This window comes from Oratosquilla oratoria, chromosome 10 (genome assembly GCF_046742065.1).
Source record: "Oratosquilla oratoria isolate Oo_2021 chromosome 10, ASM4674206v1, whole genome shotgun sequence".
Classification (NCBI taxonomy): Eukaryota; Metazoa; Arthropoda; class Malacostraca; order Stomatopoda; family Squillidae; genus Oratosquilla; species Oratosquilla oratoria.
This window is the reverse complement of record NC_134786.1, coordinates 66,363,470-66,435,558: the sequence shown is the minus strand read 5'-3', so window position 1 is coordinate 66,435,558 and position 72,089 is coordinate 66,363,470. Positions and strand designations below refer to the sequence as shown.

General features: G+C 40.7%; 2 protein-coding genes across 2 annotated transcripts; one reads left to right on the top strand and one right to left on the bottom strand.

The window, feature by feature from the left end:
* Positions 1-11,779: 11,779 nt before the first annotated feature.
* On the top strand, positions 11,780-21,257 carry LOC143029288 (uncharacterized). Its single transcript, XM_076192023.1, has 7 exons — positions 11,780-11,874; positions 15,304-15,416; positions 15,730-15,793; positions 16,561-16,688; positions 18,206-18,310; positions 18,541-18,640; positions 18,801-21,257. The coding sequence occupies exons 2-7, from the start codon at positions 15,304-15,306 to the stop codon at positions 20,001-20,003; spliced, it is 1,713 nt and encodes a 570-aa protein (XP_076048138.1). The 5' UTR covers positions 11,780-11,874; the 3' UTR covers positions 20,004-21,257.
* A 1,681-nt stretch (positions 21,258-22,938) lies between these two features.
* Positions 22,939-33,984, bottom strand: LOC143029287 (uncharacterized). Its single transcript, XM_076192022.1, has 2 exons — positions 33,850-33,984; positions 22,939-29,935 (listed from the first exon to the last, which is right to left on the bottom strand). The coding sequence occupies exon 2, from the start codon at positions 29,925-29,927 to the stop codon at positions 26,589-26,591; it is 3,339 nt and encodes a 1,112-aa protein (XP_076048137.1). The 5' UTR covers positions 29,928-29,935; positions 33,850-33,984; the 3' UTR covers positions 22,939-26,588.
* Between the last annotated feature and the right edge of the window lie 38,105 nt (positions 33,985-72,089).

Sequence of the window (72,089 nt, the reverse complement as noted above, 5' to 3'; positions counted from 1 at the left end):
GTATATCAGGACTTTAAAGGTGATTAAGTGGGGCATGGCAAAAAAAAAAAAAAAAAAAATTGAGAATCACTGGTATGTGCGCTTCATTTTTTCTGTATATGGTAAAGGAAGCTGTGTAGTTTGATTAGTATCACTTTTTAGGATTATAACAACGATTACCTATACCCCATCCCACATGTCTTACCTGTGACATCTCGGCGTGGCAATAGGAGGGAGAAAAGCGCTTCTGCCACATCTCATATAATTGATTCAAATCATTGTTTTAACCCTGAAAAATTATACTCATTCTGATATGCAGCCTCCTTTAGCATATACAGAACAAATAATAATAATAACGCATAAATGGAGAGAGAGAGAGAGAGAGAGATGTACTAATGTTTATTTGGCAGGATGGCTAGCAGTAAATCACGACGTATGTCACACCCTAAACGGACTTCTTGGAGCGCACAGGCTATTCGGTGAAACTCGAGGTAACAATTGTGATTTCTGTTTTGTATGTTTGATAATGGATAATTTTCATTTTCACCCTTAGTATCCTCTACTTTTGTTTACTTCTCTATTTGTTTATTTATTTATTTATCTATTTATTTTTCTACTCATTTATTTACTTAATTATTTCTATATGTTTTTATTACACTGCTGCATATTCCAACCTGTGCGTGCGTAATTCACCACCATGGTCTTGGATCACGTGTTGAACTCGTGATCGACAGCTACTATCCTCCTGGATGAGAGCTCAGAGCTCATGTATGACCGATCTATGGGTAATGCTGTGACCTGACACACACACACAAAACTCCCCGCCCACGAGAATTGGAGTAACGGCTCGCAGCGCAGCGACACTGAAATCATTTCAGCCCTGGGCGGGAATTGAACTCGGACCGCTGTAGCACCAATAGCGACGAATGTGTGTACGAAAATTTGCGTTTCATTGGAGTTATGTCGTTAAGTCAGACTACCAATATACAGTTTCTTTATCAATCTATCTTTGTTTAAATCTATATTTCTAAACAAATAATTTCTATTCATTTATTCACCTTTCCGACTGACATTTAGTCATACAGTGGTGACAACGTACACCGTAAACTGAGACTACTACGCCAAGAGGCGCTGAGTAGCTGCTGCCGGAGCCGTCACCTTTGCCCTATGATGGGAATGTTGAGGGGGGGGGCAGGTAACTAACAGCCACTCTAACTGGGAATCGGAGAGGAGTGTAGGATTCGAACTCACAATGAAACGAATGGGAGACCAACACGCTTCCGATTACACAAACTTTATATACATTCTTATAATCTTATATGTTCCTATAACTTTATGGATGGGGATGACAGGTGGTAACGGTCATGGAACTGCCTAGTGTAGGCCTTATGGTCTCTTGCAGTCTCCTCCATTCTTATGTTCTTTTGTATTTCGTCGCCTTCTATCCTTGGGTAGAGGCGAAGCTGAAGTAAGAACAATTTAAAGGCGTTATCACACTGGGCTATTTTTTTCCTCCGATTGTTGGAGCAGATTTGAAGCCCGCAGCTCTCGGGAAGGTGTCTGATATGCTGGAGGGAAAATACTTCAGCATACCTACAGGGCCCTCACATGGGGGGCGGGGGTGCATATGCCCTGGGGTGGCACATTTAGGGGACGCCAATTATAGTCTGGAGACTCTGGACATGCAGCCCACAAGGCTGACACAATTATTATAATAGAATAATGGTCAGACTCAGAGGAGCCCTGAATATTTTACCGTAATATACGAATTTTGCGTTAGAATCAGCAGAATATGAAATATTTTTCCCTTATCCTTTCTGCACTAGGGGCATTGAATAAAAATTCTAAATTTTGATTAATTATTTCTCAAGCCAATAAATATGATAGGCAGTAAGGGATTGTGGAGATGGGAAGTGGGGATGGATGGGGGAAGGGGGGGGGCGTCACTTAGAACTTTGCCACGGGGCGGCACTTAGGCATGTAAGGGCTCTGCGTATCTAATGACATTCTATGTATTTTTTTTTCTAAGAAAACAAAACAGTTTGCCATGGTGATTTTCAGGCGGAAAGAGTTCTGGAGGTCGGTGAATCGGAGGTTGAAGGAAAATAACCCAATATGAAAACCCCTCAAGGGAGAGCAGCAGAAAGGAAGAATGGAAGAAGTTGAAAATGATAAGCATTCTAATTCTTCTTGAAGTGGAAATGAGTCTGCAATTATGCAAGAATGTTGAATTACCTTGGTCTATGAGAGTTTGATATATGCAGGTAATAATTAAAGTTGCGCTAGGCAATACACAATAGATTTCTATATTATTGTTTGTCTTGATTGTTTAGGAAAGTTCCCCGCCATCCGAATGTTGTTGACACGCACAATGAAAACCTACTATCGTAAGTTCAAACGAAACTGTCTTATAACACCCATATTTACCCAATATCTACCCTTATTTTACATCGTGCACTGTCTCTTGCCTTCGTATTTTCATTTAGATTTTTTATCTACACGAAGAACGTGACTTATTGGCAAGAACTTAAAAAAATTCTTGTGTGATTGTGAAATAAATCGTGACTGAAAGTCTGGACTCAAGGACGGTATAAAGCAATGACGACTATGCTATGCAAATGAGCAATTGAAGAGGCTTTTGGTGTGAAGGATCTCTTTATAATAAAGTGGTCGTAGACTTCCTCTCTGTGAACTGCAACTCACAACAAGCTGTTGTACTCACGCTCGAGGTTGGGGTGAGGGGTGAGAGAAGGGAGTGGAGAGAAGGGTTGTGAGTGTGAGAAAATGTGGTGGATAATTTCTTCTTTACAGACAGTTCTCTCTTAGGATTTCTCCCCTAAAAATCTCAACATTGGGGACGAAAATTGCCGAAATCTACAAATCTCAAATAGCAAAAAATACTTTCTAATATTAAAAATGTATTTCTGTTACGAAGAACGCTCTCTGTTCCCAAGAACATTTGAATAACACAAAAATAAAGAGGACTGCAAAACACCATTCCGAGGAGAACATGAAGAACACCATTCTGAGAAGAACAGTGAGGCAATCTCACGCCCATTGGTGTGGGGGATAGCGTCTTGAACTTCCCTTTCAAAGAGTCCAAGTAGTAAGTAGAGAATTTCAGAACCTCCCATTATAATGAACAAATGAAGTAATAAACAAATACATGAATAAATAAGTAAATAGATAAACAAATAGACAAATAAGTAATAAGTAACCGATAAATAAAATAAATAAATAAATAAATGAAATTCTTTAATGGTCACGTAAATTACATGAAATTTGTCTGGTGTGTTTTAATAAGAAATCGAGGGCAATCACACATAGATGAGCTACTACAATCTTACAATGGTTATCAAAATCTCATTTACACAAAAGCTAGAGAAATACAAAAAGTTACCATCGGAGTTTCAAGCCTTAACAGTCTACCCTATGATATGTTTAATTTTTTCCTCATGTAGGATTCTTATACTAGCTGGTACAAAGGATTTAGAAAACCTAGTTGTTCTGCTTTTCAGTGATCTCAGTCTTTTTCCTGAAGGTAGCATTTGGTAACTAATAAATAGATATATCTATATACCAAGGGCCTTTTCCCCTTTACAAGAGAGGTACCCAAGTCAAAAGGCAAGTACCCACTCACCCCCCCATTTCACACCCACCCATTCCACTCCCATCCACCACCCTTCCTTCCCTCTCATCTTAGCACCTCATGGATGACGGGTCATCCCTGTATCCTGCCCACTGCTCTGGGTCAGAACTAATGCTAAAATTATCTATTGCAATAGATAGATGAATAAGCAAATAGATGAATAGATATACAAATGGATAAATAGATAAACAGAAAAATAGATAAATAAAAATAAATTATCACTATATATATATATCTTATTCTTTTAGGAATTTCCCCTGTGGGGCTACAAAGAGAAGGATGCCTAGTCCCAATCCCCGTCCCTTTCTTCTCGCCTCTTACGATCCAAGTGGGAATACTTGGTGGCAGTATTCTTTTCCCCCACCACAGGGAATTCCCCCATCACAGAAAAGGAATACTCAGAGAAATGGTACAGGACAACAACAAGGGGTTGGAGGACAGCATAACGGAGGGACAGTCGTAGTATAAAATTGTCATCATTTCTCTATGAACAGAGTTTTCCTCTATCATAGACAAAATGATGTGTGGCTCTGGTCCGTAGGGGCGCCCCATATAGACCCTAAAGTATCAACTGCATGCTACTTTGCCACAATAACAAGCAGCCAATACTCCAGACGGGGATTTTATGCCTTTTTCTTTTTGGCTACCCCCCTTGTAAGGGGAAAAAAGCCTTGGTATATGTATGTATGTATGTATGTATGTATATATATATATATATATATATATATATTTATATATATATGTATATACAGTATATGTATATATATATATATATATATATATATATATATATATATATATATATACATAATAAATGAAAAAATAGATAAATTATAAACAAATTACAAATATATTTGTTGGCTTTGCTAAAAAAGTTGAGACATGTCTTGGTGCGCATAAGCCGTAAATTGAAATAAAAGAAATAATTTAAAAACGTAATACTAAATTTTCGATATTTTACGGGGAAGATACTACGTGGTTGTCTAGATCAGTGGTTCTCAAACTTTACCATGCCAAGGACCCCCCCCCCCCCCAGATATTTAAGTCCCATCCGAGGACCCCCCCAGATATTTAAGTCCCATCCGAGGACCCCCAGCCAATCAAAAGTTATTATTACCATACCAAGATACCCATTACATGATTATAATGCAGTAAATTTACTATTTGCATATTCCTACACAAAGAAAGTATAAAAATAAGCATTTAAAATATTTTCAAAATTTTGTCGCCTTTCGGTTTAAAAACATTTCCATCTTCAGTTCACACTTTCTGTAAGCATAGAATAAAGCTTGAATGAATATAAATATTAATTAGAAAGAAACAAATGAAATATTATGACATATAAAATGTAATAGAGAAGTGCTGGCTGATTGCACAACAAAATATCGATATCACCGACACTATAATGACAGAATCAGTTTTGTATATTTTTATAATTATATATATTTTTTCTGGATTTTTTTTTCATTGTGTCGCAGACCCCCTAGGACCTTCTCAGGGACCCCCAGGGGTCCGGGGACCCCAGTTTGAGAACCACTGGTCTAGATTGTTTTTACCTACCACATCAATATACCAAGGATACGCACCCCAACCACAATCGCTTAATGATTTAATAAACTACTTTCTTAGTGGAGGATGATCGCTGGCCGAGCAGGTTAGAGCGTCGCTACTTGTGGTGGAGGTCGAGGTGACGGCAGTTCTAACCTTGCCGCCAGCGAGTTGGACCAAGGGCATGGTTCATGAAATTCCACGCTACAAAGTCTGTAAAGGGGCATCGTCCTAACCTCCTGATAAGGGGAGTTCGCAACGTTAAACCGAATCAGAATTACATTTTAAATGGAGACAAGCGGACTGAGGGGGGGAACACACTCCAAAACCAACCCGTCAGCCCAAACTTCAACAAACTTCCCACGATGATACGGCCAATGAGCAATTTCCTCGGACCTTGTTCATTTTTTTTTTTTTTTTTTTTTTTTTTTTTTACATTTGTGTTTACTTTCACTCGGCTATTTCCCTCCGAGTATTTCCTAAAAGATCTTCACAGACGTTACTGACAAATGAAAAAATAGATAAAATGATAATAATAATGATAATAATAATGATAATAATAATAATAATAATAATAATAATAATAATAATAATAATAATAATAATAATAATAATAATAATAATAATAATAATAATAATAATAATAATAATAATAATAATAATAATAATAATAATAATAATAATAATAATGAAAATAATAATGTTATGGGAGTAGTCCCATGACCTTACTGACCCGCAAGTGGTCCTATGGGACACGCTCGCAATCACCCAGCCGCGTGACTCGACCCAGACTTTTCTTGAGGCCCACGGGTGGGACAAAGCCTCCTTGAGGAAACACGTGCAGTACCAACATCGAACGGCGATGACTGACTTGCACCTCGGCCAGTTACATGATGATGAATACTGGATCCATTGAGGAACGCAAACTATACTCTGTCTTCGAGTTACCGGCGTAAGAACGTTCTGCTTCCGACTTCCCTCGCATCACATTTGACTTCACGCCAAAAGGCCTGTGTACATAAAGACTGGATGAGCGCCGAAGATGCAGATCGCCTCGGAGCATCATACGTGAGCCTGGCTCGCTACTCCTTGCTTTCTCACCCCCCCCCCACACACACACATCTCCCCAGCAAGCAGACCAAGTTGGGACACGACTTGAAATTCACAGTCGTTACCTTCCTCACGGTCCCTCCCCCTTTTCCTCGCACTTAAAGCGAGTTATCATCATTGGCGCCCAACATTCATTTCTAAATATACAAATTCTCTCTATCAGATTTTGCCTCAACCACCCTAATAAATAATAACAATAGTAATAATAATAATGATAATAATAACAATAATAATAATAATTATAATAATAATAATAATAACAATAATAATGATAATATAATGATGATGATGATGATGATGATGATGATGATGATATGGCTTAACGTCACACACTCCCCCCTATCGGGAGGCTAGGACGGTGCCCCTCACAGGAGAATAATAATAATAATAATAATAATAATAATAATAATAATAATAATAATAATAATAATAATAATGATAATAATAATAATAATGATAATAATAATAATAATGATAATAATAATAGTAATACTAATAATAATGATAATAATAATGATAATAATAATGATAATAATAATAATAATAGTTATAATGATGATGATGATGATGATGATGATGATGATGATGATGATGATGATGATACATACATATACCAAGGCTTTTCCTCCCTTACAAGGGAGGTAGCCAAAAAGAAAAAGGCATAAAATCATTCCCACCCATTCCATCCCTCAATACACTCCACTCCCCTCCACCCTCCCTCTTATCTTAGCACCTCCTGGATGACGGGTCATCCCTGCACCCTGTCCACTGCCCTGGGTCAGAGGCAGTGTCGCAAGGCACAGCACATCCACAGCAAGGCTGCTTCATTAAATCGGCGACCCCCCTCTCTGTCCTCCCATGCATAAAAGGTGAAGACGGGGAGACATCCCTTCGGGCTGCGTCAAATTTTGCTCACACATACTACCTCACCCCCATCCCCCCACCCATTCCATCTCATGCATCACAACATCATCCATATACAACCATTCTCCATTCACCCCTGTCTTCTGTCCTCTCCCGTCCTTCCTCAACAGACATTCCCCTCTTCCCCAAAGCCCCTTTCACCCCATCCATCCATCTCATCCTCGGACGTCCCCTCATGTTCACTCCCTCCACATCTGCCTTTCATATATATATATATATATATATATATATATATATATATATAATATATATATATATATATATATATATACATATACCAAGGGCTTCCCCCACCCCTTACAAGGGAAGTAGCCAAAGTCAAAGGCATAAATCCACTCCCACCCATTTCATCCCCACGTATTCCACTCCCATTCACCACCCCTCCCTCCCTCTTTTCTTTGCTCCTCCCGGATGACGGGTCATCCCTGCATCTTGCTCACTGCTCTAGATTGGAAGCATACTCCCTTACCCCCCCATTCCCTTCCATGCGTCACAGTGTCACCCATACACAACCATTCTCCACTCACCCCTATCTTCTGTCTGCTCCCTACCTTCTTTCCCAATGCCCCTTTTATTCTATCCATCTCATCTTAGGTCGCCCCCTTATGTTCACTCCATCCACCTCTGCCTTCCAATCTCCTTTTACTAATCTTACTACTACTACTACTACTACTACTATCGATAATAATTTGATATCAATAATGGTATGTTCTCTACCTATTTATGTGCTAAGAGCTTTTTTCCCTTATAAGGGAGGTAGCAAAGTCAGAGCCACGTAACTATTCCCACACATTTCACTCACCGCCACCCTTTCCACCCCTTCCCATATCAGCTCCTCGTGGATGACGGGTCATTCCTTCATCTGCCAACTGCCCTGGGGCAAACACAATGCAGAAAGACACAGTACATCAACAAGGCCACTTCACTCAATCGGCGACCCCCCCCCCCCCACACACCCATCTCCGTCACCTCATGCAGAAAAAGAGAAGAGGGGGAAAAATTCCTTCGTGGTGCGTCAAAATATCATTCACACATATGCACCCCCTACCCCCCCAATTCCTCCTTTCTTTGCTTAACAGTATCAACCATACACAGTAATTTTCCACTCATCCCTACCTCCTATCTTCTTCCTTCCTTGCTCAAATGACATTCCCTTCTTGCTCAGCGCCCCCTTCACCCCATCCATCCATTTCATCCTCGTTCGGTCCCCGAAGTTCACTCCCTCTAACTCTGTTTTCCACACCTCTCTTACTAACATTTCATCATTCATTCTTCCCAGGTGTCGAAACCATCCTAACAATCTTTCATCAGCCTTATCTACCATCCCCTTTTCCACTCTCGCCCTCCTCCTCGTTTCTTAATCCATCCAACCTAGTAACTCCCACCATACTTTTCCTCTCCGTTTCTCTTAAATTCTAAGTATCTGTCCCATACAATGCCATCGGCACAATCACCGCTTCAAGCTCTTTGCATCCATTCCCAGTTGTTTATTTTTCATGACGCGTTTAATCCCCAAAGTCATTTACTTGTTTCTCTCAATCTACAATTTACTTCCACCTCCATCCCTCCCTTTCCTGCCAAATACCTAAAGCTATCCACTTCCTCCAGCCTATCTTCTTTTAGACTTTCAATTCACTGCTATCCTCTACACTTGTACGTCTCATCACTTTGATTTTACCCGCGTTTACCTTCAACTTTCTCCTATCGCATACTTTTCCAAACTCCTCCCTTAAATCTGTAGTGTCGTCAACATAAACAATATGGTCACCTCCCTCTTTATTTTTCTCGGATGTGATTTTTTTTACCTCTGGTGATAGGCTTCTCATATAATATTTGCGGGTTTTTCTGTTGCTTTATCTGTGGAAAGTATCTAAGTTATATCAAAGTTGTCTAAACACTTTTTTCTATCTATCCTTTGTTTTCTGGTACTTTTCTTTAGTTGTACCCTATGTTATGTGTCTTCTTAATGATGCAGGGTTGTGTAGGAGCACACTGCAAAAATATTGAATGTCACGTATACTACCCTTGCTTTTTTGAGTGCTCACAGACAGCATTGCAGAACAAACATGCATACGGGTGAGCACCAATATGAAAACTTCTTCAGAGAGATATTACGGTTCAAATGATAACCCATAACCATGCCGTCTATGAACACATCTTACCTGTTGTCAGAAATATTTAGGGAGACAAGACTACTCTCAAAAGACAATGAAAAGTTCTCATTATCGCTGACTAGCGTGTTTTGCTACCGGGCGCCTGGGTAATTGATACACAACTCATAACGGCATCGAAACTAGTATCAAGAGATGACGCTGTATGTTGTTTTAGAATGCAGATTGGCAGGCGACAAATATTTTCGTAAGAAGTCCCTCAGTTATCTATTGAGGTAAGATATTTGCTTTAAATATGGTTCTCGTGAAAATAGATAACATTAGAAAAAGAAAATGCAAAGTTGTACTTGGGCTATACGTTGTTACCTTTTACGTTCTTACATAGTTGGAGTTTCTCGGCCGTATTCCGCCGCTTACACGGCGCTCAATACAGCCGCCCGTATACAAACTAACACTTGTATTCTTGCTTCAGTCATGTCATCCAGATCATAACACTCACTAAACAAGTATGCCTTCAATCTTTTCTTGAATATTTCAACATTTTCGGCCATCTTAAGATTTAAAGGTAATTTGTTATAGAGTCTTGGAGCACAATTTTCAAAAGCTCTAAATCCAATTTCCAGATTATACCGTGGCTCATGTAATCTATGTGGCATCACACTGTCTTAACAACATATCTGAGTCTATATAAAAGTCCTCAAGGAGATCACGTATATATTTAGGTCTACCAGAATTTAATGCATATTTTATACACAAGTCTGGCCTTAATTGGTAACCAGTGCAGGGCAATTAAAGTTGGTGTTATTCTCTCACGTGAAGATAACCCTTTAATTAATCTTGCGGCTCTATTCATGACAAGTTGCAGCTTTCTCAGTAGATAGTTAGGGAGGCCACAGTACAAACAATTACAATAGTCGAGTTTACTAATTACATAGTTATGAACGAGCATTTTGGTAATATTCTCGTCAAGATACTTTCTTACTTTCGTAAGTGATAGCCTGCTGCTCTCACCATCTGATTTATTTGACACTTAAAACTTAAGTTGCAATCCACCATCACTCCTAGGTCCTTCACGACATCTTTTACTTCCAATACAGTATCATTAATTGTCAAATGAGGAATGTTCAGTCTCATGATATCATGTTGTTTTCCAACAATTACGCAGTCATATTTTCATTTAGTTTCAGTTGTTTGGTAGAAAATATTATATAGGCTACACAAAAATAGAGACGGCGACAGATAGATAGAATATCACTGTGAAGTATGACATGATACAGGAAGTGGAGAGTTTAAGATGTATAAGGCTACAAATCTCCCTCGTCCACGCTTTAATTAATATCACACATCATTGACCTACCCATTCTCTCAGAAAGTAAACAAAAATTAAAGTTATAGCTACTTAAAGTAATTCTTTGAATATTCAACTTAGAGACAGTTATTGCAAGGGATAACTTTCGTATATATGTATATTTTTATATATCCCTGTTAACCAGTGTTGTAATCGATTTCACAAGTTGTTTGGATAAGACCAAATTCGAGTCGAAGCTATTTGCGTCTGAGTAAATACCTAACGTTCATAATGTGATCTGGAATAATATATCTTATTTGGCTTCCTTGAGTTATCCCTAGTATATTTTTATATTCTTAAATGTGACATTTGTTGATTAATTCAATTGTACTAGTTACTGGCTTGAACTGATTGTAATATTATTGTATACTGAAATAAATCTATCAATCAGTCAGTCAAAGGGTTATTTATGTGAAGGAAATTGACCCACATAATTAACTGTACGAATCTCAAGACAAAATATTGTAGATTATTCTTCTCTAAAACAATGTTTAAAACAATACATTTACTACTCCTAGCATAATTTTCTATCCTTTGAATATCTTTATCTATATGTCATATAATAATTATATGACACAACAATTTGGTCTTCACGATAGAAAGCTAAGCTTTAGATATTATTTACTGGTTGTATTTGTGACAATCAGTCAGTGAATTAAAGGGTTATTTATGTGAAGGAAATTGACCCACATAATTAACTGTACGAATCTCAACAAGACAAAATATTGTAGATTATTCTTCTCTAAAGACAATGTTTAAAAACAATACATTTACTACTGGCATAATTTTCTATCCTAAATATCTTTATCTATATGACACAGCAATTTGGTCTTCACGATAGAAAGCTAAGCTTAAAGATTATTTACTGGTTGTATTTGTGACAATATAATGCTAAAACTTACGTTATTAGCTACGTACCAAGAAACATATGATTATGAATGCTGTACGCTATGTTCATACTTCATGTTGCTCATCTACAGTTTTCAACTAAACAATTGTTTTATTCATAAAATCTAGAAAGAAAAATATCAAAATCTAATATATTTCTTTTATTAAATAGAAGAGTATAATTACTTAGGTATACTGTACATACAAACTTATATGTCTATAGTCTTTAATTGTACGTCTGGACAGCGAGTATATTCATGTTGACTACTGGCGGTTAACACAAGTTGTTTACATACTTTGAAATACTCAGGAAACTCGTAAGTTAAACGCACGTTTGTAAATGTTATAAGAAATGTCGACACATTTCACTGTGCAGTAAATGATACATATAGTGAGTATACATTTATGGATAAAATATATTTAATTCTAGGTTTATATTCCCTTCAACAGTTGGATGTGAAATTAAGTTTTAGCACTCCGTCTGTAATACTGCAACTAAATGGGTTGACCAATTGAAATAGTATCTCATTTCCGATTATCTTGTATTCTATTGCAAAAGTGGGAATGTGAATCCAACTGACTGGTGCATCCAACAAATACGTAACTGCTACAAATCCAAATGTAATGTTACCATAAACAAAGAAACATCCTTGCTACCAAACAGGTAGTTTTCGTCCAGGGTTCATGAAATTTAAGAGATTCTAACAAACGACACTAAAAGTATTAAATATAAATACTGGTTTACATAATGAATATAAATAGAGCATCACTAGGAAACCAATTCTTCCAGTAAAGCAACACATGAAAATGATTGGTACAGTCTCTTGCCTGACCCAATTGTTAGATAGAATATATCTAGAAGTTAGAAAATATGGTCGATGATGGGGATAATCATAGTGCAGATGATGTTTATCTTGATTGCTGAAAGGCATTTGATATTGTCCCCCACAGCAGACTTTTAGCTAAATTGGAAGCTCTAGGAGTGAGAGGAGAAATATAATATGTAGGTGGATACAGGGTTTTCTTGGAAATATTCAAATAGCTAAGGGTTTGTGGCAGGTATGAAGTGGCGTCCCACAGGCACAGGGTTCAGTACTGGGTTCAGTACTCTTCCTAGTATTCATAAATGACATGTTAGACAATGTCCAGTCAAATGGAAAATTTTGCTGATAATGCAAAAATTTATTATGGGATAAAAATGCCAGATGATATGACCCTACAAGATTTGAATGTATTGAAGGAATGGAGCTAGAAATGGTTGCTCCAGTTTAATGAATAGAGGTGTGCAGTTTTGCTTATTGGAGGCTGTGAATACTATTTGGAACAAATCATTGGTGGAAATACAAAAGGAAAAATATCTTGGAGTCATCATTACTAGTGATCTCAAGCCCTTGAGTTAGGTAGCTAAGGCAGCAGTAAAGGCCAATTCAATGCTGGGGCTTAAAAAAAAAAGACTGATATGGCTTGATGTGGATATGATAATGTCTTAAACATACACAAAATGATGATGTCCATATTATGGCAATGGTAAGGCCGTGTCTCAAGTATTGTCTACAAGCATGGTCCCCATATATGGGAAGTGACATAAAGAAGCTGGAACAGGTACAAAGAAGGGCTACTAAACTAGCCCTGGGAAATGAAAACCTGTTTATATGAGGAGAGAGTAGCTAGACTGAGACTCGCCACAATTGAAGAATAAAGAGCTCAAGGAAATATGATAGAAACTTTCAAAATTTTGAAAGGTATGGACAAAGTTGGGGCTAAAGAATATTTACAGTTGATTAAGAGACTGCCACCCAGAAACAAGAGGTTGTAGCCTTGAGCTAATGAAACTGCATCACTGAACAGTATAAAGGAATAAGTTTTTTAATTCAATGATAGTGAATACATGGAACAGCCCCACTGAATATGAGATTACAAGCACAAGTGCAAATATATTTAAAAATGTATGATCATTTTGAGACTGTAAGACAGTTGAGAAGAGGAACCCCTTATATCACTTTAAGCTTTTCAGTGAGTCAAATTCTCGCATGCAGCATTATCTGCCTGATGTACGATGATTCAATGGTACATCACAATATTCGCATTATAAAATATAAAATCACAGCTGTATTACTCATTCTCTTTCACTCTGAATATTAATAACCACAGAAAATATGATCAAGCCAGTTCACAGAATATAGGGGGTCACTCAGCTACAACCACAAAATAAATATAATTGAGACACTGGCACTGACATTCTCATATACTCACTGGTGCCTCATGATGCCTACATAGGCATCACTGTATGGAAGGGGTTAAGCTTTCTTGCCTCCTTTACTTTCACTGAGCTAAGGTAAGTCCTATTCTAAAGTCCTCACATATAAGTAAATCTCACCTAATGGAACACAAAAAGTCCCAGTAGGATTTTACTCAAATGTCTGTTACACTATACCCCCAGTACCTCAGTATGTCTATAAAAGAAAAGCACAATTAAATGACAAGTGTTACACAATAGATTGGTGTTAGACAATGGTCCAGCAGAGAAAGCACTCCAAACACAAACAAGAATTGCACCTGTATGATATTGTTTAGATCATTATGCTGGACTTAACAGTATTAATGCATTGGGCTCACAACCAACACACAATTGTCCCAGATGTGACTACCACAGAGTACCTGATACTTTACTTTCCTATACTCAGTCTTTGTAGACAGCAAAACAAAACCTCCTATTTGAGTGATTTATAGGCTGAATCAGTGGTAGTGGCCAGTCCTTGGGGTCCACAGGTGTAGTGTAGGATAGTGCTAGAACAACAGATTGATTTATTAACTAGTTCATGTACAGTATACCTTACTTTGGATATCTATTTTTTTTTGGGGGGGGGGAGGGGCAATTAGTGGGGGTCTTAAGTATCAGGTTTTTGTCATAATTCCTTAGTGAAAAAATTGATAAAGTTATTGGTGGGCTGTTATATGTACCAACACATTTTACATACATACATATACCAAGGCTTTTTCCCCCTTCCAAGGGAGGTAGCCAAAAAGGGAAAGGCATAAAAACACTCCCACCCATTTCATCCCTAAATACACTCCACACCCCTCCCACCCTCCCTCTCATCTGAGCACCTCCTGGATGACGGGTCATCCCTGCACCCTGCCCACCGCCCTGGGTCAGAAGCAGTGTCGCAAGACACAGCACATCCACAGCAAGGCCGCTTCATTTAATCGGCGACCCCCCCCTCTCCGTCCCCCCTTGCATATAAGGAGAGGACGGGGAGAAATCCCTTTGGGCTGCGTCAAAATTTACTCACACATACTACCCCACCCCCCACCCCCCGCCCATTCCTCCTCATGCAATCACAACATCATCCATATACAACCATTCTCCACTCACCTCTGTCTTCCGTCCTCTCCCTTCCTTCCTCAACAGACATTCCCCTCTTCCCCAAAGCCCCCTTCACCCCATCCATCCACCTCATCCTAGGACGTCCCCTCATGTTCACTCCCTCCACATCTGCCTTCCATACCTCTTTTACTAGTCTTTCTTCACTCATTCTTTCCATGTGTCCAAACCATCCTAATATTCTTTCATCAACCCTATCTCCCAAATCCTTTTTCACCCCTGTTCTCCTTCTCACCTCCTCATTTCTCACTCTATCCAGCCTAGTATCCCCCACCATACTTCTCAGACACCTCATCTCAAACACATTCAAACTCCTTCTCTCCTTCTCACATTTTACAAATCTTTAATGTTTACCTGTCAGATGATGGAGAAGTCTAAGCCCAGAGTGCCTTTCCTTGTCCGTTTCTTGGAATTTGGAAGAACACTGGATCAAGAAATTTCAAAGCTGAAGGATGATTTTAGTGTACCCCCAAGGTAAGAAAATTGGTTGAATTTTTTCTTTTACTTTATTCTATAGATTTTAGCTTGCATCTCGTGTAGCTATGTGGCTGATAAATGCATTTCTGTAGCATGAAATCTTGGGAAAAATTATCCTAGTACGCAAACACGTTTTCACATTTTTTGCTTTTGAAAGATTATTTTTTCCATGAGATTTATGCTGAAAACAAAATTGCTGCAGATAAATAACAATGATACTATTTACTTTAACAACATGTGTTGGCCTACAAAGTTTTTAATCCAGTTTCTTTTCTTTGTATTGTGCCACAATGTCATATATTATTTGCAGGCAACGTCCACAGAATTATGACCGAGGCATCAAGGAGCTTGAAAATGAAACCAAAGCATTGAAGGTAAGCTCCTGGCACCATAGGTCTTAGTGCAACTGCACCATGTTACACTTCTATTGGCACTATACTTGTAGCAGCTTGTACATAAACCAAGATGAAGTTGGAGTTGAGGATGTGAGATGTGTTTTTGGCTGTCTTTAAGATGAGGAAGAATTTTTTATTTAGGATTGGTCACCATTATGTTAACATATTAGAAAAGTACATAGTATGTATGAATGATATTTTGATGCAGCCTGAAGGGATTTCTCCCTGCCTTCTCTTTTTTTTGTATGAGGGGATGGAGAGAGGGATGGAAAAAAACCCTTGGTGTATGTATGTACATACATATACCAAGGGTTTTTTCCCCATTACAAGGAAGGTAGCCAAAGTCAAAGGCATAAATCCACTCCCACCCATTTCATCCCCACATACTCCACTCTCATTCACCACCCCTCCCTCCCTCTTTCCTTGGCTCCTCATGGATGACGGATCATACCTGCATCTTGTCCACTGCCCTAGGTTAGAAGCAATGCAGCAAGACTCAGCATGTCCACAGCAAGGCCAGTTTATTTAATTGGTAACCTCCCCTCTCTATCCCCTCATGCAGAAAAAGAGAAGATGGGGAGAAATCCCTTTGGGCTGCATCAAAATATCATTCACACATACTCCCTCACCCCTGTCCCCCACTAACTCCCTTTAAAGTCCCAGAAGTATTGATGGCATACAAATATGCAATTACACCCCAAGTATGGCATGTATATAGCTGTATAAACACTCCTCTTCTCCTATAGGAAGAGATGACTCAGGTACAGACTCAGCTGAAAGAAGTATCAACATTTGCCTCCTTCATTGAAACAACAAAGGAGATGGTTGATCAGCAAGCAGAAGACCTGAAGAAGATGGAAACTTATCTACAGAAGTAAGTGTATGGTAAATGAATAGAAACTTAGAGGGGTATGGTAAAAAGGGTAGTTGAAAGGCATGCCCACCACTGACATATATTCAATACATGTACATACACCAAAAGGACCCCTTCCCCTTGTAAAGGAGTGGCTGAATCAAAGTATTCACCCATCCCATGCCCATTCAAAAACCCATTCTTTGTACTTCCCACCATAAGATGGCAACACACTTGGCATTTCTCATTAGCATGCTACTTGATTTTACTACATCAGTTGAGTAGAAATGACTTTGGTTGTGATCTTTCATTTTTCAAATTTCCAAATGTCAAATTACTCTTGCATCGTATAGCGAGAAGCTGATTGATGAATTAAGAGAAGTTAAACCTATACAAATATTGGACACCTTGCTGAAATGCTCTGACAGAAGTCTAGAATATTGTAACTGAAGTCATCTCTGATCAAATGAAGTACATACATACTGTATACCAAGGCTTTTTCCCCCTTACCAGGGAGGTAACCAAAAAGGACAAGGCATAAAATCATTCCCCCCCATTCCATCCCCGAAAACACTCCACACCCCTCCACCCTCCCTCCCATCTTAGCACCTCCTAGGTAACGGGTCATCCCTGCACCCTGTCCACTGCCCTGGGTCAGAAGCAGTGTCGCAGGACACAGCACATCCACAGCAAGGCCGCTTCATTAAATCGGCGACCCCACCTGAAGTAGCAAAAGGAAATAGCATGCTAGCCTAGTGTGCTGCCACCTTTAGCTCCTCATGGATGATGGATTATCCCATCTCCTGCCACACTATTTGGGTTAGGGCAATGCAGCAAGACACTGCACGTCCACAACAGGGCATAACAGCCAAAGCTGGATTACCACCCTTCCACCAGAGAAATATACAGAACACATAAGAATTTTTTTTTTATATTTTTCTTGAGTACAAATGCACTTTATCATACCTAGGCTATCTTCAGTTTTACTCAATAGGATGTCATGGCACAAAAGTGACTACATTCATGCAATTCTTACTATAAATTAACCATATTTATTATTTCATTGCTAATGAAGCGGCCTTGCTGTGGATGTGCTGTGTCTTGCGACACTGCTTCTGACCCAGGGCAGTGGGCAAGATGCAGGGATGACCCGTCATCCAGGAGGTGCCAAGATAAGAGGGTGGAGGGGAGTGGAGTATGTTGGGGATGGAATGGGTGGGAGTGGTTTTTATGCCTTTGTTTTTTGGCTACCTCCCTTGTAAGGGGGAAAGAGCCTTTGGTATGTGTATTTGTATATATTATTTCATTATCTACTTTTGTGAGCTGTGGATTAATTTTAAAACTGATTGGATTAGTCAATTTTCATAATCATAATGGTAGCATCACTGCATGCATATCAGTGCTGTAATGTGATTGTGCCTTGTGCATTTGTTGACTGAATATATTGATCATATTTCCAATTTCTTGCCCTAATCAGTCATATTTTAAACAGATTGCATAGATAACACTGAAGCTAATAATTTTACTGATAAATGTAGGTATGGCTACAAACCCATGCAAGTGGAGAAACAATCAGAGGAAGTGAAGAAACAATCAGAGGAACAAGATACTAGTACAGATGCTGCAGTGGAAACTGAAGAGAGGTATGTGCTAAAGTGTGCAAACATGGTTTATGGGATGAAGAAGATGTGAGGATACAGACGGAAAGGCAGGGAATGGTACAAAGTAGACCTGAGGAAACATACAAGAGATGCAAAAGAGGAAGTAATGCATGTGGTGTGGGAGATCAAGAGGAAAGTAAATGTAAGGTGGGGTAGGTGCTTGAGGAAGACCTTAGAAAAGAATATAGACTAATGTATGTATTTCTGTACAGCAAACCACCCACTCCACTTTGGAAAAAAGCCTCACCTGTGCTTAGTGACATCACACGTGACATTCTGATGGGGAAAGGGCTTCCTGTATACAAGTCCCAGGTAAGATATTGAAGGAGTCAGTTTGTGGGCAAGGTTGAGTAATTCTTTAGTCTCAGTTTCGACAATTTGACTATGGCTGCGTTGTATAGTTGATTCCATAATTACTTGACTTTCATGGCACATTGCTAATCCTTTTTATTAAACTGCTCATACCATATAGATAAATCCTGGAGGCACACCATTTGAGATTACTGCAAAGAGGCACCAGTTAGCAGAGAATATGAACAAAATGCAGGAATTTGCCACTCCCAGTCTCGCTGACGATAGTTCATCGACAGGACAGTCAAGTTTATATGAAATAAAAGACTCAGAATCCAGCCTTTGCATCACTCCAGAAGTTGTTTGTCAGAGAGGGCCTAAGTCTAGGCCATATCTTCAGGCCAGAACAATCACATATACAGAATCTGACACCCAGGTTCAAGATTCTACAGATTCTACATCTGAGGTTACTGCCAATATGTATACAGGTAAAGAAAACTCAAATCCATTCTCTTCTCAGACTCCAGAAGAACCAATTCTGACAGCTGCGAGGGATATGGGGAGGCTCCGCATTGGACGTGACCATGAAAACACTCCTGAAGGGCCTGTATTGAAATATCAGAGTGATGTAGGTAAGGAAAAGAATACAATTGAAGCTAGTAAAACACCAGAGGAACCTGCATTAGTATCAGCAGTGGCTCAGAGTGTGGTAAAATCCCATATTGCACAGATGTCCAAGAACACACCTGAAGAACCTGTATTGGGTTATCACAGAAGTGTGACACAGTGTCATGTAGATCACGAAAGCAACAGAACCCCAGAGGAGCCAATTCTTTCTCAATCAGGCAGCAGGGTAATAGAAAATGTAACTCCAGAAGAACCTGTCATGTCCTCTCAATATGTGAGATCTGTAGATCCTACAAGACTGGCTCAAAACCAGATACCTGATGAAATTAATGGATCTGAAAAGAAGAATGTAATTGAACGCCCAGAGTCCCCTGAACTAAGTGATGTTACATTAAACATATTATCTTTGACCAATTCTTACAACAACAAACCATCCTCAGTCCCATGTAGAGATCTGTATAATATTAAAACAAAAAGACTACAAAAAGAAGTCTCCCAAGACAGGTCATGCACAGAACAAAATGAAAACTTGCCAGTAGCACATGAGAATGAAGTTCAAAGCATTGGGGTAGATTGTCATACAGAAGAACCTTTGCCTTATTCAGACCAGTGTAATGGGGATAAAAACAGAACCTTGGGCAGAAGTAAATGGGCAGGCTCTCACATTAGTACTTTAAGTGAATTACCACAATCTCCACAGCTCTCAGATATTACTATGAGCATTCTTCAGGGTTCTCATAAGACCTGGAAATCATGAATAGTGAGAGGAATGTCTGCTGAGAAAGGAAGTGAGAGGTCAAAAGATTGTTATAAATGAAGTAACTAAATGGGCGAGAAAATGGCACACTTGATAGGGATTTCTACTTGTTTACTCTGTATATTTCTCGAGTGGATGAGGGGATGTGCCATGTGATAGTGAAGTGGTTGGGGGTAAACCAGTTTTGGTTGCCAGGCTCTGCTGTGAAGGTGCTGTGTCTTGCTGTTTCGCCTCTGCCCTAAGCAAGTGTGGTCAGGGACAGGGATGCACTCTATTCCCCTGGGACATTCATCTCCCTTAGGCATATATTAGATAATCTCACTAGCCAGTCTATCTATATACCAAGGGCTTTTTTCCCCTTCCAAAGGAGGTAGCTAAGTCAAAAAGCAAGTACACACTCCTCCACCCTTTCTTACCTCCTCATGGATGATGCGTCATTCCTGTATCCTGCCCACTGCCCTGGGTCAGAAGCAATGCATCAAGACACAACACATCCACAGCAAGGCCATTTCACTTAATCAGTGACCCCTCCCCCATCCGTCCCTTCATCCAGAAAAAGAGTAGACGGAGAAATCCCTTTGGGCTGCATCAAAATATCATTCACACACTCCCTCACACCACCAATCCCCCACCCACTCCCTTCCATGCATCACAGCATCATCCATACACAGCCATTCTCCATGCACCCCTACCTTCTCTTCATTCCTTGATAGACATTCCCCGCTTTCCCAGTGCCCCTTTACCCCATGCATCCATCTCATCCTCGGTCATCCCCTACACATCTGCCTTCCACACCTGTTACTAATCTTTCCCCTTACCGCCACATCTGTCTATCTGTGCCTTTTACTTTTTCTTCTCTACTTGACTCTCCTCCCATTCCTCTCTTAAATTCCTTCCAAAACATGTTTTTATTGTCATGCTTCTCCCTCTATTTTACATCTCTCCTTTTAGCTTTCTTTATATTTTGTTATGCTTTTCTTCCTTCTTTATACCTCTCATAGGTTTCTCTCGTCCTACTCTGCAACCAGTCCCTGAATGCTTGCTACTTCTCTTCTACTACTGTCTTCACTTTATCATCCCACCACTCGCTACCCATCCCCCTTGTTCCACATACCTTGTCACTCCTTCCTTGAAACGCCCATTCCTCTTCTCAGTTCTTCACCATCTCCCACACTTTCAGCTTCTGGTCCTTTTACTTCTCATTAAAACAATTACTCTTAGCACCTCTCTACATTTTGCCCTTTTCCTTTTACCTTCTACCAAAAAATTATCCGATATTCCCTCCACTCTCTTCTCTAAGATGGAGATCCAGAACTCTTCCTACTCATTTCCTGGATACTACATAATCCATTAAGTGGCAACCCCCATCTCTGTCCCCTCATTTTGTTCTTACCATTGTTTTATTACTTGGACCAAGGTTATTGATACATTTTTTTTAAAAATATATAATTTTATTAACTAAGAATTGGCATAAAGTTGACAAAATGTATTGTCAGTAACTGAATTGTAACGAGTGAGAATAGGGATATTTATTACTGAGGAACACAATTTTTGTATCCACTAAAGTGCATCTTTCATCTGTGTACCAGAATATAACCAAGATGCATAGTGGCATTACTGTTTGGGATAACTATGCCTGTAGGGATGTTTTAGGTTTCTTATACTGTACACATTTCTTATTTTACACCACTAGAACTTGTCATTTCTGCATGGGATATATATTTATTCCATTAATCAATCTGTTGCCCTAATTCTTTCTTGCAAGAGACTTGTGGCTCCTCAGGAAATAGATTGTGGGCACCAACTCTGTCCATGTTACTTGGTCAAAAGTTTTTGTGATGCTGCCTGGAAAATGTCAAGCTGTACCTTTAAACTCTTAAAAGTACAGCACCACTTTAGGGGAACTGGTTGCCCTAGCAACTCTTAGAGCAACTTACAAGTCCCCTCCTTCAAGTGGAGGTGCAGTACCTGAATATGTACATTGATACCTTCTCTATTCCTATTCTTTGGTTGGCAAATATCTTCGCTGAATATGTTGTACAGCAGGAAACTAATGTTCCATATGTTTTTTAAGTTGCCTAACTCAATAAATATATTAAACTTATTCATGTCTATTCCTTGCAACCTCATATCTTGTGCTTGCTTTAAAAATTGAATATATATATACATACTAAAAGCCATGTCAAGACATGCACCCACTACATACATGTTAGTGCCCATTTGAATCAGCTCCTGTCTCAGCACCTTGTAGATGAAGAGTCAATGCTCTGGTCAAAGGTAATGCATCCTGACCTACAGGACTCAACAGCAGGAGCTGGTTTATCCCAACTGTTTCATTACAGGGTGAATATTCCCTCTCCCCTCGTAATTTTATAGAGAAGACAAGAAGAAAAGTCCTTCAGGCCATCATCCTTTCAGCCATTCATAATCTTGCATTCTCTCTACCCTGCTCTACAGACATTCCTCATGCATCCAAGGCCCCCATCCATTCACCTCATTCTTGGTCTTCTAAAGTTCCCTCCATTTTTCATATTTTTCTTTAATCATTCTTAATTCACAAAATAGATAAGGACATCTCTTTAGGCAGCATCACCACTTCAATCCTTAACAATCTCTCAATTTCTTACCTCTATCCTTGCTCAACTGACATTCCATGTGCATCTAAAGCCCCCTTCTCGTCATCTATCCATCTCATTCTCAATCTTCCTCTAAGTTCACTACACACACAACTTTCAGTACTCAGCTAGGCTTTCCTCATTCATTCACCCTATATGACCGAACTGCTTCAGTACTGAGCTAGTTTCTGAGTGCTCCCTTTCCATCCCTGTTCTGTGCCTCACTCCTACATTTCTCATTATTGTAACACCTATTTATCAATTACTAGACAAAAATATAAAGACTATATACAGCAGACTACACTGGCTAATAATCACAAATGCCACAGCCATATGCTTATTTCATAACATTCACTTTATATATATATTATATATATATATGTATATATATACATATATATGCATATATATATATATATACATATATATACTGTATATCAACATTTTTGCACTTTTTACAAAACTAAATCATAAATCAGTTTTGTTTAATTAAGCTAAGCATAAATGTGTCCACGAAAAGTTTCAAGAGTGTAAGTATATCAGTTTGTGGTTGTGTAAATGGATGACAATTCAAGAACCAATGTTCTGATGGTACAATTTTTAAGTATTCTATCACATTACACAACTTACAAATACATTCAAAATATGTGACAACCAAAAGTATCTTTTACAAGTTCATTTGTCTAATTTAACCCACACAAAATTAAAAATTAGTTTTAAGTAAATCTAGAATAATTGTATATATTATTTTACCGAGATCATGGATATTTCTTTATAACCACGTATCCCCATGATTGCAAAACGTCAAGGTAACTGTCATATGGATTAGACTGTAGACCATAACAAGAGAAACCACAACAGACCCTAGTATATTTTGGGACTACTGTGGACACCTAAATATTAATCTCTAATTAGAGATTATAATCAATCTAACTTGGTTGCCAAAATTCACCCACACAACCCCATGTTTACTGGTATGTCAAAAGTATCCTGTTGTGTATTATGTCTTAATGGTTTAACTATCAATTATTAAATAATGTCATATGCCTTGAAAGTTAAATAAGATTGAAGCTTGCCAATACATATCTTCCTTTTGTGTAAGCATGTGGTGGGGACTGGGTGAAGAAAAGGTACGTATGTACAGTATTAATTTCAGGTCACTAAGCTTCCAGTATTGCACCACCCGCGCACCCTGTCATTTACATCTCTCAATTCTTTTCACATCAAGTGGTACTTATCCTTTTATCTTATGATACACTACTTTATTCATGCGTCATACCCCTACAAAATGAGTTAACATTATTTTGATTGACATAGCAAGTAGTTTTCATCTTTATATCATGGTTATTGCCATTGTTTTTATCTTTATAATGCTCATTCAATAAGATGGTTAAATGAAATCTTATCCTAATGCCAGGTACTGAAGACCATGCAGCACTAAGTATAAAAGTGTAATAGCAAGAGCTGTGGATGTGCTGTCTTGCTGAATTCCTTCTGACCCAGGGCAGTGGGTGAGATGCAGGTATGACCAGTCATCCAGGAGGAGCCAAGAAAAGAGGGAGGGAAGGGTGGTGAATGGGAATGGAGTATGTGGGGATGAAATGGGTGGGAGTGGTTTCATGCCTTTGACTTTGGCTACCTCTCTTGTAAGGGGGAAAAAACCCTTGGTATATGGTAGAAATTGTTAGGTTGTGGAGGGATGTAAAATGTTTGATTAAACCCTTGTTATACCAAACCTCATTACACTGAATATTGGCTACATCGACCCTAGTGATACCTACCATTTATCTGATATAACAAATATAGTTGGTATCTGTGATGCTAGGTTCAGTATGGATGGCAGGAAAGTTTAAATATGTATATCCTTATAGTACATACTTTTGGCCATAATGACCAAACCTTAACACCAATTAGTTCGATATATCGAGGGTTTACCACATGTGTTTGGATACTGAGGTTGGCATACCACTGCCATCCAGTAATATTCTCTAGGTCAAGCATGATTCTTTTTTTGTCTCAACTGTAATCAGTTCAGTACCATCAGGATGAGTTCTACATGTTACATCTGTGCCTACCAGTTTGTGTAGGTAAAGATGAAACTGAAAGTTAGCAAGAAAGACACTGACTGGGATAATAATTTTTTTTGTTCATTTTTGTGGGCTGAAGATGAAGATTTTGTACGGGGAGGGAGTTGCAGGTTTGGGGTAAGAGGAAGAAATGAATCAAGCTCTTGGGGAAGTGGAAGGAAGTAGCCAGTATGGTGCTAAATCAAGATAGAGCGATTTTGTGTCATTCATAGTGTCAGAATACAAAGATAAGAAGTAAGCCTGTTAGTCTTGGAACTATCCTGTGGTTATCAGCAAGATGTACAAGAAATTCTTGATTGTCTTGACTGCAAAAGGGGTGACCCTACTGAGGGTAGTTTCCCGATCAGGGAGAAACGAGAAAGGTTATTTTTAGGGCTCCTTTTCTGGTCTCTTCCCACATGAAGAGCTGCTCCTTCATGTGGGTAGCTGCTACTCTGTTGCTGCCTCAATCTCAGTATGGAGTGATGTTTTGTCCCACAGTGCCTGTGGGTCGTTTGTGACTGGTAGCTACCAAGGATTACCTTCCTCTGCCTGTTATCACTAGTGCTCATTACAGGACTTGAAAGAGGATTTGAGGAATTGTGGGGATGGTATAGGAAAATGAAGGTAGGTGGTAGTGAAGTGGGATAGTTAAATAGTAGAGACTAGTCAGCAATCTTTATGAGAATGCTCTGTGACTGGGTTGTATGGTATGTCAAGTCTTTTAAGTACTGATGGCATAAAACTTGAGCAGTCAATACCTCTCTTGATGTGGCCCCCTCAATAAAATAGTTAATGGCAACCTGTCACATCATCCTTTGGGCAGTCCTCACCTTGGGGAACTTTAGGCCTAAAGTGTCCTCTTCAATCAAACAGACATGATCTGTCTTCACCCCAACATTCTGGGGCATGTCTGGGTGGATACATGGAAGGTTTTCGTGTATATGCAGTGCCTGTGGTAGGAAGATGATAGATTGGCTTTGTATGTTGTGTGTGCATTGTTTAAATACAGCATGCTGCAAGCCTTACTACCAGCACCTATCTTTGTGTCCACCTTAGGGGTGTGAATTCAGGTCATTTATGTGTGAAGTGAGAGTGCTACCCGAGTCCTGTGTCATTTCATGACATTTTGTTTTAATGTATCTAATTTTTGGCTGCTACAAGGCTATTCTAATCAATTGAGGGAATCCTTTCACAGCCAAAGTTAAGCCCTATTTCAGCTAACCCTTTTAATGTTATTCAAGTCTTATTCTGGCTGCTGCTAGGGAATTTTCACTAAGTCAAAGAATATCTTCAGGGTCAGTTTTGAGGAGAATCTGATAACCCGTGAACACCTCTATGCCACGTCTTTGTAAAGCACAAAAGATATACCTACAGTTCATTGAGCAACTTTTGAATGTGTCTGCAGGTCTACTATCATGGAAAATTAAAACATAATAAAATATAATAAAATCTCAACAATATATCATGTGCTGAAAATAGGTTAATTAGTCACACATATAGAAATGATCTGTTACAAAAAATTACTATGTACACAGACTTCAATTTTACAATAAAATCAATAACAAACTTTGGCATGGCAAGGTATAATTATATGAGCCATAAATACCTTAACCAAATTGCTGCAATCTTTAATCATACTGCAAAAAACTGGAATGTGAAACAATAGAACAATTGCTCTTCTTGTAAGCTGCAGAATGTTTCTTTCAAAACACTTTCTTGCATATAAGTTTGAAATGCTTAAACTTCAGAAACCTAAATCCAATAGCTTAAGTACCTGCTAGATGACAACTGCACGTTAAAGACCAAGATACACATGGGTACATAATTTCTTGTCAAAGCATAAATCAAATCAAATACTTCAAGATCACACGATCATTTCATTAGTCAAAAATGCCTCTAAACTACTGGTACGGACCCTGATAAGATGGGTACGCCAGGAGATAGGCTGCTGCAGTTATGGTGTCCGTTGTGAGGTTGATGGGGGAGTCTGGGGATGAAGAAGGGGTGAACTGTGAGGGGGGACCGAGGGAAAGTGGTGGCGGAAGCTGATGGTGACTGGCAGAGAAGGCTAAGGCAGAGGACGAAGGCACCATGCTGCCTACACCTCCTCCCCCCATCCCTGCCCCTCCCCAGCCACTTGCACCATATGAAGGGATGTTATGGGAAGCTGCGCTAGACACAACTGTGCCTGTCAGGTTACCGAGAGGAAGATTAAGCTTGGTGGACTGCAAGACTGATGGCAAATCAAAATCTTCCTCTTCCAAGTCCTTGCTGTGTGCCTTGACCAAGTGCGTTCTCAAGTTGCAGCTCCGAGTGAAACCTTTAGAACAAATGTCACAGAAGAAGCGTTTGTCGTGTTCCGAACTGTCTCCTCGTTTTGGAAGGTCGAGAATCTTTCCGTGAACTTTTCTCATATGGCGACGCAAACAATCCTTGGTTGTGAATGATTTGCTGCAATCCTCACATACAAATTTCCTATCCTCTATCTTGTCTTTGGCTACAAGAAGCTGTTTCTCATGCCATTTGAGGTGTCCTTCCAATCTCTCCTTTGTGGGTAGGAACTTGCTGCATACATGACACTGTTCTTTGGTTGTATGCAATTTTTCATGTTTAGTTAAAACATCTTTGCGCACAAACCTTGCTGGACAAATAGAACACTTATGTGCTGCTTTGTCCTTGTGAACTTTGAGATGGGATGTAAGTTTATCTTTGCGAGAGAACTTTTTATCACACATATCACATTTGTATGTTTGATTGCTGTGCACTTCAGCATGTCTTTTCAACACATCTTTACGTGTAAACAACTTGCCGCAAACATCACACTTTAATTTCTTATTCTGGTGAATGTTTTCAATGTGTTTTTCAAGTTGGTCACGTCTAATAAAGGCCTTTTCACACAAATCGCACTTAAAAGATTTATCATTATTATGCAATTTGATATGGTACTCAAGGTTGAACTGTGAGGAACACATGTATCCACATATATCACACTTACACTTTTTCCCAGAGTGTACCCGCTGGTGCGCCTCTAGATAGTCCTTCCTCTTGAAAGTCTTTGGACATCCAGAACAGCTAAAGGGCTTCTCCTGTGAGTGGTTCGTCATGTGTCGTCTCAGTTTGTCTTCCCGGCTGTAGCTTGTCCCACACAATCTACATGTAAACCTCCTAGTGGTTACATGGGTATGCAGATGTTGCAAGTAGTGCTTTCCTTTGGAAAATTTCTTTGAACAAAACGTACATGGGAACATGTCTTCCTCTGCCGTCCCATGTTTATCTTTCATGTGCGTTTTGTATTTTCTTATGTTTTTGCCAAATTCTTTTTGACAAAACCGGCAGATTGCATCAATACCTTTGGAGAGCATAACAGCTGCCAAACGTGATGTTTGATCTGGTTCCTTGGGTCTTTGGTTTTCTGGTATCTTCTTTGGAAAAGGCACCAAAGATTCTGAATTACCGTGGTTTTCCTGAACTTTTGTGAGTTTTTCCATGTCTCTCTTGGGTAGTTTGAACTGTCCATCAGGTACATCAAGTTCCTCTTCTGGGAGGTTTTGCCTAATCCAGTCGTCAAAGGCAGCATCAGGCCGATTGAAGTGTCGCTGGTCAGAACTTGACTGGAAAGCTTTCACATCCTCCATAGAAAGAACTTCTTCCTTCACCATCGTAACAACCTCTTCTTTCATCTGAATAACACTTGGCTTCTTCTGAGCTCTGCTCTTTCGCTTCCTGGCTCCCGTCTCTGCTCTTCGTGGAGGATCTGGCAGTTTCTGGACCGAGTCTGAGAGAGATGTGCGAGGGATGGAGTCGAGGGACGTGATACTCGAGACTTTTGCTTCACTGATACTATCTTGAGTTGTGGACACCTGGTCAGTGTTACTGAAAGCTAAGTGCTGCATCAGGTGTCTCTGGTGGGTGGGGGTTGAGCTGCTGCATTCATATGTTGGCTGCATGGAGGTTGATCCATTGCTGCACATAGAGCTGCGGGGATTCACCATGGAATATGATGGTAAAGCACAAGAATTTTTGTTAGTGAGGTCCTTAGCTCTGTGTGTGGACAGAGATTGTGATACAGAGGGTGCTGGAAGACAATTGGCTGTAGAACCAACCAACATGCCTGTTGGACAGGCATTACCACTGGTTGTGCACGATGAGACACTTGAGGATGTCAGGGACAAGTCACTGGTGGAGAGTGGCATTCCTGGTATTTGTATGGGATTGAAGGTGGTGGTGAGACAGTGCTGTTGATGTGATGACATGGGTACTCCTAGGTTGGCTGCTGATCCCACAGCGGTGGCAGATGTTTGTGGATATTGGATGTTAGCTGTAGCAGCTCCCATGCCAAGGGCATCAGTACCACTACCTAGGTTGCCAGTAAGTGCCAAGTCCCTTGAGTTGGCAAGGTCCTGTGGGAGGCTTGGGGCTGAATGGGTCATTACATTAGGTGCTATACCTCCATTCCCTCCTAGATCAGAACTCTCAGGAGGATCTAAGACTTGGTCAGGCATTATGTAGTTGTCAATCTCCATTTGGACGTAACCATCATTAACCTGGAAGGAGCCATTAAGAAAATGCTTATGGCAAAAGATTTGAGATGCTTTACCCACTTTCTCTCCACACAGCCAACACTCAGTGACATTGAGAGAGTAGTTCGTATGCAGGTTTACATGACGAAGCTGCAACACAAGTTTACCCTCATAGCATGACACTCTGCCATATACATCAGTGGGTTCCATGGGGGATTTATGAGTTTCCATGACAGACTCCCCCGATGCTCCTGACACTTGAGGTACATCGGCACTGGTCGCAGGCCCAAAGAGAGTAGAATCTAATCCTTTGTGCCCAGTGTCTGGCCCTGAAGCAAGTTCTGCCCCAAGATCGTGACACGTCAATTTAGCCAGGATGTTCTGTGCTGCATCACTGTCACTTTTGGGTAACGAGTTGGTCAGGTCTGTCATCTGAGAAATGTCTCCTGGGTGCAAGTCATCAATTCGCTGAAGAATAGATGAGATACTGCTGGAAATCTGTTGCATGTCTCCGTAAGTGTTACTGACGGCACTACCAGAAGTACCTCCAGGAGGGCCAAGAGCAGCTGTACCTAGGGGTCCTGTGCCCAGGCCACTCGTGGCCCCTTTCCGAGCACTTGGGGATTCTAAAGTGAGGTCCATGTCAAAGTTCATGGGCCACAAGTCAGTGCCCAGTGTTGGGGTGTCAAATCCTCGACAACCAGCGCTACCATCACCCATGGCTGAAACTGAAAGGGACAAATTAACCCATGGACTTCAGTGTACTGTATGTGAAAATTCTTCTCTTATATCCTGAAAAGCTTAGAGGATTAAGGTGACCCTTTCAATGAGTTTTAGAATAATAATAATAATTGTTGCCTAGAGTTTCACTGAGTGTAAAACTTGCAGCCCCACAGCAGCTGGCAATGGTCCTTGAGGCCTTACACAGGTCACTGTAATAAAGTGTTGGACTGTATGTATTGTATGGATGTGTGACTGTTTCTATATCTTGACTTGACACACATTTTCAGTGGCAGAAATTAATAATAAAAAGTTGCTATACACTAGTTACAACTTAGAGGTGAGTGAATTTCAAGATATGTTTGTTTTTGTTTGTTGCTGAAAACGAAGTAACGGAAGTCTAGTCTAACCTAACCTATCCTCCTAGCATCCCTAGAGGTCATCAAACTAGACTAGACCAATTTATTAGACTTCCGTTAGTTCATCTTCCACAAGAAACAAAAACAAACAAGACATCTTGAAGCTCGTCAATGTCCGTGTTGTAGTTAGAATATCGCTTTTAGCAAGTGTTTTTTATTCTATTCATTTCCACCACGAAAAACAGATATTATGTTGATGTATTTTAATTTACAAAATTAATATCTACTTTTTCATTGATATATCACTTTGGTGTGCACTTCTGGAGAAATACATTTTATTTTCCTGTGAGACAGACTTCAAAGCAAAACGGTCAAGACAAGAAATCCATTACAAGATATTGACAGTGCTATTTTTACTGTATAACAATGTTAGAATATATCACTATTTTCACCCTACTATAATTATGCAACATGTCACATCTTAGGTAATACCACTTCCCAATTGTGACTAGACATCACCTTCCTTTTCTAGAAATGTTTGGGTGAGTTAGAATAAGATTTCATGGATAAATTTTAGCCATAAGTATACACAATATTGTCATCACTTTGGTGATGATATTAGAAGAATGATACTAGATACTAGCATCGCACTCGCATTGCACTCATGGACCTCTACTCAAGAGGGGTGAAATCATAACATCATTAAATTTTGTTGGGGTTAGGCTTTTCTTATCTGGAAACTAATGTATGAAGTAACCTTGCTGACCCTCAAAGGAACAAGTCTACTCAGTGAGGGCCAGATGTCCCCAAAGGGGCGTGTCTGAGTCTTTATGTTATTGGTCAGCATATTGTATACAGAAATGAACTTAGCCAATCATAGATGCTGAGCATGACTAGGTCCACCCTCAAGGAGCTTTTACCTCTTTCAGAAGTTTTGTTTTAACCTAAAAAGCAAAGAGAAGCCAGTCTAAGTCTAAATCTGAGTTTAGAGTTCTCTAAGTCAGTCTGAGTCTGGTGGGCAAGTTGTGCCTATCAGTCTAAGTTAAGATGGCAGCCCCAAACCACCATACATAACGTTGGTATCTAAAAATCTAAGTCCAATCTCCTACACCCCATACAATAACACTACTAAAATTCGTAAAGTGCCAATTACAGCAAAAACATAAATAAAAATCTATATAATTTTAGTTGTGCACACATACACAATATAGCATTAGAAAATTAAATATTAATTGTGTAAATTATAAAACATGAACATAATGTGATTTTCTTGGCAGAAATACATACATACATATACCAAAGGCTCCTTTCCCTCTTACACATGATGTAGCCAAAAGACAAAGACACAGAAATCACTCCCACCCATTTCATCCCCTACACACACCATAAATAAATCACAAAAAACCTTGCTACAAGCAAATCTACTAACAAGCAAAGCCACTAGGATACAGTCCAGATGCCATGTTGTTATCTGTCCAGTCCAGTCACTGTCAATTAGATGATGGCTTTCACATTGTGTACCAGGTGACATTAATAAGCACTGTTACAAAGACAATAGGGTTTCCTTGGACTTTTTGAGAGAACACAGGGTTCTTCCGTCATCTGTTAATTGTCTGAGGTACAATAATAATCAGGCTGTCAGCATCCATGACGATGATGATGACGACCCATACGATCTTTAGAATTTGAGGTACTGAATTACTAAATATAGGTTAGGTTACATAGGTTAGTTACATTAGGTTAGAATAGATTAATTTATCATCCTTTCATTTCTTTGACCTCAGCATCTATCAAAACAAACATGGCATATTGTTCAACCGCTACAACTTCTTTTGTTAATAAATCAGTTTTAGCAACTTTTTGTTATTGATTTCTGCCAAGAAAATCACATATTACTTTTCCATTACTATATCGCATAGGTGTGCATTTCTAAAAATTTACCTAAAAATCATAAAAGGAGAGACGTTCTGATTCAATACCACCTTTCTTGAGATAAGCTAAAAGTTCATGACTTTACTTACAGCAAGCTACCACACCAACTTAGAACATAAAAAGGGAAGTGCGACAGATCTAGCAGCATCCAAGTAATGAAAAACGGCTTCCAGTAATTAACCCCTTCCATACGGTGCCGCACACGTAGGCGTCATGAGGAGCAAGTGGATTCGCGACACTGCCATATCGGCGTCTTGATTATATTTATTGTAGTCGCCCCTGTGTTTTTACATTCTCCCAAATGCGCCCTGAATCCCATTCTCTGTGGTTTTCAAAATTCGCGGGTGAAAGAGAGAACGATCTATATAAGCGGTGACTATATTTTATGATGCGAATATTATTACGTTACGTCATACGGCTGGCATTGGCTGCTGCCCGCGAGATTTAAGTCCCGTACTGAAGTGGTTAAAAAAGCTTACAGTTAATGACATATGGTAAATATTTATATTTTAACAAATAATTTAGAATTAAGTTGTTCAATTTTTCTACTTTTTGTATTATACAGAAGAAGCGTCATTTAGTTGATGCTTAATTGACTTGTTGTAATTGTAAAAATTTAAATATTTGATTATATGTTCACATAAAATTTGGTTGTTGGATTTACAGCACCCTAAAAAGAAATTATGATTTATTATTAGGAACCAAATTGTAAACAAACATAAATGTACTGCGACATAATCAGTGTATATTGTAAATATTTACAGGTAAAAATACACTAGTGGGCAAAATTATGCAAACCCAAAAATCTCTTACAATTTGCTTTGTTTTTTATACACAGTAGTCTTTTTTTTTTTTTTCTGGATGCTACTTCCTTTCACTGGATGCTGTTTTTATTAATATGAAAGCTAATGGACATTGTTTACAATAATAAGTTTAATAATTAGTTCATTTGGCATTGAATCAATATACATGAAGTGCAGATAATGCAAAGAACACATAGTTCAAAATAACAATTACAAATGCCGAGGATAACACAAAAAAGCATCCTTAGTAGGTCCCACACAAAATTGGATATAATGTAACCTAACTTACCCTGAACCCAACATAATCAGCAAAAATAGTAACTGGCCTATCTTCCACCAAAACATGGTCATTTCAATGATTTGGAATACATACCATAAGCCAATGAATGTACTACTAGTCACCAGTCAAGAGTGAAAATTGTCACTTTAATATAATATATACTTTCTTAATTGTAACATAGTTTTCAGTGTAATCTCAGTATGTTCATTCTTATTTCTTGTGCTACTTATCCCTACTCTACAGTTTTAATGGATTATTACACAAATATTATATATTGACTTATTGTGTAATTAGCAAAGATGGATCTGATTAATATCAAATATTAAGAATTAATATCATATTAAGAATTACAAAGCAGATGATTAATTTTGCACATGATTACACATATTCATAATAATCATAAGACGGTCATAACAACAGCAAGTACAAGAATTATACAAAATACGCAAAACATTTGTGTAAATAAATAACCATAAATACTAAGATATTGTTAAGATATCCACAAATATTGGTTAATCTTCCTTCAAAAGAACTTTTATAATCATTACCTCAGATGATATGACAGAGAGTCAAGGCCGTATTTAATTTTAATTACTCATCAAGGAACTTCCCTCCAATATTTTCCCTCTCTTAGCCCAACTCAACAATTTGGCTTGTCGTCGACATGTAAACAACTGAGGATAGTGGATGGCGATTGTGTTTTCTTGAGGGGTTACATATTAATCCGTAGTGAATATGATGCTTTTAAAACATTGAACAAAATAGTTCAAATCTTTTAAATAAAAAATCATAAATATCTTCTGAAATATTCCACGATTAAGTCAATAAATTATAATAAAAATGAGGTAGGAGGAGCTTCTCGTCAGACATTTTCTTCTCGCTAACAAAGAACAAAGCACCGTTGCGCATGTATGTTCCGTGCTCATGATATTTAACAAAATATGGCATATTATTTGTAGGAGTTGCACTAATATTTCTTACAATTTCAAAACACTGTTACATTACGCAACTCTTTAGGAAGGCATATTTTATATAATTACTTCAGCTTTAATTTCTTCCGCTGTTGTTTCTACAGTTCTTGTGTTTTTTCTTTCTTATCCCATATAAGATCCTTGATTGTTATTATCATTATATCATACAGAAGAAGAGTAAGATATACCATTTAATAATCTACCTTTGGAAATTCTCTACTGAGTGGGAATGTTGTAAGTCACGACATTTTATTTTACGTCGCGCGACAGGGAGTACCGGAGTTCAATGACATTCCCATCACTGCGTCGACAGACATGGAGTAAAAATAGAGAAAAATAAAATACATCAGGAAATTAAGTAATAACTCTCTCGCAATTTTTCTTTAATATTTCTAATCATTTAATAACCTCAACTCTCATTGCTGACTATCACAACACAGAGCACATTCGTTAGTTTGAAAAATAAACACGAAGAAAGGATAATCGCCATATTTGCAGATACAACAGTTGTTTACGTACGACACGCGTTTCGATGTTTTACCTCAAGCATAGTCGCTCTGAGAATTGTCTTTATATGGGTTAACAAGGACATATTAAAGAAAAGATATATTAGATATTGAATTTTTTGAGGTAAGATTTGTGTCTTATATTGACATCAGAATACAACGGCGTGATGGAGCAATTGCGCTTTCACACTTAGAACGATTTTTTTTATGTATGGTATATAACAATTTTCCATGCATAAATATATCATGTACATTAATGCATACATACTGTACATACATACATACATACATACATTATTACATACATGCATATATACAAACATGTATACATACATTCATACATATATATGTATATACATATATATATAGTTTATATATATATACAGTATATATATATATATATATATATATATACACATATATATGTATATATATATATACACACACAAACAGGATGGGTCAGGTTCCATTGTGACCCTGTTCAAAGGTATACTAATGGAGGGGTGGGAGGTATTTGCAGGATCGAGTAATTCGCGGGTTAGGGGTATTTGCGGGTTCGGGGGGAATATTCGCAGGTTCGGGGGTATATTCCCGGGTTTCAGGGTATTCACGGGTAGCGGGGTAGTTCTGGGTTGGAGGGTATTCGCGGATTGGGGGGTATTCACGGCTTGGGGGTATTCGCAGGTTGGGGGTTATTTGTTGGTTGGAAGGGGTCGAGTTGCAATACCCTCCAACAAACAAACTTCCGTAAACAATCAGAATCGAATTCCATATGGTATATACCAATCGCACGGTTATGACAGCAACATTATTACACAGTGATCGTGAAACAGAGACACTATCATGAATAATTAGCACTATGGAGGACGCGTGTTAGGGCAATTACGTCACATTGTTTAGCACACCACTGGCATTAACACGCAAACCACCATGACTGTGGTAGAAAATTACCGTAATTATGCTTAGCGACCCACTGTCTCCTCTATTTTCAACTCCCTGTAATTAGCTATTCAACCTTGGATTCAACTTCCCTAAGAACACTTTATTTTGTTCAGTTTTCTATTTCATTTCTCTCAGTACGTTACATATATATATATATATATATATATATATATATATATATATATATATATATATATATATATATATGAATTGAAGAATCATGGTGACATCACGCACCCCTTTGCTCTGATCCGTATCTTTGCTGCATGTTGTGGTGTACCTACGTGCTAGTACTCCAGGAGCCAGGGGTCATTTGCATGCATAAGAGTGCCACTCAGTTTCTCTCTTGATCTGGTTAGAGGGTCACCTCAGACATCTGAAAAATCAAGGTGGACGCTCAGATGACAGGCAGCAAGGTATATATTTGAGGATTTATGATGGGCGTCGGATTTCGGAATAATGACCAAAATCTCGGGTAGGGGAAAGTCAATTTGACCTGGAACGATCAGTTTTGAGTGAAATTTAATGAATGACCACTCATTTGAATTCCCTAAGTATCAGCTTTATAATGATGGGTAGATCATTGCGATTGGTCAGGACCAGAGGTCACCAGAGGTCAAAGTATGACGTAAAACGTCACCTGCTTAAAATCTGGGCCTCCAAACACAAAATGATACCATAGTATAGGAAAAAATTATAGTTTATTCTTCAATTTTCTCATATTTCTACCTCAGATCATGGGTAAGTTTTTAAATCAACAGTGGAGAAAATATGGTAATAATTAACCCTTTGTTGGCCAACTCAAAATTGACCAAAATTTGGAAAAATCAATATTTTGGCCAGAAAATGCAGCAAATGACAGATCAATTACAAACTTGCTTTATTCAACTTCTTTTTCCAGATCATTAACCAAATAAACACAAATACAAATCAAATCTCTTGTTACATCATTTGACCTAGATTCAGTGAATCTCTTGATAGTACATGCCTTTGCTGGAGGAATGGTTTCCCGTTTTTTTTTCACTTTTTTGTTGAATATCACCAGTTCGCTTTCTGAAATGTGAAGACTGCATACAGTGCATTTTAATTATTTAAAGCCCTATATTAGCTAGGAGACCATGCCTATACTCTTATTTTAGATTGATCCCTATGGTACGGCAGGGTCAGCAGAGCTAGATGCACAGTAAGGCCTAGGTAGTAATGTACACTATTCTACATCATATACAGTGGATATCACATTAATTTGATCCTTTGATGAACAAGACAGATACAAACTGTACTTTATGCAATATCCTAGTGGAGGTTACATCAACCGCAGCATGTGTGGAAGTCTGGATTGAATTTCTAATCAATTTTTTTTTTCTTCAGATTACCAATGGCATCTCCACAGAGAGAACAATCAACAGTTGTGAAGCCAGGTCCACAATCTACAATCTCCTTCAATTCTGAACTTTGCATCATATGCCAAGAGAATGATCCTGTACGGGGCCAACTTCGTCAGAGAAAGGAAGGCAGAAGGTCGTTGATGCAGCATCACTACGAAAGGACATAGTGTTTGAAAGGTTGTGACAAGTTGAGAACTGCAACTTCGTGTATCATGTAACTGACAGTTTCAAGTGTTATAAACAGTACACTCATAAAAAGACATTAGATGGCCTGAAAAGACAATCAGAGGAACATGAAACTGGTCAAAAAGACCAAGTAAGCCCAAATGAACCTAAAAAAAATGCGTAGATCTATGTCCCTCTCTCGTGACCAACCTTGCAAACCAGACAACGTTGATAAGTATTCTAAAAAGTGTGTGATATGTTCTGCAGCAAAACACAATGGAGAATACAATAAATTCAGAATATCAGAGGTGGCCAGAGCTGAATCATTCCTGAGGGCTACTTCGGTACTCCTGGACGACGTTTTCACTCGGACATGTGACCTGAACAATGCTGCTGATGTTTTTGCCGCAGATCTGTACTGCCATAATCAGTGTCTACGTAATTATTTGCGAAAGGCTGAAAGACAGACCAGTAACATGGACCCAGTGACTAGCTCAGAGGAGTGGAATGTCTTTCAATGTGTCCTTCAACATATTCTACCAGAGTTGAAACAGGGTAGATGCTTTAGCCTGTCTTACATGACTGAGTGTTGCAACAAGGCTTCTGCTGAGCAACAGATCAACTGTGGTTCATTTACGAATCGGGATGTGAAGGCATATCTTATCAAGACACTCAAACATGATGTTGCATTCTATATTCCGCCTGTATCTAAGTCCTCCACAATATTCTTCATGTGAAGTGCTGTTAACAAAGTTCCCTGTGATACTGATGGCGATGCAAGCTCTGAGGACTTGAAAAACTGTGGTGCCGCTATTAGAAAGATCTTATCGATGCAAGACTTTGACCTAAATGATAAGTTCTGTGATGCTAATGAACTAGAAGCGTCTTTTCTAAGCACTATAATTCCTGACACAGTATTGTATTTCTTTTCTGGTTTATTTGATTGTAACATTTCTAATGTTGTAAGTGTATGTCAAGCATGTCAAGACTCCTCTGATGAGTCGTCTAGTTCCAAATTAGGGAGAAGGGTTCTGGCCATCTACCAAATCATTCACTTTGTCCTTCATAATGGCCGGAAACGCACTCCATTGCATATGTTGAATTCAGAGGCAATCTACAATACTTGCCACAGTAAAACCCTACTAGCAAGCCTCAATCGTTTTGGTTTAGCAATAAGCTACGATGAAATATTGTGGTATCACACAAATATGGCATCCTTGGTGACGACAAATGATTCTCACCTGGTTCCATTGCCCAGTACTTTCAACCCTGTAATGTTTACCATTGGTGCATTTGATAACTTTGATCATGAAGAGGGAACGCTTTCAGGGATAGGGGGCACTCATGATACGGTGTCAGTGTTGATGCAAGACAAACTAGAGGCAAGGGGTAGGAAACCTAATATATCTGAGACCGATGTTAATAGCAGAGAGCGGCAGCTTAAAGATGAATTAGGCTGTCAGGCACTGAAGGCGTACGTCAGGCCTGCAAAGCGACCAGCTCTTTCTCAAAGGTATAAGGTGTGCGAGGGGCTGTACAAAATGGGTGAGGCAGAGATTGGTCTGGTTCAGAAGACAGACACAGCATGGGTAATAAGTAGACTAGATCTGTCCAATGTGAATGAAGGTGTGGTCGAGACATGTGATGAACAAACAATGCCTTCATGGAGTGCTTTCAACTACTTTGTTACAGATGAATGTATTCCTCTGAAAATAGTCGGCTTTCTTCCTGTTTTACCGTATCCCGTCACTTTGCATGACACAGTATACACGGCTATGAAGAATTTTCAGAGTGTCCTGGGCCAGCTGAAACAATCGCATTTGCCTGTAACTTGTGATGAAGGTGTGTATCATATTGCCAGGGAAATTATGATGCATAGGCCTGATGAATTCAGCAACTTGATCTTACTACTGGGTTCATTCCATATGATAAAAGCTGTCATGGGTGCAATTGGCAAGTACATGAAAGGTAGTGGTGCTGAGACAGCCTTAGTGGAGGCTGAAGTGTTTGGTCAAAATGTAGTGAAATGTCTTTGAAGGGTCACATTATGTGAGATCTTTAAAGGGGCTCATGATGTTAGCAGAATGTGTAGAGCGGTTGCAGTGGACTGAATTCTTTAGAGTAAGGGAATTGAAATGTATATGGCTGAGCTTCAGCTTCTGTCCATGATGAAATCGGCTGTGGCTGAAAAGCATCGGGATGAGAGCAAACGGCTGTTGCAGACATTCTTGGACAGTTCGTCTCAAATGGTAGATGATTTTAAGAGATTTCGATCCCAGCGGTGCCTTGAATCGCAGACATTTGCATTTTGGGATCAATTTGTCCAAATGGTAAACAGTCTGAGGGATCTAGTGCGAGCAGATAGAGAGGGCAATTGGGAATTACACTTGCATAGTGTACAGCTAGTCTTGTCACTGTTTGCTGGTTGTGATCGTACGAACTATCTTCGTTGGGGGTCGGTTTACCTCGAAGACATGAGGCGACTGCCTGAAACGGCACCTCATATCCATGAGAATTTCATGGCAGGACGGTTTTCAGTCAAGAGAACACAAGGGCGTTTTGTTGCAGTGGGTGCAGACATGTGTCTGGAGCAGACAATAAACAAATCTGCAAAAAGTGCCAGTGGTATTATTGGCAATACCAAGAGGAAAGCGTACGTGGCTCAATGGCAAATGATTCATCATGAAATGCTAACTGTGTTGCATAAACAGCGAAAGTTGAGTGGCATTGAATTAGCCAACACAGAGCTACTGGTGAATCATGAGTTTACTAAACCAGCTACTTTGGCCAGTGAAACTGACATTCGGGGTGACATTCATTACATCCACCAGCATGAGAATCCTGTGTTGGTCCCAACCGATGTTGGTAGTGATGGTGGAAAACTCCACAATATCATCACCCAGGAAATTGTCTCTGATGATGTAAGCAAAAGTTTGCTTAATTTCACATCAAAGTCCACTGAGCTCTATGAAACATATCGGACAGAGACATTTGTAACGAAAAAGAGATCTGTCTTTGACACAATTCATAAGAACAATCTGAAAACATTCAAGGGTCCTGAACCTGGGAAGTCAGCTGTAGCAAGTGAACAAAAGGATAAAGGTCTAAAGCAGTTAGCTGAAGAACAGAAGCTATTTGACATAGCACGCATACGAGGATATGACATAGAAGATTTGTTGAAGTATGACCTGGTTGAGGCCTGCTATCTTTTTGATGGCAAAGGGCTTAGGATCAAGTCACAAAAGAGTGACCTTTGTGCTGAACTGGAAAAAGTTCTCTCAGATGATGACTATGGTTCACCAAAAACATGGTCACCAGAACAGACTGCTACCATTGTAGATGTGATGGGTTGGGTGCGCCGAATGCAGCTTGGGTCTATTAAGACGTGCAGTGATCTCTGTACCAAATGTTTGAAAATGATCTACAGCATGAGTATCAATTCAAAGCGAATTGACTTTGTCTTTGACACATACATTGACGGGTCAGTTAAAGACAGTGAACGTATCAGACGGTGCACCACAAACCCAATTGACATAAATGAACTTGGTAAAAAAACAAGATTGCCGGTGTCAAAAGATGCATTTTGGGCATCATCGTCAAATAAAGCCAAGTTGCAGAAGGTGCTTAGGTGTCACATCTTAGAGGAATAAAATGAAAATACTGAACTGGTTGTTAGTGCAATGGGTGGAGAGAATATGGAACCTTGCAAAGCTGTATTGAATGGTAATTTCCGCGTTTTGCCAAATCTTGATGTCTATATTGAAGAAGCTGATGTTCGTTTGATTCCGCACACACTTGATGCTGTCAAATCTGGATCAAAGAGGATTGTGCTCCTCTCGAATGACACTGATGTTGTAGTTCTGGGGCTGTTTTACTGGAAATTGTTCAAAGAACACGGGCTGATCGAGTTCTGGATACGCGTTGGTGTAGGGAATACAACAAGGTATCTTCCTCTCCACACAATGGCGGAGAGGTTGGGGGAGAATTTCTGTGATGTTATCATAGCCATGCACTTTTTAACTGGGTGTGATTCAACCAGTAAATTCGGCACAAAATCTGCTGGGGTGAAGGCAAATCCTGTGCAATACTTGATTGATTTTGGCAAGGATTTGGAAGTAGATCTGGCGCTCACTGAACAGTATCTTGTGAAGGTATACATTAAGTCAGAGACTTATAAGTCAATGGATGAACTCCGATATCACTTGTACCATCACAGTAAGACAACCATTTTGGACCTTCCTCCTACCAGCCGAGCATTGCATGGTCATATCATGAGGTCATTGTATGGTTCTTATCTTCAAATGCATTGTCTTGATCATTCCCAGGTGTCTATAGACCCAACCAAATTTGGTTACCTCAGAGAAGGTAACATGTTGGTGCCAGACAAGATGGTGGTTCTTCTGCCAGAGGATTTTCCGCACCCATGTAAATGCCAATCATGCGCCAGGAAGAGATGCCCCTGTAGAAAATTGGGGTTGCAATGCTGTAAATACTGTAACTGTGTCATAAACAATGGCTGTAAGAACCCATTGTAGATATGTTAGAGGATCTGTATCTAGGTATCTGAACAAGACCTGTGGATGAAACGAAACAGTAAAAAAAACAACATACATATATTAGTGTTTAAGTCAAAATTGGCATTTCAAAGTTCTCTAAAATAGGATACAAAGCATGGAAAACATGAAAGTTCATTTTAACAATTTAATTATTGTTTGATTTGTCAACTTTGTCACTTATTTGTTTCACTAGACTGACTTTATCATTTTCAGCGTTTTTGGCCAAAATATTGATTTTTCCAAATTTTGGTCAATTTTGAGTTAGCCACCAAGCGTTTAATTATTACCATATTTTCTCCACTGTTGATTTAAAAACTTACCCATGATCTGAGGTAGAAATAAGAGAAAATTGAAGAATAAACTATGATTTTTTCCTATACTATGGTATCATTTTGTGTTTGGAGGCCCAGATTTTAAGCAGGTGACGTTTTACGTCATACTTTGACCTCTGGTGACCTCTGATCCTGACCAATCGCAATGATCTACCCATCATTATAAAGCTGATACTTAGGGAATTCAAATGAGTGGTCATTCATTAAATTTCACTCAAAACTGATCGTTCCAGGTCAAATTGACTTTCCCCTACCCCAGATTTTGGTCATTATTCCGAAATCCGACGCCCATCATAAATCCTCAAATATCTACCTTGCTGCCAGTCATCTGAGCGTCCACCTTGATTTTTCAGATGTCTGAGGTGACCCTCTAACCAGATCAAGAGAGAAACTGAGTGGCACTCTTATGCATGCAAATGACCCCTGGCTCCAGGAGTATAGGGGCATTATACGATTGTCATGCATTGTACTTGCAAGTAGATTGGGAAATACATGCTTTGTCCCTTTTGTATATAAATACCATGAAATTTATTTATATTAATTTATTAAAATTATTATATTAATTGCATTTCCGTGTGGTCGTGTGTGTTTTTCCCGCCTACCCAAAGTGGTGTCAGTTTCTATTACGCCTTCAGGGTGTGTGTACGTTTTTGCTGTAGTGCTTTAAATTGTAAATTTAATACAGTGTTTTCCTTTGTAATATACTTTTCTAAGCCACCCGCGTACATGTACACTATTTTATATATTTGTCCATTTCCTCTTCCGGCGACATATTTAATAGTTGAAATACTCAAATGTTGCTAAATGAACCAAAATCTCATATGTTTTGAGAAATAGACATTTGGGAATGGATGCTAAGAGGAGATTGTATGAAGGTGACTGTGCCGACAGCACTGTATGGGGCAGAAACATGGAACATAAGAGAGGAAGAGTTTAAATGTGTTTGAGATGAAATGCCTGAGAAGTATGGTAGGAGTTACTAGGCTGGATAGAGTGAGAAATGAGGAGGTGAGGAGGAGAACGGGGGTGGAAAGGGAGTTGGGAGATAGGGTTGATGAAAGAGTATTGGACACATGGAAAGAATGGGTGAAGATTGGTAAAAGAGGTGTAGAAGGCAGAGGTGGAAGGAGTGAACATGAGAGGGCGACCAAGGTTGAGATGGATGGATGGGGTAAAAGGGGTATTGGGAAAATGGGTAATGTCTGTTGAGGAAGGAAGGGAAAAGACAGAAGATAGGAGCGAGTGGAGAATGGTTGTGTATGGATGATGCTGTGATGCATGGGAGGATGGGGTGTGAGGGAGTATATGTGAATGATATTTTGACGCAGCCCGAAGGAATTTCTCCCTGTCTTCTCCATTTCTGCATGAGGGGACGGAGAGGGGAATCGCCGATTAAATGAAGCAGCCTTGCTGTGGATGTGCTGTGTCTTGCTACATTGCTTCTGAGATGCAGGGATGACCTGTCATCCAGAAGGAGCCAAGAAAAGAGGGAGGGAGGGGTGGTGAATGGGAGTGGAGTATGTGGGGATGAAATGGGTGGGAGTGGATTTATGCCTTTGACTAACTCCCTTGTAAAGGGAAAAAAGTAGTTGGTATATGTATGTATGATATATGTATTCCCCACGATTTTTTCCAGACTTTTGAAACTTCTTTCTATTTTACATCACTTCAATATCCTTTGTAATTTAGTCTGTCATGTTTTGTCCCTTCTCTTTCTTTAGCATTTCAGTCATTACCATGCCTAATCCTTGAACTCTTGACTATCAGCATTTTCATTATTCTTTTCACATTTTTTCCTTCTTCCACTCTCAATGTTGTCAGTTCACCTTCTTGTCCGTTTTGTAGGTTCGATAAACTTGGCAAAATGTTCCTCATGAACCTTTGCTTCATGCTCGCTAACCGACTTCAGCCCCCGTTACACATTCAAAATTCTCGTTAAATCTTGTGAATTTGAAAAGCTGCAGGACGTCCTCGCTTATAATATTCTAGACTTCTCTACGGACAATTCAACTTTACGTCTAATATTCGTGTAGGTTTAACTTCTCTTAGTTCATCGTTCAGCTTCTCAGTATAAGACCAAAAGGTGATTTGACATTTGGAGATTCGAAAAACATAAGATTGCAATCGAAGTCGATTTTACTCAAACGAACTCTTGAAAACGAGTTCATAGTAAGGGCGTTACGATAATTCGGTTTAATGTCGCGAATTCCCCATTATCAGTGGGCTAGGACGGTGCCCCTTACAGAGGACTTCGTCGCGTGGAATATAATGAACCATGTCCTTGGTCCAACTCGCTCGCGGCAGGGTTAAAACTGTCGCCATCTTGATCTCCGCCGCAAGTAGCGACGCTCTAATCCGCTCGGGCTTTATATTACACTAACAGTCCAGGAGAGGGGGTGGGGGTGGGGGCGTGTGGTGGTGGGGTAATGAGGGGGAAATGGGTGGGGGGCGGGAGTTCGTGATATTAAACTACATTAACTGGATCATCATTTTACTTTTCTTGTTACTTAAATCTATCTAGATTTCTTTCTCCACACATTCAAAGATTCTCCTTAAAACTCTCACATTTTCAAACCTTTCTCGTACCCTGAAATGTTAATATATATATATATATATATATATATATACATATATATATATATATATATATATATATATATATATATACATATATATATATATATTATATATATACATATATATACATACTGTATATACATGTACACACACATATATATATATATATATATATATATATATATATATATGTATGTATATATATATACATATATATATATATATAATTAAAAATACCCATCTGCAAAGGAAAACGAGAAGAAAATATCTCCCATCTGGCAGAGGAAAAAGGAAAGAAAATCCAAGGCAAAGTTTGATAAATGGAGGTAAAGATGGGCTTTCACGAGGGTATTACTCCAACTCTTGTGGGCGGGGGATTGGGTGTGTGTGTGCGTGTAAGGTCACAGCATTATCTATAGATCGGTCATATCTGAGCTCTGAGCTCTCTTTCGGGAGGGGAATAGCTGTCGATCACGAGTCCAACACGTAATCCAAGACCATGGTGAATCACACACACACAAACACTACTTTTGATCAATGGAAAAAGAGACAAGGTCATGCTGTCGTGGTTCCATTCTTGTTACATAACGATTAAGCAAATAAGACGCACACAAACAGGGTCAGTCACACCGTACATCCAGACAAAACAGGCGGACCTAGCAACAACCTGATATTTGTTTCTCTCATTGGTCCTCCTTGCTCCAAACAACACCCCCCCACTCCTCCCACCCCCACTATCCGAAAGCGCCCCATCTGAAGTTGCCTCGACTACCTGTGCCCTGTGTAATTAAGAGGTTCATTAGCAAGCGAAGAGGCCGAAAACAATTGGTGGAGAGAGAAGAGAGAGAGAGGGGGGGGGAGGGCTGGAGGAGGGGGAGGGGATATCCTCCAAGGAGGCGAGAAACTTCCTGCCTGGGAATGGCATACAGCATTGGCAAACAGCATATGAACACTTGGCGATGCGGCTTATGCTGACTGACTGACTGACTGGCTGATGACGCACTTTCCATGCCAATCTCTCATTAAATATAACTCAACAAACACTGAATTATCAAAGTTCTAGATTACTGCCAAATGTCGGTTATCATCTAACTTCTGGTTTAAAACAGAGCATATGCTTAACAATCTAGGGTAGAAAGATTAGGCCCATCTTCTTTAGAAGTTTGAAGACAGACATTAAGATGTCATCAGGGGATGGTGAGAAAGCACTGACACGTGTTTAGGACCACTGTACAGCGAGGCATAGTTCACAGGTGGATGGTGCCGCGGAGGTGAATGAAATCGCCTAGAGGCTGCCAGAATAGAAGGAAAAGTACCACTCGGCTTGGATGTTGATTTGAGGGCCATTTATACGGTCAAATAGTTTGTCAAACCCTATTTGTCAAACAAGTGTTTGAAGTGATGTTTGACCGTGTGAATGAGATATTTGTTTGTCAAACACGTTTGACAAACGTGTTTGACAAATCGGGTTTGACAAACCATTTGGTCATGTAAAATGCCCCTTTACGTCACAGTGTTCACGCCTGAGCGGGAAGTCGAGAACAGTCATATCGCCAGCACTTAGAACTAGTACAGTAGCATTTATAAGATGCTGGTGATAGTACGTACAAGCCATCGTGGTACAGTTGGGGAGAAAAGTATTCTATGAGTCTTCAAAGTTATAAGAGTATTGGAAGAACTTTGATAAGACTTTAGATGCTATTTTGAGAACATGGCGACCCCCATCTGTGGTCACGGTCCCCAGTTTGGAAAAGGGAACTTGAGGATTTTTGACACCGTGATCAAAGATGGTCAGTTATTCCCATTTTATAAAATAAAATGAAATAAGAATTAGATTAGATTAAGAATAAATGAATAACATAAGATAAATTATAATAAAAATCAAATCAAATCAAATCAAATCCCGAGATCGTTCACATCTCGACAAGATAATTTTACAGTTTTCCGTGACGTCACTCTTCTCTAAGTACGATAATGACGTCACTCGAATACATCTTTATTAAATGAATAAACAAATAAATAAATAAACAGAAAAATTGAAAATTGAAAATAAATAGAAAATAAATAAACAAATCATAGATAAATAAATGAATAAATTAATAAACAAACAAATAAGTAGATGCATATATAAATGAATAAATAAATGAATAAACAAATAAAATTATAAATAAAAACAAATAAATAAATGGATAAACAAATGAAAATAAAAACAAACAAATAAATAAATAAACAAATAAATGAATTAATGAATAAACAGGTACAAAATGGTGTCATGGAGACGCCATAAAGAGGTCTTGTTTTATATAAACATCGGTACCCGAAGGCGTTCGGCGACCTTAGGTCACCGGGGGAAACGAAGAGCGACCCTGTCAATGACGGGTCTCCTTAACGTGACCCAAAAATGCAAATCAAATTGAGGACTCGCTTGTCATTCAGAGCCATGATGGCGAGAGGGAGAGGTAGAGGCAGAGGCAGAGGCAGAGGCAAAGGGAGAGGCAGAGGAAGACCAAGAGATAGAGGAAGAAGAAGAGGTAGTTAAAGTCTTTGATCCACTTGAACACCCCTAGTAGATCACCCCACACTCTGCATCTTTCCAGAGAGTGTAAATTAAGGTGCCTAAGCCTCTCCTCGTAAGGTAAATTTCTGAGCCCATTTATCAGTTTGGTCATTCTCCTCCGCTCTGTACTGATTTTAGTGAATTGATGTCCATTCTATAGGGCGGAGACCAAAACTGTACCGTATAGTCAAGGACGGGTCTAACGCCAGATAGAATTTGATAATTACCTCTTCATTTCTATTCGTAACCGTCCTAGAAATGAAACCTAATGCTCTGTTAACTTTATTCCTGGCGCTAATGCACTGTCTCCTGGATTTAAGGTCAGGACTCACTAGAACTCCCAAGTCTCTCTCGCACTCAGTTTTCTCTAGAAACGTGTTGTCTAAGATATACCTGTTTTCGGGGTTGTGTAGTCCTACGTTTAACATGCTGCATATTGAGATATTGAAGTCCATTTGCCATTTCACCGACCATGTGGACAATTCGTTAAGATCTTCCTGCTGAATCTCGGCGTCTTCTCCTGATCTAATTAGGTGTCCTCTTTTAGTGTCGTCCGTAAACTTACTAACATCACTATTAACCCCATTGTCCAAGTCGTTTATATACATACTGAACAATAAGGGACCCAAAGCCGATCCCTGGGGAACTCCACTAGAAACATTCCCCCCGTTGGGGTTTTACACCGTTTATGGCGACCCGCTGTTTTCTGTCACTGATACTGTTGCAAGTTGGTTTTGGCTCCTACTCCCGGGCTGCCACTGTCCATGGGGCTGCCATTGTCCAGGCACCATGCCTTCGCGGCCTTCCTTTTCGCGGGTTTTCCCGGCGTCCTCAAGGGTTAACTCCGCCCCAGACGAAGTCATGTGATTGCGGCCCTAGGTGGTGATTGGACAGTGCCCATAGGCAGAGAGCCGTTGGCACCCGGAGGTAGCGTGGCCCGGGAGAGGGTCACTTAGGTCTATGCAGGTAACGAGGCCAGTCACGGCATGCTTTGCTCCACAAAGAGTAAGGCGTTGCTCCACAAAGAGTAAGTACCAACTACCACTTGTCCTCCCGTAGTCTGCTTCCGAAAACATACTCGCAGTTTACACAATAAAGTAGATCCAACACAATCAGTGTTTTTGTCAGCCTCACACCCACTCGTGCTACTACCTACCATAATGCAAGCTCTAACCCATTTAAACACCCTCCTATGCCATAGACTTTGACTTAATTTAGTAGTCTCTGGTGGGGCACTTTGTCAAACGCTTTGCTTAAGTCAGGGTAAAAAACATCGTAACTATCATTGTTATCTGACGCCTTGTATACTTTTGTGTAAGAAAGAAGATTAGTCACACATGACTTACCATTGGAGAACCCATGCTGTGAGACACGAATCAAATGATGTCTTTCGATGTGATCTCTGATTCTATTACGTATTACTGATTCAAACATTTTACCTATTACTTTGGTCAAACTGATTGGCCTGTAGTTGCATATAGACGATTTATCTCCCTTTTTGAAAACAGGAACAACGTTTGTCTGCCCCAGAGACAAAGGTAGAGAAGTGGGCAGAGACAAAGAAGAGGCAGAGGCACAGACAGAGGCAAAGGAAGAGACATAGTCCAAGCCAAAGAAAAAGACAGAAATAGAGGAAGAGGCATAGGCATAGGCAGAGAGAGAGAGAGAGAGAGAGAGAGAGAGAGAGAGAGAGAGAGAGAGAGAGAGAGAGAGAGAGAGAGAGAGAGAGAGAGAGAGAGAGAGAGATACATATAGAAACAGAGGCAGCGACAGAGACAGATGAAGAAGCAGAGGTAAAGACAGAGATAGAGGCAATGAAAGAGACAGAATTAGAGACAGAGACAGAAACCATGTTTACGAAACCCGCTTCATCTCGTCCTCCATCCATCAACAATTCTCAAGAGTTCTCATCAACGAATTTGATCGTTGACTGGCGTAACCATGGAAACCGTTTATGTACCACCACTTTATCGAGCACACGAGTGAATCCAGAACGATAGTTCGAGATCGATAAAGAACGAAGATTAAGTCTCTCCTCTGATGGAGGAATCTATGTTGATAAACAAGTTCTCGTCCCTTGTCTGTCAAGGCGTGAACGCCATCAATTCGGAAGTGTGCTGAATCGACTGCCTGGTTTCAGCGAAATATAGCTGATTGAATCACCATATAAGGAGATTATGTTCAAGAGGATTTCGAGGCAAAGAGATCATGTGTTGACTTCGTTATAGGGCACACCAGGGGAAAAATGAAGACGGGTGAGTGTTTGATTGATCAATGTCATTGAAATGTGTATGTACCCACGTACGCACGTATACACGTAAGAGTATTTGATCGCTCGCACGCGCACACACACACACACACACACACACACACACACACACACACACACACACACACACACACACACACACACACACACAAACACATTTAGTCCAATGACTGTACTTTGATCGATTTAGTCAACGAAAATGTGTTGTGGAATGAAAATGAAAAAACAGAAGTCTATATTATCCGCCAGCGAGTTGGACCAATGGCATGGTTAATTAAATTCCAGGCTTCAAAGTCCTCTGTAAGGGACACCATCCTACCTTCCTGATTGGAGGATTCGCGACGTTAAACAGATCATTATCATTTGCAATATGCTGAGAACGCAATTGCAACTCAAAAAATATCTAGAATGTGACTGAAGATAGAAATGGGTTGCATATTAGAAAACTGGGGAAGATGTCGCTGTAATAAATTACCTAAACAGAAGAGTCTGAGTAAGAACGAATTAACACCATTGTTATACATATACTTGTAGGTATTTTTGTTTTGTTTTAAGAAATATATAAAAGAGTAGGAATATTAGTTCTGTAGCTGTATTTAAACACACACACACACACACACACACACACACACACACACACACACACACACACACACACACACACACACACACACACACACACACACACACATACATACACACACAGACACACAAACACACACACACGACTCGGTGGCGTAGTTGGTAGAGATCCCGGCCGCCACTATGGCGGTCCGGGTTCGAATCCCGACCAGGGCTGAAATACTTTCAGTATCGCTGCGCTGCGAGTTGTTACTCCAACTCTCGTGGGTGTGTGTGCGTGTAAGGTCACAGCATTACCCATAGATCGGTCATATATAAGCTCTGAGCTCTCTTCTGGGAGGGAAATAGCTGTCTATTACGACTCCAACACGTGATCACACACACACACACACACACACACACACACACACACACACACACACACACACACACACACACACACACACACACACACACACACACACACACGGAAATATATATAATGTATTTATAAAATATATTCATACCGTTTACTGACACAAAGAATATGATTGAGAATAGAATATACACAGACACTGAAACACGCCGACGGCCTAATCGGAAAACTGCTTTTCTCACATTCGCTTAGTTGTGGGTTCGAATCTCGCACTTCTCTCCGATTACTAGTAGCAACTGTTCGTTACTTGTCCCCCAACAGTCCCTAAAGCGCACAATAGGGGGGAGGGGGGGGGTGATGGCTTCGGCTGCAGCTACTCAGCGCCTCCTGGCGTAGACTCCTTACCAAAGACCCCTAAACATCGTATTACCTGCTCACCTTGGATCTGAATGTACTCGGTATTGATTCGGTTTAATGTCGCGAACTCCCCCTATCAGGAGACTAGCACGGTGCCCTTTACAGAAGACCTCATAGCGTGGAATTCAATGAACCATGCCCTTGGTCCAACTCGCTGGCGGTAGGGCTTGAACTGCCGTCACCTCGACCTCCGCCGCAAGTAGCGACGCTCTAACCCGCTCAGCCAGCGAGCATCCGGTATTAAAGAAGTAATTTTATCTTCGTTGATTTCAGTATTGGGCTTCCTTTGAGCTTAACAAAATCGTATGGTGTCAGGATGATGTACATAGATCTTCTCTTCCTCCTCCTCCTCCTCCTCCTCTTCCTCTCCTCCTCTTCAGCCGATGTCAGCGGATAAAAGCTTCTTCCGATTAAAGTAATGCTGACGGCCACACCGCCATCTTCCTCCTCCTCCTCCTCCTAATACTCTTCCTCCTCCTCCTCTTAATACTCTTCTTCCTTCTCCTCCTAATACTCTTCTTCCTCCTCCTCCTCCTCATCCTAATACTCTTCCTCCTCCTCCTCCTCCTCCTTCGTCCTCCTCCTCTTCCTCCTTCCTCCTCCTCCTCCTTCGTCATATTATCCCCCACAATCCTTTATCATTCCTCCTCTTCCCCTTCCTCCTTCGTCTTCCTCCTCTTTTTTCTTCCTATCCTACAAAATCCTTGATCATTCCTTCTCTTCCCCTCCTTCTTTCCCTCCATTCCTTCCTTTCCTCCTCTGCCTTTCCTTCCTTTCCATCATCCCTTCCTCTTTCTCTCCTTTCCTGTTCCCTTATCTACTATCGATTCCTATCCACAGTAACTATTTTCTTCCCTCTCTATCCCTCTGGGTCCCTCTCTTCTTCATCTGTGGTCTAACCTATCCTCTCCCTTGGTTCTAAGCACTATCCAGTGTTATAACTATCCCCACATTACTACCCAGTCCTAACTATTACAACTGCACTATTCTTTTTAGATTGGCGAATGATTTGCTTTTACTAGTATCTGTGACCAATTGGCTTGTGATTCTTATATCTAAAGAGGAACTGACGGGTTCAGTTTGTTCATAAACTGGGCTGGAAACATTTAATAATGATAATAAATACATAAATTCAATGCCTATTTTCTTTTCAACCCTGCCCTTATCACGAAGTCCCATTATAAATGACAGAACTTTGAGAAACGCATTTCTAATTTCGCGCCATGTTAAAGTTGGCTGATGACGTCAATCCTAGAACGACCGTAGGGGCGCGCTGTCAAGACATTTTTCTTGACGCTTCGTAACAAAATACGAATTAATATTTTTTTTACAAGTGGTATTGTCTGGTTTGGGTAATTAATATATATGAACAAAACAAGTGAAATTCATGGATTTTTACCGTCAACCTATCGGATCCTCTTTAATCTAACTTCAGTATCTCAAAAACTTCTGCTTTCTATTCTATTTATCTATTTAGATATATATTCACTTATTTGTTTGTGATTTATTTGTTAATCTATCTATTAATTTGTTTCCTTATGCAGTTATTTTCCTTTTTATTTGTTTATCTAATTGATTTATTTCTGAATAATTTTCTTATTTATTTGTCTATTAATTTTATTCATTAATTTACATTAACTTATAATATATATTCGTATATTAAACATTGACTTATTTCATAATTGATCTATTTATTTGTTTATTATTTCTATTCACTGTGATGCATGAATTTCGCCAACGCTGTTACCCCATCGGCCGTTGCAATGTTTGGTATCTGATTAATCTGCGCCATGTCAAAATGGACGGGTCATATATGACCCTGTCCTCCCCTCCTTCTCCCCCCCCCCAGACATTTTGGCACCGAACCACTCACCCCTTCCATCTCCCCCCTCCCCTCTCCCTCCCACACACATACTCCGATCAATCCTGTGTATTTGATGCCAGACTCCTTTTCTTAATTATATATATGTATATATATATATATATATATATATATATATATATATATTGATAAGTATTTTAGACAAATTATTTGTTTATGTTCTCCATTATTCAAATATATATATATATACATATAGGCGGAGCATGCCGACAGATCTAGATATGGACCAAAAGGTCTCCTGTCGGCATGCTCCGCCTTTGTAATATATATATATATATATATATATATATATATATATATATATATATATATACACATTTTTATCAACCACAATGCACTTTAATTCTAAGCCATCTAGGTGCATGCAGAAATTGAAACGTGGTACGCCCGAGGACTCGAACTCATGCGGCGAGAACGTTACCAGTGCCGTATTGACTATTAGACCAATACACCATCAAGAGAGATATAAGTTGAGCGCAACTTTTCTTATATATTTGTATGCTCGAGTTACATACACATACACGAAAGTTTGCGTTCAACCCATCTCCACTATGATAGTACATTGGTAAGTATACGAACGCGGGAAAGTATTTGTACAACACTAAATGGGTCTCAATGATTGGAGATACATTTTTATCAACCACAATGCATTGTGGTCGATAAAAATGCATCTCTAATCACTGGGACCCATTCAGTGTTGTACAAATACTTACCCACTCTTGAGGATCTTACAGATTACGATGGAGATATAGAACCTGAAGAAGAGAAGCGATTTGTGTTTCATTACTGGGCCGGATACAAATTATTTATAACCAAAAGTGGGTGGTTTAGCGCTAACGAGGATTTCAGATCCTATTATTTCGACATGAAATGCAAACAGCCTGTAGGGCTGGGCGCCGAAGGCGCCTGCAAGCGAAGCGAGCTCGACCAAAGGGCCGAGCCCCCGCATAGCGAGGTTGGGCGGAGGCCGTTGCTCGTTTATATAAATGGATATATAAACCATTTCGTTCGGCTGCCTGAAGCATGAGAAAAAATCATTAAAAATACTCACACATTAAAAATAGAACAGTTAACTAAATAAACATAAACACAAATTATTAGTCAAATACTCATCAATAGTGCTTGGTGAGCACCTCAAGGCATCCCCAACACACACACACACACACACACACACACACACACACACACACACACACACACACACACACACACACACACACACACACACACACACACACACACACACACACACACACACACAGAGTAGCTGTGTTCTCTCCAATTACTACCACCTTCTCCTCCTCTTCCTCCTCCTCTTCCTCTTCTTCCTCCTCTTCCCACCTCGTATGAAGTATTAACTAAATAATATGAAATATATATTTTCCTTTATTTTCCTATGATGCGATGTTGACCACAAGAAGAGAAACGCTGGATTAACAACAAATACCTCAACCTCCTCCTTCCTCCTCCTCACCCACTTTACCTCCTCCTTCACTCTTAATTCCCTCTCCTCCTCCTCCCTCACCTCCATTAACCCTTCCTCCATTTCCTCCTCTCTCACCTCCTTCTTTAATACTTCTTCTTTGCTCGACCACTTTACCTCCGTCTTCACCTTTTCCTCCACCTCCTCACCTCCTCCTCTTCCCTCACCTCCTTTATCTCCTCCTCCTCCCTCATTCTCAGTTCCTACTTCCTTACCCCTCCACCTCCTTCTCCACCTCCTCTCCCTACACTTCCTCCTCCACCTTTTCCCTCACCTCCTTTACCTCATTCTCTTTCACTATCACTTCCTACTTCCTTACTTCCCCCTCCACCTCCTCCTCCCCTCCACTTCCTCCTCCTCCACCTGCTTTGAGTTCTTTTCGGCTCTTGTCCTTGATCCGATTTGCCTACTTGGTGGAGGTGGAGGTGGGGGAAGAGGTGGTGGAGGTGGTGGTAGTGGTGTTGTAGCAAAGTTGTTTTCGTTGTTGTTGTTGTTGTTGCTGGCGTTGTCAATGTTTTTGTTTTGTTTTTGTTGTCACTGTCGTTGCTGTTGTTGTTAGTGTCGGTGTCGTTCTTGCTGTTTTTGTCGGGCTTGTTGTTGTTGTTGTTGTTGTTGTTTTTGCTGGTGATGACATGTGATTGATATGCCATTGATTTTTAGTAATGGTGATGTGATGACGAAGACGGTGATGACCATGGTAATGAAAAAAAGGATCGACTCTGGTGGTGACAGACTGAAAGATATGATGTGTCGGGAACGACTGCGGTGATGATGGTGGTGATGCTGGATGTGGTGTAGTAGTACATGGTGATAGTGATAACTGTTAAGCAAAAAAAAAATATATATATATATATCAGCGCATGCGCGGGGGGGTATGAAGGCGTCTCGGGGGGATAGGGGGTATAGTGGGGGGGGGGACCAGCATGGTTATTGCCCCCAATTCGCAAAATCAAGCTAATGCCTACAACGAGACTCCAGATGAATGTGAGCATTATTCCCGAGCTCATATGAACTCCACAGAGGGAGCTTAACCCCCCCCTCCCAACTCTCCCTCCCCTCCCACACTCTTCTCCTCCCACCCACCCTGCCTTTCCTCCCTCCTTTTCTTCCCCTCTACCTCTCCCCTCCCCATCCTGCTCTCTCTCTCTCTCTCCTCCCTCTGTATCTCTATATCTACTTCTTCCCCTCTCTCCCTCCGTCTCTCTCTCTCTCTCTCCCTCTGTCCTGTCGTCCCCCCTCTCTCTTTCTCTCTCTCCCTCTGCCTCTCCCCTCCCTCCCGCTCTCTCCCTCTCTCCTCCCTGTCTCTTTAATTCTGCTTCTCACCCTCTGCCTCTTCCCCTCACTCACTCCTCCAGCCCCCTCTGCCTCTCTCCTTCCTCCCTCCCTCCCTCCCTCTACCTTTTCCCCTCTCTCCCTCCGCCCCTTCTCGCTCTCTTTCTCTCTCTCCCTCTGCCTCTCCCCTCCCTCCCGCTCTCTCTCTCTCTCCTCCCTGTCTCTCTACCTCTGCTTCTCCCTCTCTGCCTCTTCCCCTCTTTCCCGCAGCCCCCTCTCTCTCTCTCCCCCTCTGCCTCTCCCCTCCCTCCCTCTCACTCTTCTTTTCCCCCTCTGCCTCTTCCCCTCTCTCCCTGTGCTTCTTCCCCTCTGCCTCTCCCCTCCTTCCTCTCTCTCTCTCTCTCTCTCTATCTGTGTGTGTTCTACGGTGTCGTTTTATGATGCAGTGCAATGGCGCGAGAAAATGGCGCAGAAATTGACGGTGTTGAGTTTATCCTTTGTGGACAAGAGGTCCTTCCATGTTGAATAAAATGGTTTCCCGCGAGCAGTTTATTTTTTGTTTTGTTCATTGTAGTTTTTATTTTATTTTACTCTATCTTACTATATATTTTTCCTATTAATTTATTTATCTATTTATTTACTTAGTTTGCTATAGTCTTATCCTTTCCTTCTTTACCTAAACAACATCTTCCCCTTTCTTCATTTTCTTTCTCCTTCTTTTTTCTCCATTTTCTTTTTCTTCTTTCTTGAGTCGATTTCTTCTTCCGCTTGGCAATTTTCATCTTCTTCTTCTTCTTCCTTTTCTTCTTGTTTTTCATCAGTTTCTCATCCATTACGTTCGTCTACCAATATTTACTTCTCTCATTTATTCCACATTTTTCCCCTTTCGTGACTCTTCCCATTTTCTTTCTCGCCATTTTCTTTCCATATTTGTTCGATGTTTCTTCTATTATCTTTCTATTTCTATCTAAAATATCCCAAGCGTTCTTTTCTCTGTACCCCCATTTCTCTCCCATTTCTATTTCTTTCTACCTATGTTTTCTCTTCTTTTCTTTATTGTTCACAATAATTATGATAATATAATTTTTTTTTCATTTCTTTATGATCATAGCCCATTTGAGTACCATCCCCCGGCTTCCATCGCCCAACTCACCTCATCCTATCTGCTTTGTTCGAGTGTAGCTTTGTTGAATATTACAGAAGCTTCCTGGAGTCTGCAGGTGTAGTTGCATTTCCGTGTTCCATTGCAGTGAAACAGACACAAGAGCACGTGGTTACGGACACACACACACACACACACACACACACACACACACACACACACACACACACACACACACACACACACACACACACACAAATACGCACACACACACACGCACACACACACTCACACATACACATGAGGTCACAAGCTCTTTAACATTTCACAAACCAGACGAAGACCGACAGTATCTTATAAGCCAAGTGCAACAGACACTCTGTCTGTTAACCTTGTCCTAGGGCAGAGGTGGGCAACGATTGGCACGCGTGCCAATCGTGTCATGCCAACGACTTTTCTTCGGCACGCGAAGCACGGGCTCTTGAAAGGAAATAATGAAATAGATAAACTAAAATTCACATTTATTCAATTTGGCATGACTTATAAATCACCCTTACACTATTCTTTGATTTACTTTCTCTTTTTTTTCGAAAAGCTCCCACAAATATTTAAAAATTAGTAAAATATAGTCCCGGTTGGCACGTGAGAAACTTTTTGCACCGAAGATCGGCTCATTTTGGCACGCGTGCTTAAAAAGGTTGCCCACCCCTAGGGTTCCTGCTGTTGTTGTCACCGTCTGCACCGCGGAGCACCAGGAGAGGACAAGTGTTGGAAGGCTGTAGCCGTTTTAGTCTCTGTGATCGTGGCCTGTTTTGCATCGCCATAACTCAAAGGGATTCTGGGCTTGTTTTTTAAGAAGCGGTGGCTGGCGGAGAGAATAGCTCAGGATTTAAAAAAAAAAAAAGAGAGAGAAAAAAAAAGTTCTCCTGGGGGATACGGAGGATCCGATCCCTCCCCCAGGGGAGACGGCGGGTTCCATCAAGATAGGTACGGTGGGAGTCCCTAGGGGTAATGTGACATCAGAGTAGACATCAAATCACTAGAATCAGTACAGAGGAGAATGAGCAAAATGATACACGGGCTCAGGAATTTACCTTACGAAAAGAGGCTTAGGCACTTTAATTTACACTCTGGAAAGATGGAGAGTGCGGGGTAATCTAATAGAGGTATTTAAGTGGATCAAAGGCTTTAACAAGGGTGACGCAAACAAGGTCATCATATTAAGACAACAGGGACTCGCAGTAATGGATCTAAACTCGACAAATTTAGATTTAAGAAGGAAATAGGCAAGAATTGGTTTACTAATAGGGTGGTCAACGAATGGAATAGACTTAGTAACCATGATGTAGTGAGCGCTGAAACTATCGTTTGTTTACGAAAAGGTTAGACAACTTTATGGATGGGGATGACAGGTGGTAATGGACATGGAACTGCCTAGTGTAGGCCTTATGGTCTCTTGCAGTCTCCTTGATTTTTATATTCGTGTGTAATGTGGATAGCTAGACCCTGGGGGAGGGGGTAGAACCGATGTTAGCAATTGCAGGTCTCAATTAGAAAATTGATAACGAGGTTTCTACTATAAAGAGTTCGAAATTGATGTTTTATTTTCGTGTAGTATGCCAGTCTTAGCCAGAAAATATTAGATGCTTGATATACTAAATGTCGGAAGGTAATATGAAAGTTTTAATTTCTTAATACAAGTTAAGGCCTGGACTCAAACATTCCTGCTTGGCGTCCAACTTGATCAAGTCAGTGAAATAAGCTTAAAACGGGACCTGCTTGGGAGATGCTAGGGCGGGGAACCGCTAAGGAGAGATGGGGGATCTTTGGGAGAGAAATCAAAAGATCAAGAGAGACTTCTGGGGGATGGCGTCACCCAATCGAACAAGGATTTTTTTTTTCTTTTTAGAAGTTTTTTAGATATAATTATCAGGAAAGAGAACTTCCTGAAGGACTGTCCATCTATCCACAAAAGAAACCTTACAACCGATGTACCTTTACCACAATATGTTAGTCCTGATTGAAGTTCACGGGAAGTGTAAGGATAGTGTTGGGTTAGTTGTGGTTGTAGTTGGGATGGATGTGGTTGTGGTTGGAGTCTATGACCAACGTAATAAGCGTGGTCAGTCAGCTGACACTGGTATAGAACACCTCTGATACCCGCCATTGCAGAATAGGTTTGGACACCCCTGTAAAATAATGATTAAACAATAATAAAACAGCCAGGAAAGGAAGAAGAAGAAGAGGAGCCTACACTAGGAGACGCTGTGCAGCTGCGGCCGAAGCCGTCATCTTTGCCCTCTTATGCACTTTAGGAATCGGAGAGGAGTGCGGGATTCGAACCCATAACTAGGAGGATATGAAACGATTCCGATTACGTCACCGGTGGACTAGGGAGGGAAGATGAAATAAAAGAGAAAACGCTCGGATGGCAAAGAAAGTAACATTAAGACAGTTATGGAACAAATCACAAGTAGCAGCGATGTAATTCAAACAATCAGGCCCGGGTTCCCCTGAGCGTGAGAACAGAATTAAATTAGGTTTGGATTGTGGTTGAAATACAGAATTAAGGACCACAAGAAAACATATATTTATCTTTTTAAGGGTAAGGTTAGGTTAGGTTAGGTTAGGTTAGAAGTAAGGTAAGGTTAGGTTAGATTAGGTCAGGTTGGGGGCTATTGGACAACGTAAGTTAGATATCCGTGCTTGCGTGATTGTGGAATTTTACCGGAAGAATTAGTAACTGATATAAAGCAGAATCAAATTAGGTTTGGATTGTCGTTGAAATACAGAATCAAGGACCATAAAAGAACACACACACACACACACACACACACACACACACACACACACACACACACACACACACACACACACACACACACACACACACACACACACATATATATATATATATATACGTAGATCATATAAAAAATGAAAGCAAAAAATACCAAACGGAAGAAGATAGGGGAAGGTTTAAAAGAGGAATATGAGAATAAATGATGAAAAACTTATTATTTTGGAGACGTATAGGTGTATTGTACTTGTAGTGTGAAGGAGGCAGAAAACAAAACAAGAATAAGACAAAACAAGAATACCTGTAGAAGGGAACACAAAGCACTAAAACGAAGAGGGAAAAGAAGAGAAGGAAGAGGAGGAGGAGGAGGAGGAGGAGGAGGAGGAGGAGGAGGAGGACGAAGGGGTGCTGATGATCGTGACGGAGATTTTGGCAAAAATCGTGAAGATGACAGTGATGGTCACAATGACGACGACGACGACGACGACGGTGACATGTACGACGGAGATGAGTTCGGGTCAGGGAAGGTGTCAGAAGAGGTGTGCAGCCGAGTCGCGTCTCCCGGAAACGACCTACCCCTTCAGTTCGGCGACTTTCTCTCACATGAAGAAAATCATCCGACTCCACCAAGAAACACCCCTTCTTATGTGGCACTGTCCAAAGAAATAATCTTAACTTTTTTTCATCACAGTAACGTCCTCATCAGCTTACTTAAACCGCCTAAAACTGACCAGAATAAAATCTACAAGTAGCACCACCGAAGTAAAGGTGTTTACAAGTTCCATGCACCTCAATGGTCGATTCAAAATATCGGTGATATTGGACGGTTGGCCGCGACAGTCGTCGGCGCACCTGATTGGTCGGTTCGAAGTGAGAGCAGCGAGCAGGTTACTGCCTGAGCAGGTCGATTCATAATAGCGTCGACGATGTGGAGCGAGATTGAGTTCGTTTTCGTTTTTTTTCCGTTACGGTAACGGATTCCCGTTCAAAATGACATCGACGCAGATCGTAATCACAGCAGATGGTGGATTCATCTCGCTGGCTGGTGGATCTGGCTTCTCTGTAAGTGGATAGTATGGGTGGAATAGTGGATAGTCTCCTTGTAGGGGTGAGGATATGGCTATTCAGTATTTCTTTGGCGAATTCATAAGCAGGGCATCATGAGGGAATTGACAACATCAAAAGTGACAAAATTTTCACATTGAATGAGAATCAGACAAGAAACAATGGTCTCAAACTGTTCGGAAATAGATTCAATTTGGAAGTAGGTAGAAACAACTTTGCCAACCGTGTAGTTAATGAATGGAATAAACTTCCACAGGTAGTGCAATGTAGTTCAGTTCGAAGCTTTAAGAATCATTTAGATAAATACCTAAGATGCTGTAATGATTATAATTCATCTTATATTATTTGTTTTTGTTTTGTTATCATTTGTCTGATTTTCATTTATTATTAGCTATATGTCAATTTATTATTATTTACCTGTTTGTTTATTATTTTACTATACCTATGCATTTATTTATGTATTTTGTTATTTACATTATTATAGTTTTTATTTACTATCTTATTATTAATATGATTTTTTTTTTCGCATCCGACCTAGATATGGATCAAAAGGTCTCCTGTCGGCATGCTCCACCTTTGTAATCCTTTGTAATCCTTTGATTCCCGGGACTCATTGCATGCCCTGGCCAGGCGGGGAAGTGACCTAAACATCGGCCTAAAAAAAAAAAAAGAAAAAAGAAAAAAAGAAAAAATGCGGCTAGGGATTTCTCACTTCCTATAATATCGTGAATCATCTAGAAAAATTCTGTCATTCGAATAACAAATGAAAACTAAAGAATTTATTGGAGTTGATTGGATCTTCCATAAGGAAACAGAACACTGATTACAAGAACGTGGTTGTGGTTGATGAAAGAATGCTTGTTTTTTGTAAGTAAGCCGTATGTTATTACCGTGATTGAAAAACCTACTAATGATTCTTGTAATCATGTTTATGTATGACGCAGGGGCGAAGAATTACATCAGTATGAATATATCTTTATTCCTGGTATAAAGTAATTACATAGTAAAGAATTTAATTTCTCTGTTGCCTCGCGGGAATAAGAAGAATCTGAATAATCATCACTGACTGGATGCCGCGAGATGGGAAACGATGAAAGCGGGAACAAGGCGGAAGGTAGAGAGGTGTGGGTGTGTGTATGTGTAGGGAAAAGAGAGAGAAGTCTGTAGGAGTAGCATGGCAGAGCTTGGCGCAGTTGTGTGAATCACGGAAGAGGATGGAAGAGACTTGTTTATCAGTGGATCTGGAATGGTTGATTGATTATCAATGATTAAATCAATTAGATCAAACTACACACGTGCAGGAAACTACAAAAGTAAAGAAACGCAGCTGGATATACGATCACATTTGCGGAAACTACATTTACACACTTATGATTACGCGTCGCACGTGCAAAACTCATACATTTCTCGTAAAATCAAACAATCATGGTCGGACACCTACAAGCACTCCCATAACTCACAAAGTTGTGAAAACTACTTTTCGACGACAAATGGGTCCTAATCCCATTTCCCCCATTGCCAAATTCGCCATCAGTTCACTTCCTCGTGATTGGTCGCTCCCGGTGAGTCGTGAGCCAATCAAATCTTCCAATTTGAATTTGCAAGCCAAGATGTAACCGTTATTAACGGTTTTAATGGATTTTAGTCTGACCATAACGGGCGATTTTATTTTGCTTACGGAGGGGGAGGAGGTGGATTTTATCCTGTAGGGGCAATCTAGGTCGATTGAGAGCGTTATCAAACTGGATCTTATCTCATGAAATAAATACAATAAAAAAATATATAAACCATAAATAAATGAATAAATAGAATAGAATAAAATCGTCCTTATACGGTGTCTTGCTATGGTGGAGGTTTTGTCAAGATGATTTTCCTTCAGCAGCCTTCCGGAAGAGACTTAGACTGTAGATGACACCTTGAGGGGAACTGGGAGGTTGGGGACAAGAGGTCTTCTGGAAGCTCCCCCCCCCAAAAAAAAAAAAAAAAAAAAAAAAAGTCGTGCGGTTATGGGGTCTGGAAGGCTCTGGTGCCCAAGATTCCAGGGTTCTAGGTTCCAGGACTTCTACTGACTTGAGTTCCGGGGGCGTGTTACTTGTGGTTCCGGCCACAAGGGTCTGGATGACTTGTGCCCGGAGAGCACTGGGATGGCAAAGATTGAGAACTTCTGTCCTAAATGGAGTAGTAGATGGCCGAAGATTCTTTTCTCTGGCACTTTTCAGAAAACGTCCTCACTGTCTTTCCGAAGTACAGTTGAAAGAACAAACTCTTCGATGCCCTTTGCGTGTAAAAAAATTATGAAATAACACAACAATTGATCTATTTTTATCACAAAGACTACAGTTTGTTTGCTCTTTTCCAATTTTTGCTTTCCCCCCTGACCGCATTTTAACAAAGATACATGTGAGGAGTGGAAGGATGAAGACCAACTCGCCAGCTTAAATACATAGCTCTACTCTACTCTACTCTACTCAATTCCTCTTTCACCCTCACTTCCTCCTCCTCCTCCTCCTCCTCCTCCTCCTCCTCTTCTTTCTACTCCTCCAGCCGTAACTCTTCTCGTTTTCTAATTCTTCCATTCCAACTTTTCTCCTCATCTCGATTCATCGATCTGCAAATCTCGCATGATTTCACTCTCTCTCTCTCTCTCTCTCTCTCTCTCTCTCTCTCTCTCTCTCTCTCTCTCTCTCTCTCTCTCTCTCTCTCTCACTCTCTCACTCACACACACACACACACACACACACACACACACACACACACACACACACACACACACACACACTGTGGCACCCCATTCGATGGCGATAGGACATAAGATTATATGAACATAAGAACGGAGGAGAATGCAAGAGACCATAAGGCCCACACTAGGCAGTTCCATGTCTCTTACCACCTGTCATCCCAATCCATAAATTTATCTCATCTTCTCTTAAAGCAACCATTTGTTTCAGAACTCACTACACTCAAGGGTGATGCAAGCATGATTTCAGGATGTGCTCAAACAGCATAAAAACAGCATATCTAGAGTGAGGGGCATCTAGCATGATTCCCAGGGTGTGCTCGATTTCATCTCCAATGACAAGAAGAACAAGAAGAGCAAAAAGAATAAGAACAAGGATGATAAGAAGGACAAACAGAATAAGAAGGATGATCAAAACAAAAAGAACAACAAGAATAAGAAGAACAAGGATGATAAGAAGAACAAAAAGAATAAGGATAAAAACATGAAGAACAAGGACAATGAGAACAAGAATAACAAGGGGGCAAGAAGAACAAGGAGGACAAAATGGACAAATACTACAAGGAGAATAAAAAGAAGAAGAACATGGAGGACAAGAACAAGAAGAACAGGATGAACTGGAACAAGAAGAACAAGGAGGATATGAATAATAAGAAGAATAAGGAAAACAAGAAGAATTAGGATAAGGAGAACAAGACGAACAAGGAGGATAAGAAGAAAAAGGAGGATAAGAACAAAAAGAACAAGAATAAGCAAGACAAGAGGAGCTAGGACAAGGAGAACAAAAAGAACAAGGAGGATAAGAACAAAAAGAACAAAAAACAAAAAGAACAAGGACAACATAAATAATGAAAACAAATAGAACAAGGACAAGAATAACAAAAAAGAAGAATAAAAAGAACATGGTGGACAAAAAGAAAAAACGAACAAGGACAACAAGAACAAGAACAGCCAGAATAAAAGCAACAAGAATAAAAACAAGGACAAAAAGAACAACACGAACAAGAACAGGAACAACACAAAACAACAACAACAAGAATGAGCATCTTTGGCTTGCACTCTCGAAGAAGGAACTCCGCTCTCAGTTTTGTACGAAACTTTGTGCAAAAATTACGAATTTTGAGTTCAATCACGTACACTCATTCAGCGTTATCGACACTATTTCATTTTGCAACGGTCAGAAAATGGTACACGCGTTTCGCCAGTGCGATAAAGTATTTCTTTCTTAGAGTTAAGAATGTATTTTTTGTCCAGTTCTTTTAGAAATGTGGTGCATAAAAATGAAAAATAAATCTCACTAGTTTGAATATTTTATCTGTTTCAGTATTTAATGGTCAAAGATAGCACATGAATTATACAATTGTTTCATTCCAAATCGTGCGATTAATTATGGATAAATGTACACGACTTTATTGGTACTGTAGAGTTCGTTCAGGTGATATTGTACTAATTCTAGAATATGTTTAGGAAGGCGCGTGCTCTTAAAACAAATAAACAAATAGATAAATAAATAATTAAACAAACAAATGAATAAATAAACGAATAGATAAATGAGTTAATAAATAAATAAGTGGATAAAAAATAGCTATTTGTGAATCAAATCAAGACGGAAATAAGACAACAACCTGTATATCGACGCCGATCTTAATGCGTCAACCCAAACTCTATCGACCCTTCGCTGAAGGATCACCCTTGAGCACGTCCACCTCGAGGACCACCTGCCGTGGCGTGTCCCCCTCCTTCGGTCTGTCCTCCAGATGGCTCGAGTCATCCAGAAGGTCTTCCAACTGGATTCCACCTGTTGCTCCTCAGGAGTGCCCTCGGACACTTGTTGGACACGGCCCAGAGACTACTGATGAAGTGAGACGATTTTATTTTTTTACTCGTGGTTTGTGGGACTCGCACCCACCCGGACCTCAACCTTCCAGGTGGCCCGGAACAGTTCGTAAATGAACGCAGGACAGACGGTGTCCACGCTATAGCCACATCAGTGACGATACACGAAGGAAGCTGACGTAGTGATACTCAGGTCACCTCAGGTTCGAGGTAAACAGCTGTAGGGGGCCATTATTCAGAGTGAATGAAGCCCTTCCTAACCACTGCGCCGAGGTCAGGATTCGAGCACACCCGAAGTCGCTACGCGGTTACCAGACGCGCATGGTACCACCAAACCACGGCGGGGATGCCAAGAGTCCGTCGCCCTCATGCTGAGACTCTTTGGTTCTTCTGGCGCCGCCGAAGCCCCCGGAGACGTCGTCTTGGAGGTGCTCTCTCACGGCTGGCGTCCTCAGCTGATCTCACCTCTCTTTTTTCTTTTATTTTTATTTTTTTTTCCTTTTCTTTAGTCGTGATTGAAAAGGCCTCCGTATCCTCGCTTGGATCGTGTATCGCCCGCAGGGAACTAAGCGAGAAAGCAGGAGTAGGAGGAGGGGTGGAGGAGAAAGGAGAATGGGGGAGGAAAAGGGAGAGGAGGAGGAGGGAGGAGGAGGGGAGGAGGAAGGGAAGAGAGGAGGAGGAGGAGGGGAGGCGAAGGAGGAGGAGGGGGAGGCGAGGGATGAGGATGAGGATGAGGAGGGAAGGAGGAGGGGTGGAGGAGGAGGGGGAGGAGGGGGAGGAGAAGGAGGAGGGAGGAGAAGGAGGAGGAGGGGAAGAGGAGAAGGGGAGGAGAAGGAGGAGGAGGGGAGGAGGGGAAGAGGAAGAGGAGAATGGGAGGAGAAGAAGGAGGGGAGAAGGAGGAGGGGAGGAGGAAGGGAAGAGGGGTGGAGGAGGAGGGGAGGCGAAGGAGGAGGAGGGGGAGGCGAGGGATGAGGATGAGGATGGAAAGAGGAGGAGGAGAAGGAGGAGGGGTGGAGGAGGAGGGGAGGAGGAGGGGGAGGAGAAGGAGGAGGAGGGGAAGAGGAGAAGGGGGGGGGAGAAGGAGGAGGAGAGGAGGAGGGGAAGAGGAAGGGGAGGAGGGGAAGAGGAAGAGGAGAATGGGAGGAGAAGAAGGAGGGGAGAAGGAGGAGGGGAGGAGGTGAGGAAGAGGAGGGGGAAGAGGAGGGGAGGAGGAGGGGAGGAGGAGGAAGGGGAGGAGGAGAGGAGAAGGAGGTGGAGGAGGAGGAGGGGAGAAGGAGGAGGAGGAGGAAGGGTAGGAGGAGGGGAGGAAGAGGGGAAGGAGGAGGGGAGGAAGAGGGGAAGGAGGAGGGAGGAAGAGGGGAGGGAGGAGGAGAGGAGAAGGAGGGGAGGGGAGGAGAAGGAGGGGAGGGGAGGGGAAGGGAGGAGAAGGAGGAGGAGAAGGAGGTAAAGGATGAGAAGAAAAAGGACGAGGAGAAGGAGGAGGTTGAAGAGGGGGAGGAGGATGAAGAGGAGGGGAGTAAAGGAAGAGGAGGAGGAGGAGGAGGAGGAGGGGAAGTAGGATGAAGATGATGAAGAGGATGATGAGGAGGAAGAAGAAACACTCTCTCTCTCTCTCTCTCTCTCTCTCTCTCTCTCTCTCTCTCTCTCTCTCTCTCTCTCTCCTCTTCCCTCCCCTCCCTGTTTGTTTTCCGGCATCTAATCTCCACATACATTCTCTTTTCCTTCCTCTCTTTCTCTCTTCTCTCTCTTCGCGGACTCCACTGAACTGGGTCACAATAGACCGTAACCCCTAGCACCCCTGTAGTTTATGGCCTTGTTCACACTAGCGGTTTCAAATGTAGCGGTTCAATTACATTGTAAGTCAATGGAGGTGTTCATACACAACCGCGCAGTCTTTCCTTGACTATACGGTACCCCCTACACCCTCTAACTCTGGTTAATATCTGATTGCTAGTAGGATAAAGGAAAGTGAGGTATTGCCCTGTATTCAGCACGTCCCATCACCCCCTAAAATTTATTTCAGCAACCCTAGGAGTTGCTAGCACCCTAGGTTAGGGAACGCTACCCTAGGGGCATCCCTCCCACCCTGGCGGACACTCCCCACCCCCTAACCCCTGGCGGACAATTCTCCACTAAATCGTGGCCGCTTGACAATGTCCCCACTACTCAATCAAGGTCAGCTATGAACAACTCTGTGAGACACTTGGGGATATGGTTTCATCCATTTTGCTTCACTGTTAACCAACAACACAATGATTTGATTCGGTTTAACGTCGCGAACTCCCCCTATCAGGTGGCAAGGACGGTGCCCCTTACAGAGGACTTTGTAGCGTGGAACTGAATGAAACATGCCCTTGGTCCAACTCGCTGGCGGCAGAAATAGAACTGCCCTCATCTCAGCCTCTGCCGCAAAATAGCGACGCTCTAACCCGCTCCGCCGGAGAGCAATGAGCAATACAATAAGATCAGTAAAAGCAAATTGACACTAATTGGGTAAATTTAGGTTTAAGAAGGAAATAGCCAAGACCTTCTTTACCAACAGAGTGGTTAACGAAGGGAATAGACTTAGCAACCATGTAGTGAGCGCTGAAACTATTGGTTGTTTTAAGAATAGATCAGATAACTATGGATGGGGATGATAGGTGGTAAAGGACATGGAAGTGCCTAGTGTAGGCCTCATGGTCTCTTGCAGTCTTCCCCAGTCTTGTGTACTACTGTACGTCACCATATCCTCTGCTTGAGTGGTGTTCCCGCAATGCACATTTACGAAACAGATGACACTATTTGCAGTCTTTCTTTCTCAGGCTTGTTTCACACGCATCGTCTTTTCGCCGTGCGCCGTCCACGACACGACGTCGTGCTCTCAAATAAACAATGGTGTCTATGGACGCTTTCAGACGTTATAACCTCGACCACGTGTGAGAGCGTCCATAGACACCCATGGTTACTTGAGAGCACGACATCGTGTCGTGGACGGCGCACGGCGGAAAGTCGATGCGTGTGAAACTTGTCTGATCAATTTCAGCTCTTATTAGCCTGTTAAGATCAAAGGTTAGACTCCATATTAGGACCGCGAGAGGAGAAATATCAAATTGCGTAAACATTAATATGCAGAAACAGAGGATATGGCCGCAATTGAAGATATTAGATTTGTGAAACATAAAATCTACGGAGGAGATATGATTCACCATGGTCTTGGATCACATATTGGACTCGTGATCGACAGCTATTTCCCTCCCGGAAGAGAGCTCAGAGATCATATGATGTGTTGATGATGATGTGTGTAATGGAACCAAGAGAATGTAAGGAGGAAGAACAGGATCGACAAACATGGCGAGACGTTTCAAAAGGAGTTATCGATTACCAAGTGGCCCGAAGACCAGCTGAGTCAGATGGCGGCACACTAGGCTAATATGCTACTTGCTTTTGCTATCTCGTTTGAGTAGAAACGACTTCGGTTATAATATTCTAGAGTTTTGTAAGAACATCTCAGTAAGGTGTCTAACACTTGTATAGGTTTAACTTCACATAGTTCGTTATTCAAATTGAAAAAAAAAAAAAAATTGTAACCGAAGTTGTTTCTACTCAAACGAAGTAGCAAAAGCAAGTAGCATGAAGTTAGATTTCGGCCCAGTGGATACCGTGTCGAACTCATGAGCAGGAAGTCGTGAGTTCGATTCCCGGGGCTCGCTGCGGCTATGTCGCGTTGGTTCTCGACAGCTCTGGCCAGGCGGGGAGGCGACCCAAAATCGCCCCCTCCAAAAAAAAAAAAAGAAAAGAAAAAAACGGATGCGTGTCGCAGCTGACAGGACTTTGCTCAAGCAGGGTTTTTTCACTTCCCACTGCGTGTGAGTGGAGATAATGTGTTAGATTTCAGATTAGGAATGCATGGTCTTTTTAACAATTTATCCCCCTTGACACACCAACAAAAACACAGTATTCACACTAGCGTTTCACACTTATTGGTTTGAATAACGGAAGTCAATGGAGACATTCACACACAACTGCGCACCTTTTCCTTGACTAAGCGGTACCTCCACGGTTTCCGCGCGGTCCAAACCGCTAGTGTGAATATGGCCTAAGGGCGTGGAGTGATGAACTGGTACGGGTTTCTTCGACTTTGCACTCGATCTCAGTTCGACGAGGAGACGTGAGGTCTCAGGAGACGAACGGCAGGTTCTTGGGGAGATGGCTCCGAGGTCTCCGGTGTTGACAACCAAGACACCCGAGGTCGATTGCGTACTTCACGTCGAGGGGCGGTTCTCGCACGAATGGCTGTCAATCTCCCTCTCTCTCTCCCTCTCTCTTTTACTCTCTCTCTCTCTCGTTATCGTTTTCTTTCTCCTCTCTTTCTCTATTGCTTTCTCTCTCTCATGTTATCTCTTCTCTCTTTTACTATCTTCTCTCCCATCTCTCTCTCTCTCTTTCGCTCTCTCTTCTGTCTTCCCCTCCTTCTCTTTTTCTCGCCCACCCTCTCTCTCTCTCTCTCTCTCTCTCTCTCTCTCTCTCTCCCTCTCTCTCTCTCTCCTTCTTCCTTTTCCTCTTCTCATCCTCTTACTTCTCTTCCTCCTCCTTATCTTCTCTCTTCTCATCCTATCTTCCTCATTTCAACAATTCTCGTCCTTCCTGCCCTTCCTCTCATTCCCTTCCTCTTCTTCCTCCTCCTCTTTTTCCTCCTTTCTCTTCCGTCGCATCCTCCTCCTCCTTCCTCGCTCAAAGGACGATACTTTACGTAAAGATCAAATCCATTTCATACGAATTACCGTGGAGAGTTGCAAATTTCATCATTGAGAATTTGAGGATTTGCAGGATATCTTGAGGGACCCCCAGATCGAGGATGGCGGGGGGTGGGGGGTAGGGGTATGGGGGGGGGAAGAGAAGACTACTTCGAAGGATCGATAAAGGGAGAGAACGAAACCATCAGGGACACAGGTGAGAGGGCTTTGGGCCAATGAGCAGATCTCTCTCTCTCTCTCTCTCTCTCTCTCTCTCTCTCTCTCTCTCTCTCTCTCTCTCTCTCTCTCTCTCTCTCTCTCTCTCTCTCTCTCTCTCTCTCTCTCGCTCTCTCTCTCTCGCTCTGTGCGTTGCGTGCACGTGCGCGTTCATGTTTATGTGTGTGGGTGTATGTGCGTGTGCTTGTGTGTGCTGGCGTGTGCTGTCTTCAGAGGAGTGCTGGCGTGTGCTGTCTTCAGAGGAACGCTAGCTTCACTTTCCTTCTGAACTTTCAATCTTATCAGGTAAATCTTGAATGTTGAGAGAGAGAGAGAGAGAGAGAGAGAGAGAGAGAGAGAGAGAGAGAGAGAGAGAGAGAGAGAGAGAGAGAGAGAGAGAGAGAGAGAGAGAGAGAGAGAGAGAGAGGGGGGGGAGAGGGAGAGAGAAAGAGAGAGAGAAAGAGAAAGAAAGAGAGAGAGAGAGAGAGAGAGAGAGAGAGAGAGAGAGAGAGAGAGAGAGAGAGAGAGAGAGAGAGAGAGATAGATAGAGAGAGAGAGAGAGAGAGAGAGAGTGTATCCTGAAAGTGGTGATGTTTGGAAGCTTTATGTAGCAAAACAATTAACAATACACAGTCCACCATTTCCATACACGTCATTAGTTCTTAGAACTAGTGGATAGCACTTAGATAGATTGATAAATCTAACATTTCTTTAAACAGCAGTAACTAGATTGTACTCAAACTCTAGCAGGACTGAATCCTAAATGATGACTGATTCGGTTTAACATCGCGAACTCCCCCTATCAGGAGGCTAGGACGGTGCCCCTTACAGAGAACTTTGTAGCGTGGAATTTAATGAACCATGCCCTTGGTCCAACTCGCTGGCGGCAGGGTTTGAACGGCAGTCACCTCGACCTCCGCCGCAAGTAGCGACGCTCTAACCTGCTCGGCCAGTGAGTATCCTTTGAGAATCCTACATAGAATGATGAATGAGACATTTGGTGTATACACTATCTTAGAAAGAATTTTCATTATTCCTAAGACAATTTTCTAATGAAAAATAACATTCCTGGTTTCGTTGTTATAAATAGATATAAAATCAGAGGAGAGATATGTCATATATACATTCAATTGAAAGGTTGGTTAGATTAGGTAGGAATCACAATATCAAGGAAGACATCTTGGTGCAAATATCATGCAAGACATTAGTGAAGATATCTTTCATTTACTTATGTGTGTGTCTGCTGACGTTATAATGACTAACTTAACACTAAATCTAATTTAGTTGAGTAATTAAGACGAAGCAAATGTTAGTTAATAAAAGTAGCTCTATGAATCACCAATTGACAAAAAAATACTCGAAAGCAAAAATACATCGAGATATATACAAACACGTAAACATTAGAGAATAAGAATTACAAATTTACTAACTGAGGAATAATACATCCTAAATTATAAAGATAAATATCAAAACTACATTGTATTCACAACTTTTAAAACGGGACCTACTCGATCAGTATTATTGTGCAATATTTCGTATTGTACAATATTATTGACGGTGTAGGGATGCTATTGAAGAATGACGCAATATACTGAAGACATCAAATGCTCAGGTCAAACGCGTGTGCATCTTCAATACCATCTCTACAACGTCAATAATATTGTACAATACGGAATATTGCGCAATAATACTGATTGTAAAGGGCCCGTTTTGGATGTAGTAAAAATCATATTGATGCATAATATATATACATATATTCATAATCGAACTCAATGTCTTGTGAAGGGGAATTCTGTTAGGCAATAGAGTAATCATCGTATATGAAGTCTATGGACTTGTGATGGAACAATCTCAGACAATGACGATAATTATCTTACATCTGACTTTAGCCTCAGAATGCTATGAAATAGCACGGAATTACTTCCTGAAATAGAGGTCACACATACATACATTGATACACACACACACACACACACACACACACACACACACACACACACACACACACACACACACACACACACACACACACACACACACACACACACACACATATACAGACACAC

What these genes read in the sequence shown, in the direction of transcription:
- LOC143029288 (XM_076192023.1), top strand. Translation starts at nt 15,304, where the DNA reads ATGATGGAGAAGTCTAAGCCCAGAGTGCCTTTCCTTGTCCGTTTCTTG. An exon ending in GATTTTAGTGTACCCCCAAG is followed by an intron (nt 15,417 to 15,729) that starts GTAAGAAAATTG and finishes TATTATTTGCAG; the next exon opens with GCAACGTCCACAGAATTATG. An exon ending in ATGAAACCAAAGCATTGAAG is followed by an intron (nt 15,794 to 16,560) that starts GTAAGCTCCTGG and finishes CTTCTCCTATAG; the next exon opens with GAAGAGATGACTCAGGTACA.
- LOC143029287 (XM_076192022.1), bottom strand. Translation starts at nt 29,927, where the DNA reads ATGGGTGATGGTAGCGCTGGTTGTCGAGGATTTGACACCCCAACACTG.